Source organism: Coffea arabica, chromosome 6c, assembly GCF_036785885.1.
Source record: "Coffea arabica cultivar ET-39 chromosome 6c, Coffea Arabica ET-39 HiFi, whole genome shotgun sequence".
Lineage (NCBI taxonomy): Eukaryota > Viridiplantae > Streptophyta > Magnoliopsida > Gentianales > Rubiaceae > Coffea > Coffea arabica.
The window spans coordinates 56700432-56772520 of NC_092320.1; the positions used below are offsets into that span (position 1 = coordinate 56700432).

The following is a 72089-nucleotide window of genomic DNA, read 5'->3' on the forward strand; positions in this document are numbered from 1 at the left end:
AATAGCTTGGCAAAAAGCATTGATGGTGAACGATGAAAAATTGAAAAGCATGGAGATGCTTGACGGTGATTCTAGACAGGTGACTCAAGAGTTAAGGAAAAAGTGGAGTCCAATGTTGATTTTGGACGGAATCGGTGGAGACTTTCTCACACCTTCAACGATTGATACTTCATCCCGTGGATTTTAGATTTTGGTTATGTTTTTGGGTGGTATGACACGTGTCCCAAAAAAATAAGGAGATCTAATTTCTATGCGCCAGAAGACTCTGATAGGTACGAGTTTTTCGTTTTAGGTGGAGTCTTGGAAATCACATATGGCGAGACAGTCCTGAGAATGGAAAGAAGTATGATGATTTTACCACTTGATTGCCTCAATAGTTAGGGTTAGAGTTCACAGAAGAGGATTCCGAATTGCAAGTGGTGGTGAGAAAAAATCCTGCAAAGGGAGATGGTGAATTGAGGCACCTTCTCACGAGTCAACTGGATGTTGGATTCGGGGTAACTATACATGTTCATTTGCCGATTGAATCAATTTGATGTTGGGACTATATTGGTTCGGGTGTGTAGCTAGGCACCAAGGTATTTGGTGGGAAAAGGCAAATGGAGTTTTTGGATGGTTTGCTGTGTTTGCTAAAAGAAATATTCGCCAAGGTGGAAATTTGTTAGGAAATTGGCTTAATTTCTTTTAGTCAAGATTCCTATTTGGTGTGGGAAGTAACTAGTTTCCTAATTGGATTTAGTTACTTGAAGTAGTAGTCAAGTAAAACCCTATTTAGCTAGAATTAGATACTATTTTCTACTCTATATGAGTTTTGGAAATAGTATTGGTTTCCAATTGTTATTTAGTTTTTTGGCAATAATGTTCTCTATAAATAGGTGGGTTGGCATACTACACAATAGACACACAAGGAGACACAAGGTGCATCATGTAGCCTTATACATATGGTGTGAGAGAGGGTTCTTGAGAGATGAAAAATGATATACAAGGGTTGGGTTTGGGTTCAAGTTGTATTCTTGTATAAGATTTTCCTCTCATAATAAAGGACAGGTTTCTCTCCGTGGACGTAAGCTCAATGATGAAATCGAACCACGTTAAATATTGTGTGTCATTTATCTTTCATGCTTGTGGCTTGTTCCTCATTAAATTGTTGTCGACTTGATATCTCAATAGTTGTTTATTTCGCGTTTGAATCCTAACAAACTTGGTAAGGAGTTAGTTTTGTTTCCTATAAAATGTCTTGTGGCCGATTGTTTTCAATTGAGGAGTTCTGTAGCTATTTTGTCTTAATATAATACATTGTCTTGCTCCAAACCTTCTTGTTCCAAGTATTTTACTCCTGCATGGAGCCGCACCAAACTTCCATACTTACATGTTTGTATTGTTGAGAATTTGAATAACCTTTTGTCTTCTAGCATTTTGTCTTGATCCTCCCGATTTTGATATGATATTAATACGTTTGCTGTGTGATTTTTTTGAGCTAACAAATGATTTAATGTTCTGGTTATATTAAATATATAACTTGATTCACTATTTAATATAGTTTTTTTTTTTTTGGCCAAAAAGGGCACAAATTATATACTTCAAACTCTTCGAAAGCTTTGCATTGTGATTAGCTAAAATGCAGTAAACAAAGAATTCCCATACACTCCAAAAAAGAAAGAGAATTCTCAGATAAGCAAATCTAAGTTATAAATAATTGTAATTTCCTACGATTTCTTCTTCCATCCAAATCAAGAATCTAGAATTCCAAATGAATGCCTTCTCAATTCAATACATTTGTAAAACCAAGAAATTTCAACGTCATTCAATGTTTTGGGATCACAAATCTGTGGCATTTAATTCTAAGTCAACTCCAAATCCGTGGAATCGACTGCATCCTGATGGGAATTTAGATTCAAGAGTACAAAGTACGTTTGGTATAGCCGTATAGGACTAAAACTTCTAGTATCAAATACAAAAGAACCAATTCCATCATTCAGCGGCCTGCATTTGTCATTTACCTGAAAATCGATTATTATTATTATAGTCCATTTAGAGACCTAAATTTACTTGGACTTTTTATGAGCGAGTTTCGTCATATAATGCCGAGAGAACTTCAATTTGGTCCCAAATTTTTGTGATATGAATGTTTTTAGTCCCTAAAAATTAGAAAAAGATAAACATGGTGCCAAATGTTTCAATCTCTAAGCACATTTAGTCCTATTTATCAATTGCAATTGGAATCCGATAACATACAATTACGCACCAGCGATTAATATTTTTAAAAGCAATTTAAGAACTTGAAATAAATATTAATGGCCATAATTTGTAGTAAAAGAAGACTAATTACTCACAAACTAATCATGTGAGTAATTAGTTTTCAGCCTAAAAATACAAAAATGAAGTTGACGAAAAAACGATTGGGTTAAAAACTAATTGCTCACATGACTCGTACATGGGTAATTAATCATATTTTATTATTACAAATTAAGGCTAGCAGATTTTTATTGATCTTTTTAAAAAAAGGAGTTTCTAGCACACGACCACATTGCGGTTGTAAAAACTAAAAATGCATATATCTCAAATATTTGCAACCAAAACTGCAATTTTCTCTGCTATGCTGTGCATGATCGAAGACCAAGTCCATGACTAGGCTTATAGCCGCAAGACTACAAACAACACGCAAGTAGGACTTAGAATAAATTATGGGAGAATATTATTCATATTTGGACTTTGGACTTTGGACTTTCAACCAAGTATGTTATATATAGTTAACTTGCTCGACAGATTTCAACCAAGTACTTGGAGTTTCGAAGGTCAGGAGAGTGCTTTGCTGAAGGGGTTTGTAACGACTATGATGCTGTAGTAATCGGGTCCGGATATGGAGGCTCTGTTGCTGCTTGTCGGCTAGCTATGGGTGGTCTGAGAGTATGCCTACTTGAAAAAGGGAGGAAATGGGAAGCTCAAGATTTCCCGACTGACACTTCCCAAATGCTGTCTGCCGTCAGGATGGAGCACAGGACATTTGGAGTCAGCTTTGGCCCTAAGGATTCTCTTTATCAGGTTAATCGCTTACTTTCTCCTTCTCTTGTCTACACTTTCTTTCTCCTTTGATAGTTTGGTTCCACACTAGTTGCCGAAGATTGACTGCGTCCACCTTTCGTTTTTACGGTGACTCTCCTCCATGTTATTATTGTTGTCATATATATATATATATTTTGGTAATAAAAAATTTAGATGGGTTAAGGGAGGGTGCCGGGCAGGGACAAATCAAATTAATCGTATGTAATATATTTTGAACGTTTTAATTTTAAGTGAATTATTTGTACACTTTTATAACAGAGACACGTGATATTCTATTACTGTTCATATGAATCTCATATATAATAATTATAATTTTATTGTGAAATTTTATAAGCAGTTCAGATAAAATTATATCTCATTCAAAAAATATTATATTTTTTTAGAATGGGACTAGTCCATCAAGCTAGTATACTCTACCAACTTGTACACCACAAGAGCACAAGAGCTGTCATTTCTTTCTGAATAAGGCACACCAGTGACATGTAGAATTGTCCAAGGAAGCTCATATATTCCACATCCAGATATTTCTACTTCTCACGCTTGTTTCAAAATTTATCACACAAGTGGGCTTATTTTAATTTTTTCATTTGCAATCACATGAACTGGTGTGCAAAGCACAACTAGATTTATGTGGAGACCCTAGACTAGACTGTACTGTGTCTCCAAATTCCAAGGATGCGGAACACGAACGATAATATTTTGCTACTGTTCATGGGGACTAATGTATAATAATTATGTATTTATTATAAAATTTTACAAGTAATTCAAATATTATAAAATGTTGAAAAAATATTCGGTTTGTTTGGATTGCTGTTTATTTGTCAAAATATATTTGCTTATATCATCATTACAATTTTCAACATATTTTTTATCTTTTCAATTACCTTTTTATCTCACATACATCACATCACAAAAAGTGCTACAGTGAAAATATCTCTAATAATTCACAATCCAAACAAACCCATTATATCATTTCGAATGATTGTCACTACCGGAACCGTTTGTGCCGGTTGTCCTCATTTTGCACTGCGCGTAATATTGGTTAAACACGATATAACTTTTTTTTCACAGGATGTATTTTCAGAACAGATAGTGGTGGGTCCCACATTTGACGCGGAAATCAAATTACATGATGTAATTTCAGCCACATAAAATTTTAAGGACTTGACCCTTAACCGTGCATGTGACCGTCCTGCCCCAAATCCGTCACTACCAACCTTCCATACTCCAAGTCCCCTACGTATCCTCTTGTTTTGTCGGATAGTGGTGTAGTCATGGACCCACAAAAGTTGAAAAGTCTTCCAAATTGCAACTTGTAACAAGTTTACGTATGGGCGATATTAGGGGTGCTCTGAAATTGGTAATCGATAGCTCAGTAAAAAGAGTTCGATATATATATATATTGTAAGATCAATGTTCGACTTTCGTTCAAATTTCGATTTGATAATTTAAAGATCGATAATTAGATTTTAGCCAGATTTTAATAATATCCAAAATTTTAAATTGGATATTCAAATGTAGATTAGTTAAATATATTTAATATGTAATCAACAAGATAGAGTCTGTTTATTTTTTAAATTAATGTGTTTCTACGATCATATTCTTACATACAAAATTCGATAATTTAATTAGTAATTAAGAATTCTGGAATTAAATTTTTGTAATCATTCCATTTTATCGAATTTTAGAGATTGGATATAAATTGGTTTTCCTTGATATCCATTTTCCTGTAGCTGATATATGATCTAAATTGGATTGGCTGGCCTTTTAAGTTTTTCTAACGTTTGAACACCCCAAGGTTACAATGGAACTTCAGCAGAAAATACTCTAATATTATAGTTTGGATTAATTTTATATACAAGTACATACACTATTACCATTAGATATATGTTAGATGTACAAAATTTAAATTTGAAATAAAAAATTTACTCATATGTCATCCATACAATCATGATAGTGTATACATACAAAATTTACTCATATAGTTTATTAGTTATATAAAGTTGAGAAATCAATGTGTGCGACAGTATTATCAGTTCAGAGGAAATATGATTTTACAGCAAAGACCATAGAGTATCCTTTTTACGAAAAGACTCTTTATGGATTGCTCACAATAACGTTTTTCTGTGGTAATAATGACTCTGCATTATGGTCTGCTGATTTAAAGCTCCAACTCTTCCATTCGTGGGCATGCTCAACGAGAGTACAGGTTTGTAGACATGATGATTCTGTAGCTGCAATGGCCTGTGGGCTTGGTGGAGGTTCACTGGTGAATGCAGGAGTAGTGGTGCCAACACCAGCTCGCACAAGAAGGAACCCGAAATGGCCTAAAGATTGGGAAAAAGATTGGGAGGTTTGTGAAGCATTAGCTTCTACAATGCTACGAATACAAGATGTTCCCATCAAGTTCAGGAATGCCAGAATCATGGATGAAGCAGTAGGAGAAGAGACTGGCTTTAAAAATCCCGAGCCATTGAAGTTAACTGTGAATTTTGATACAGAAGACCAAATGTATAGCTCAAAAAAGTTTGGGAAGGCTGATTCCTGCCAGGCTTGTGGAAATTGTATGTCTGGTTGTCCCTATAATGCGAAAAATTCTACAGATAAAACTTACTTGTTGTCAGCCATACAGGTAGACTCTGTTCCCCTTCCTTAGATAAAGCATGAATTAAAAAAAAAATGAAAAGCCAATAAGCATCCATCTGCAGGATTACAAACATAAAAACTTGGACAAGTCCATAACCATGGATTGGTTATTGAATTCTAGGCACTAGTAATGCAGAAGCTTTTTCGTAAATTGCAGGCAGGATGCGATATTAGAACGGCATGTGAAGTGCAATATGTATTCAGAAATCTAGACGATACTTCTGAAGTAGATGAAGCAATATGCAGAAGAAAGAGTCGCAGATGGCTAGTATTTCTTAATGAATTTGAATGCATAGCATCAGATTTTGTTGTACTCTCAGGTATGACAAGAAAGCGCACACAAATAAGGAAAAATATCTTATCAAGTTTTGCAAGGTGGAGAACAAAAATTCTGAAATATTTATACCTTTACCTGTTTGAGGATGCAGCTGGAGTGTTTGGCACTACAAAGGTACTTTTCCAATCACAAATGAGAGGCTTGATCCTTTCCAAGAAGCTGGGCTGTGGATTGAGCTGCAATGGTAATAATGTTGCATATCTTTCACGAAGTAGAGCGCCCTTAAATGCTTGTGGCTTAGACAGAAAGAAGCTACCAGAGGTACCGTTTGAAGAACGTCCAGGGCCATCCATTACTTCATCATATATTTCGTCATTGGGTTTCACAATTCAGGTTTACATCCTTGTCTTCTTTTTCTTGTAAGTTATAAGTAGCCAACTAGCCATTTGTCCAGGACTAGTTCCAGGTTGCATCCCATACCTTATTACTGATTCTCACTTTACACCTTAAATTTTAGGTTTTGAACATATTACTCCATGGTCTTTCATATTCCTTCCACTACGATGCTTCCTTCAATTGCATCAAGAAAATTATGGAGTTTCAATATGTGGCCACATTGCACCATAGTTTTTGCTTAGTCTTGGACATACTGTGCCTCGATCAAAGTAATAAAATTATTTTTGTAACTTTATTGTTTTTGCAATTATGAAAATGTTAAATAAAAAAACACAAGAATCCAAAGTACAATCAAACTTAGGAATAGGGCATGGTTTTGCTTTATGAGCTATTTATAGTAAATGAAATACTAGATAAAACCGAAGTTGAAAGTTTGATGTGTCCAAATACGAGTTTAGTGATGCAAAACAAAACAATGGTCTTGGGTTAGGGGGGGTGCAAAGGGAGATTTGACGTGTTGATTGACAACTGTGTAATTTGGTCTTGAGTTGGGGATGCAAAGTGAGATTTGACTTGACTAAACAAATGTGTAATTTGCACGTTCAAAAATTCACTTCATTTTCTTAATATCGTTAACAAAAAATGTGGTCGAGTCAAAGTTTAGGACACAATGTCCAAAATTGTAATTCAGGTTGCCAGGTGAAAATGGATCATGAGTTAAGAGTCCCATTTGCCTATCTAAGGAGCTCCATAACTATGAATTTTTTAGCCAAGGTGAATTTCCACTATTCCAATCAACTTACTTCTAATGCTAGCCTCATAGTTTAGACTTGTTTAGCTTGATCAGCCTTAGTCCTTAGCATTACACTATGTTGCTAAATGATTGCTTCTCTTATGTAGTTGAAGGATTTTGTATCTCTCACAAATTTTTATCACAAGATTGTACAGTCATAGGCCATGAAAATGTGAATCTTGAGGAATGAACAGACATCTATTTGCAGTTTGGAGTAGAAGTTGATAAAACTAACCTTCTCCTATATTGCAGAGTGCTGTAATTCCCATTGCTTTTCCCTGGCTACTTTTTAAAGGGATTACAACATATGGATGGCCAATTGGCTACAATATTTTAGATAGCATAGTGCACAAGGTGAAGCATCTTTTCGGTCAACCCAGCCAAGACATGGTTCTGAATGTAATTGGGTACGATAATGGTGATGGGAAGCTTACATTTCGGAAAGACACTAATGAGATTTGCTTTCAACCACCAAGTGACCCTTTATTAGCGCGAAAAATTGAAGCGTTGCAGAGAATAACGAAGAAGTTGGGTGGAATTCTCTTCATGTCAAGGTATAGAAGCACATCCGTTCACCTACTTGGAGGATGTTGCTCTTCATCGGATGCTTCATCTGGTGTTTGCAACAGCAATGGTCAAGTTTTTGACACATTAAATCCGACAACAGTGTACCCCGGGCTGTACGTTTGTGATGGCTCCTTAATACCTTGCTCAGTTGGCATAAACCCATGTCTCACCATTGCTACAGCTGCTGAGCATGTAAGCAAGCACCCCTTGCAAGATGCTCTTGACTACAAAAGCAAAGACGTAGACTTTGTAAGAGGAAAACCTGTTGAGAAGAAAAGTTTAGTCCGTTCTTGGAAGTCAGAGATTAGCCGAGGATCAGCAGTACATTTTAAAGAAACCATGCGAGGGCATGTTGGTGGTCTGCCATGTGTTGCTTACCTGAAATTGAAATTGAACGCAAGAAGAACTTCTGAAAAAACTATTGGAGACTTTAGAGAGCCTAATCCTATCCTACAAGGAAAAGTTAGCGGCCATGTCATGTGTAGTGCCATAGAAATGGACAAATTGCACGTGATAGATGGCGAAGTAGATTTGTGCCATGTAGATATTAAAACTCCTTATACTCAATACATGCACTATCGTCTCCTCCTTGCAGCATCCTCTGGTTCAAGGTTGGGGTTTTTTTTAAAAAAATACTGTTTCTCTCGTTTTTCTTGTTGCATTAGATGATATTGATAAATTTTACTTAATGCAGATATATACTTGAAGGGAAGAAAGTGATGAACCCTTTTCTCTTGGGCCTTGATGCATGGAAAGATTCAACAACACTTCACGTAGTATTAAGAAAAATCTCTCAGCATACTTCAGAGGAAGTCATGATAAGCTTAAAAGGGAAACTTCATATTTCAATGATAGAGCTCTTGAAGAGTCTATTCAGCATGTCTGGAAAAGGAAAAATGAAATTTTTGCATATCCTGCTACAGTCTCTTTTCAGGACATATATCTCACAAGTACCTAGAGCAAGTCAAAAGGGGTTCACTCCTTTGGATCCGTACCAAAATAGTTATCCTAGAAGCACACTCCATGAGATAAGAACAGGTACTCGTTGTCATAAATCCAATATGCTACTGTGGTTCTTTTAGTTCGTAAATGGTATAAGACCTGATAGATCCAATTCAATCCTGTCCCAAACACATTCCTTATGAGTCAAAAGGAAAAAGGAATAGTTAGATACTGCTCCAATAATGATCATGTTGCATGTATACTTTAGGCTAAATATTTCCTTCAAATGATTAGGCATGGTTGTCAAGATCATGCTGTTTGGAAACTGCAATCAACTGAATGATCAAAAGTATATATTGAGATTTGAGATAGTAAATAAAGGAATTCAAAATCCAAGAAAATATATCTTAGATTGTATGTATCGTTTCTGATTTTGTTTCAAATAATTCTCACTTTCATTTTGGCTTGTAAATTCAACAGAAGATGGCATTATAATCAGCTGCCAACAGTGGAAGTGCAATCAAGAACCACAGAGGCAAGAAGAAGGGAATAAGCCATTTCCTGTTCTCCTAATTAATGGTTATGCAACTGAAAGTTATTGCTTGCCAACTGAAAGTAATGATCTAGTTAGAAGCTTACTACACCAAGGGCATGAGACCTGGCTACTGCAAACAAGACTGCTTGGGACTAGTTCTTCAATTAATATGACAGTAGAAGCTATTGGAATGTTTGATATCCCTGCTGGTAGCGCAAAAGATAACGTTCCTTTTTTAGGCATAGAACATAAAAAAAAAATCTATATCTGATTTACATAGTCAACTTTTTCTTGTGTGAAATTTTTTAATTCACATTGTCTTTTCTGCAGCAATCAACAAGATCTCTGAGTTGCACGGGGAGTCTGTAAAGATACATGTTGTTGCACATTGCGTTGGCGGTCTTGCAATACACATTGCCCTTATGGGAGGACATGTTTTCTACAAAAGAATAGCTTCCCTTTCCTGCACCAACTCTTCCATGTTTTTTAAGCTGACTGCTTGGTCGAAATTCAAATTATGGCTTCCTCTCATACCAGTAAGTACCTTGGTGGCTAGATATTTTGCCCTTGTGCATATTGAATGTGGAGAAAGAGTGTGGACAGGATTTGATTAGAACAGTTTTGCTAATCTAAAAAATTGAATGAGATCAAGCCCTGTTGCTTCTATGTGAGTACTGCTGTCAAAATTCACTAAAACGATAGACCTCTAGGATAAATTGTGCTCAAATAATGATTATCCTTAAATGTGTAATTTATCTAGAATTGTATATCTCCTACCATTTTGCTTATGCTAGTGGCTTTCTTCTTGTGACTTCAACCAACCTGAAGACATCAATGGCAATACTTGGAAAAGACAAGTCCCTTCCTTTGTTCCAAACATTAAAAGCCAGCTCTCGCCAGAAACTCCTAAAGTCTATAGCTCGTGCCATGCCACGCTACGAAAGATGCACCTATGATGAATGCGAGGTCCTCTTAGGCATATTTGGTAACGCATTTTGGCACCAAAACGTAAGCCCCAAAGTACATCATTGGATGAACAAAGAATACTTACCAAGGCTTAACATGGGGGCATTTTCCCATCTCCAGAAGATCTGTAATGCCGGGTTTATAGTAGATACAAAAGGAAGAAACACGTATTTGATCCATCCTGAGAGAATGGGGCTCCCAACATTATATATATCAGGAGGACGCACGCTCCTTGTAACTCCTCAGACATCTTTCTTAGCGAATAAGTACATGAAATTGCACCAGCCTGGATTCAGACACAAAAGAGTGGTGATAGATGGTTTTGGACACTCGGATCTTTTGATTGGAGAAGATTCATCTAAGAAGGTTTTCCCTCACATTCTATCTCATATTGCATTAGCTGAAAAGGAGAATACCGCTGCATTTTTTTCCAGCGAGAGAGAGTACCAAAAGGACGCATTGTCATGGGTTGATGATCCATATCAGGATGAAGGAGGATTCTGGGGCTGCGTTTTATCTTTCATCAATGCCTATTCCCTTTTTTGTTGCTTCATAGTTCTCATAGCCTACTTCTTTTCTTAACGTAGTAATGCTTAGATGTTCCAGCTCTGGCCAGCCCCTGGGTTGGGATGTGTTTAGGATTGCGAGAGGCAGAAAGGAGATTCCATGACTTCGATCCCTTCATTTGTGTTGGGTGTGATGGGCTGCGAGGTCCGCGCTTCCAGGTCCGTGTCATGGAGCCCTAGGAACGACTTCCTCTCCAATAAGGACTCCTTGTCCTACCGGGAAGCTACCACTTGAGACTCTATAAATATCACACGAAGGGAGAACACAAGGTACGCTATTCATAGTGCAATCTCTACTCTTTCACTCACGAGCCTGTTCTGACTTGATCGTCGGAGTTGCTCCAGGGGACCTAGCCCCGCAGCTCGTTCACGTGCAGGTCGGACGTTTAACCAGTTCGTTCCACAACCCTCAGTTCAGGTCGAATCTTCACTTCGGCAGTCGCATCAATTGGCGCCGTCTGTGGGAAACGATTCTCTCTTCTTTTTTCGCGAACAACATGCCGAAGACTAGATCTCAGAGGAATGTGGATGGTTCTGAGGGGAACGGACAGGGTGACCCTCAGCGCGCCCACCAGGATACTGTCGTAGGAAATGAAAGGATTGAACTCTCGCGGATCTCGCCGGAACAGCTGGTGCAATCAGTAGCCGCGAACTTGCCTACTTTTGAGGCTATTGTGACATACTTGAAGGGACAAGCCGGAGTCCCTCCCAGCCCGAAACGTCGGGTGTGAAAAGCGGGTGGAGCAGGGAGTTCGGAATCCCGATCTGGAAGCCCCAGCCCTCGATCGAAGAAGGCCCAGAAGGAGCTCACCCGCGAGCAGGTCCATGTTCCGGAACCCTCTCACAGGAACTCCCGAACTAGCCATCCGGAGCCCGTCCTGAGGCCCTCACAGGTGGAGGTTCCTCACAGGAAAGAGGAATACCAGATCCAGGACGAACTGGACCTCTTGCTGGATCCAGAGGCGGATAGGTACACTGCCTCTCCCTTCGTGCCAGATATCGAAGACTATCCTCTGCCTGCTAAGTTCAAAATACCGTCCATGAAATCCTATGACGCGACCACAGATCCGGAGGATCACTTGTTCGCGTTCCTGACTCAGATGCGTCTGCAGACAGCTGCTGATGCGGTCAGGTGCAAGACCTTTCCCATGTTCTTGGAAGGGAAAGCCCGACAGTGGTTCCAGGGGTTGCCTCCCAGGTCAGTTCGGTCGTTCAGCCAGCTAGCGCGGCTGTTCGCGGCCCAGTTCATCTCCTCGCGCGCCTATTCTAAAATCACGGCTCATTTAATGACTGTTCATCAAGGGTCGGAGGAGTCATTGCGCGAGTATATGGTACGCTTCAATAATGAATCCCTTCAAGTGCGGGACCGAGATGACAAGGTGGTGATGGCTGCCTTTGTCAATGGGTTGCGCAAGCAGAAGTTGTATACGGAATTTGTAGAAAGACCTCCCAAGTCCGTCCGGGAGATGCTAGATCGAGCTCACGAGAAGGCGAATGCCGAGGAGGCCAATCGGTTGAAAGGCGCCCAGGAAAGGTTGCGGGATGACAAGCGCAGGAAGGGCGCCGACCTGGGGGAGTCACGGCCAGGTCAGGGCCGAAAGAGCGCACCCGAGCGCTTGCCTCGGAGCCGACCATGGGAGAAGGAAAAGACCTGGACCTCGCTCACCGCACCCAGAGCTCGGGTTTTGGCCGTAATGGAGCAGCAAGGGATCTCGCGTCCTCCTCGGCCGTTGGGGAGCGACAAAACCCAGCGCGACCGGGGCTTGTATTGTGCTTACCACAGGGACGTCGGGCACGATACGGAGGACTGTCGACACCTCAAGAAGGAGATCGAAAAACTGATACGAAGAGGTCATCTCGGGCAGTTCGTCCGTGACGGGCGAGCAGATCAGAAGCAAGGGGGGTTCAAGCGAGATCGGACGGCTAGCTCGCACGACCGACCTCGAGGTCCCCGTGATCGTACTCCGGAGCAGGGGGTTCAGAACCTAGCAGGAGTAATCAACACCATTGCAGGGGGACCTGCTGGGGGAGATAGCCATACGGCTCGGCGAAACAACCGGCCTCCCCCCAGTGGGGAGAACTCGCATAAACGATTAAAGATGTACGAGGAGATCATCTATGGGCCAGAGGACGCGGTACCCTTAGCCTCCAATAACCATGAAGCAATTGTGATAGAAGTTATCACGTGTAACTACAAGGTAAAGAAGGTGTACATCGACAATGGGAGTGCCATCGATGTGCTGTATTACAAAACCTTCAAGGAATTGCAGCTGGAAGACAAGCAGCTCATCCCAGTTCGGACTCCTTTGATAGGTTTTGCAGGTCCGCCGGTTAGACCAGAGGGAATGATAACCCTCATGGTCACGGTAGGGGAGTCACCGAAGTGCCGAACTGTTCCGGTGAATTTCGCGATAGTGAAGGAGCCGTCTTCCTACAATATGATACTAGGGCGACCAACCCTAAACGCACTCCGAGCTGTCTGTTCGACCTTACACCTCAGCATGAAGTTCCCAACGTCCGAAGGGGTGGCCGAAGTGCTGGGAGACCCGGAGGTAGCTCGGGCCTGTTACATCGCAACCCTCAAAGGCAAGGAGAAGCTGGTGGCCCAGACAACTTGCCTGGAGCCCTGGGAGCCTGCTGAAAAGGAGGATAGGTTGGAGACGGATGAGAGTTTGGTTGAACTGCCCATCCGCCCGAGCGACCTGATCGCATGGTGAGGGCCGGGGCTGGGCTAAGCGAGTTGACACGGAAGGCTCTGAAGTCTCTCTTGGAGGAGTATGCCGAGATCTTTGCTTGGAGTGCTGACGACATGCCCGGAGTCCCTCCCGAGCTGGCCGTTCACAAGTTGCACGTCGACCCGAGCCTTCGGCCAGTGAAGCAGAAGAAGAGAAACTTCGCTCCTGAGCGCAACGAGGTCGTCAAAGAGGAGGTGGGCAAGCTGTTGGAGGCCAAAATTGTGAAGGAGATCTACTATCCGACCTGGCTGGCCAACCCTGTGCTGGTCAAAAAAGAGGACAGGGCCTGGAGGATGTGTGTGGATTTCACCGACCTGAATAAGGCTTGTCCGAAGGATTGTTACCCCCTCCCTCGCATCGACCAGCTGGTCGACTCAACAATTGGGTACGAGATTTTCTGCTTTCTGGATGCCTTCAAAGGGTATCACCAGATAGCTCTGGACGAGGAGGATCAAGAGAAGACCGCCTTCATCACCAAATACGGTACGTATTGTTATACCACCATGCCATTTGGGTTGAAAAATGCAGGCGCGACCTATCAGCGGCTGGTCAACAAGTTGTTTAAAAACCAGATCGGCCGAAATATGGAGGTGTACGTAGATGACATGCTGGTGAAAAGCCGAACTCAGGAGCAGTTCATCGACGACCTCAGAGAGATCTTTGACGTCCTACGGAGCTCGCGGATGCGGCTGAACCCCAAGAAGTGCACCTTCGGGGTTAGGTCAGGCAAGTTCTTGGGGTACATGATATCCAAGGACGGGGTAAGAGCTAATCCCGACAAGGTAAAAGCTATCATGGACATGGCTCCTCCCCGAAACATAAAAGAGGTTCAACGGCTAGCTGGCAGGATGGCGGCCCTGAACAGGTTCTTGTCGAAGTCAGCCGTTCGGGGTTCCCCCTTCTTCAGGGCCCTGCGAAGAGGTCCCCAGTTTGAATGGACTCCCGAGTGCCAGCAAGCGTTTGACGAACTAAAAGCCCACATCGCTCGCTTGCCAGCCTTGACCTCTCCCGCACAAGGAGAAGTTTTATTTATCTATCTTGCAGTTGGGGAAGAGGCAATCAGTGCGGTACTAGTTCGGGAAGAAGGTAAAGTCCAGAAACCCATATACTATGTCAGCCGAGCTCTGCAGGGTGCGGAGCCAAGGTACACCTCAATTGAGCGGTATGTTTTGGCATTGGTTCACGCGACCCGGAAGCTCAGGTCATACCTGCAATCTCACCCCGTGGTGGACATGACCGACCAACCTCTCAAGCAAATTCTTTCAAGGCCTGATGCATCAGGAAGAATGGTAAGGTGGGCTGTGGAGCTGTCTGAGTACGATCTCAGCTACCAACCCCGCACGGCCATCAAGGCCCAAGCATTGGCAGACTTCATAGCCGAAGGAGTCTCCTTTGGACAACATGAGTCACAGGTCGAGCCGACCAGAGATTTAGCCGAGGCCGAGCAGGCCGGAGGAGCTGTCGAGGCCACGCAGGCCGCCAAGACCAAACAGACCCAAGACGTAGCTAAGGCCAGTCAGGCCAGAAAAGCTTCCAAGGTCACGAAAGGCGCTAAGACTTCCCCGGCCGAGCAGACCGTAGACGCAGTCGAGGCCGAGCAGGTCAAGGACTTGCCAAGGTCGGACAGGCCAAGGAGGAAGCCAAGGCCGGACAGGTCAGAGGCGCAGCGGAGGTTGAACAGGCCAGAGAGGCTGTAAAACAGGCCACCGGCAAGGTCGATCGGACCATTCCGACCTGGACGCTGTTCGTGGACGGATCTTCAAGCAAGGAAGGATGCGGAGCAGGACTTCTCTTGACTAGTCCCCTGGGGGATGAGCTGGCCTACGCCCTGAGGTTTGATTTCAGGGCCTCTAACAATGAGTCCGAATACGAGGCCCTGATCGCTGGGATGATGATAGCTCGGAAGTTGGGGGCCAAGTCAATAGAAGTCTACAGCGACTCGCAGCTGATAGTGAATCAGGTGGGGGGAAGTTAAAAGGTTAAGGAAGAGCCCTTAAGGAGGTACGTCGCCAGAGTACGTGAGCTGAGAACTCAGTTCAAGGTATTCACACTCAAGCAGGTCCCGCGAAGCCAAAATAAGAGAGCGGATGCTCTGTCCAAACTAGCTTCCACCTCGGTCGGTACGTTGAGCAAAGAAGTCCTGGTAGAAGTTGTCAGAAATCGGACATATGACCAGGTAGAGGCAGCTGTTATTCAAGTGATTGGCTCATGGATGGATCCCATCGTGCGGTACCTGGCTAGTGGAGAACTCCCTCCAAACCGGGTGGAGGCACGAAGGGTCCTCCTCAGATCACGGGGATACGAGCTCTCGAACGGGGTACTCTACAAGAAATCCTACCTACGCCCGTGGCTGAGGTGTATCACTCCGGAGGAAGGAGACTACATCCTGCGTGAACTGCATGAGGGCATCTGTGGAAACCACGTCGGCCCAAGGGTTTTGGCCAAGAAGGGAATGCTGTCTGGATATTATTGGCCGACCATGTTCATGGATTCAGCCGAACTGGTAGCTCGGTGCAAGTCCTGCCAGCTGCATGCGCCGATCCATCACCCCCCAACTCAAGAGATGATCCCTCTTCAGAGCCCCTGGCCTTTCTTCCAGTGGGGGATCGACCTGTTGGGCCCATTTCCCCGAGCTCCTGGAGGTTATGAGCATATAGTGGTGGCGGTGGATTATTTCACCAAATGGGTGGAGGCTGAGCCCCTTACCACCATTAGCAGCAGATCGGTGCAGAAGTTCCTCTGGAGAAATATCGTCTGCCGATTTGGTATACCCCATGTCCTGGTCTCAGACAACGGACGTCAGTTCGTTGACAGTACACTTCAAGGCTGGTGCTCGGAGCTCGGGATCCGACAGCACTTCACCTCGGTAGGACACCCTCAAGCCAACGGGCAGGTTGAGAACGTTAACAGGACCATCTTGCATGGCTTGAAGACGCGGATTGAGCTCGCACGAACTGGGTGGCTGGACGAACTTCCAACCATACTTTGGGCTTACCGAACTACTCCCCGAACCGCTACACAGGAGACCCCTTTTGTCCTGACCTATGGGGCAGAGGCGGTGATCCCTGCTGAGATCGGGGTTCCTTCTGGCAGGGTTCAGAATTTCATAGCTCGGGACAATGAGGAAGAGCTACGTCTTAATTTGGACCTGCTGGAAGCCAGGAGAGAAGAGGCAGCCATACGAATGGCTAAGTATAAGGGACAGGTCGCGCGGCATTACAATGCTAGGGTGAGGTCTTTGTCTTTCAAACCGGGGGACCTGGTCTTGAGGAAGAATAGTGTGAGCCGGCTTCAGGGCACGGGCAAGCTAGACCCGAACTGGGAAGGTCCCTATGTGGTGAAAGAAGCAGATCGAGCTGGATACTGCAAGTTAGCCCACCTCGGCGGGGAAGAAGTCCCGCGTACCTGGCACAATTCCAACTTGAGGATTTTCCGATAAGCCCGCACACAATGGCTCGTGCCAAGGTCAAGACTTTTATTGATATTGATGTATTTTGGGTTAATAAGTTGCTTTGTTGTAGGGGGTAGCCCATTTAGGCCGGCGATGGACCGAACTAATGTATTTTAATTCTATGACAAGAAGTTTTATAAATGCGGCTAAGTACGAAACAAAGGAAAGATTCTTCATTCCATTTAATAAAACTGTACAATGGTCCGAGCTCTTACAAAAGGAACTGAGCCTAGAAGTAGCCGAACTCATGCAAAACAAACTGTCTACTAGCAGTTTGGGCTCTAAAGATCCTACCCTAGTTCTTCTAGTTCTCGCCCTCCTCCTCCTCTTGCTCGGATTCGGGGGTGGTCACTGGCAGCAGAGGATCAACAACCAGATCGACCAGCCTCCGTCCATGCGTGTAGCCCTCCACCAGGCGGTCGAGCTGCTCCACGGCCAGGGGATTGTAGCTGGGGAACTTGCTCAGATCAAACCCAGGCAGACCCAGCCTTTGCACTTCTTCTAGGGCTTGGAAATACCCATGTTGCAACACTGGGGTGTTCAGGATGGCCAGGTCGCACCTGAAGTCCTCCGACCTAAGGAAGGCCCGCACGCCCTCCGGCCTCCCTCGACTTTAGCCGCCTCTACCTGAGCAGACAGCTCGGCGCTCTTTTCCTGCGCCTCCTTCAACTGGGTGGTCAAGTCGGAGTTCTTCTTAAGTTCCAACTCGAAGTTTGAGTGCGCTTGGGCGAGCTGCTTCTTCAGGCCTTCAGCTTCGGCCACAGCCGCTTCATTTTGGCTCAGCAGCTTCTCATTAGCCGCTTTCGTTTCGCTCATCAGGGGGAGCAGGCTCTCGTAGCGCTTGGCCAGTTCGGACCCGACCACGTTCACCTGAGCCGCGCCTGTGCAGTAGTAGTCGAGGAGGTCGGACGACTCCATGGCCTTGACCAAGTTGTAGTCTCTCGGAAGGATGGCCCCATGGGCGAGCTCCCTGGCCACCTCTGGAAATTGAGCTCGGTCGTTTATGGAAAGCTTCCACTGGGGGCAGAAATGCATTGGATGCTGATGCGTGATCAGCCGTGTCTGTGGGTCAAACAGCAAGGTAGAGCTTTGGCGTTGCCAGAGGTTAGGAGGAGCTCCAGCTCGGGCCTGCTCCTCGGCGGTATTCACACCATAATGGCCGCCCTGACCAGGCTCAGGCGTCGACCTCTCTTCCTGGGTTGGGGACGAGGTCGCCTCCACCCTGGCTCTCTTGGCAGTCGTTTTCTTCTTCTTCTTTTTCCCAGCCTCAACGAGCTTAGAGGACTGGGCAGGAGCTGGCTAAAGCGGCGGGACTGGCACCGAGCTGGTCGGGATGGCTGAGGAAGGCTGTGTGGTCGCGCCCGGATTGCTGGCGCCTCCGATGGTCAGAAGTGAAGAAAATCTCTTCACTGCATAAATAGAGGACCAGAGGGTCAGTAGATGCATAAAGAAGAAAAGAAGAAAAAGAAAGGAAGTAAGGAGGAAGGTCAGGTCGATTACAGTTGTTTAGCTCCTCCGGGGAGAGTGGTTTATTTTCTGGCGAGGGATCTGAGGGGTTAGCTCGGATCAGCCCCGCCGCCCAAAGCTAGGCGTTGCTGAACTCTTTCACCTCTAGCTTCTCGTCCGAGCTGAGTAGCCGGCTCAGCTCGGCCACTGGGAGCGGGGATGGAAGGGGATCCGAGACCTGAGTCTCCGCCCTCCAGGTCAGGGGAGGAAAGCCCAGGTTCTTTACAAAAAAGAAGTAACGCTTCCAGTCTTTGATCGAGGAAGGTGCTCCCGTGAACAGCTCGCGGGTGGGGGTTTTTGCTCCGCTTCTGCGGGCAAAATAGAACCACCCAGGCACCTTTCCGCTGACCTTCATCTGGAAGAAGGCTTGGAACAGGTCGTGAGAAAAGGGGATCTCTAGTGCTCGGCAGAGGATAAAAAAGCCTATGATGGAGCGAACACCATTGGGAATGACCTGAGTTATGCGGATACCCCAGAAGGTGAGGATGAAAAAGAAGAAATCAGGGATAGGCAAGCGAAGACCAGCTATCAGCTGGTCCCTGTAGATCGCCACAAACCCGGGTGGAGGTCGGCTGGCGACCTCTCCTGGATAGGCAGCCCTAGGCTCAAAGAGGGCTGGGATCTCATACTTTTCTACCAGTAAGTCTACATCTTTTTGTTCCAGGGCCGGGGAGATAGTGTCAACCACTCCGAAGTCGCCACTAGGTCCCCCCGAGGTCCCGGCTACCGTCTGAGCTGGAGCTGCCTGTTCAGCAGCTCCGGCTAGAGGCTGAGCAGGTCGCTCGGCCGGGCTCATTACCCTAACGGGAGATAGGATGGGAGAAGGCGTTGGTGCTGGCCCAGATGAGACAGAAGGAGAAGAGCTAAGGGGATCGGGAGAACTGCTATCTAGGTTTATGGGACTAGCTGCTCTATGCCTAGGGGCTGAACTGGTAACGTCAGAACTATCAGAACTGTAAGAAGACATAAAAGGAAAGGGGAACTTACGGGTGGAAGTAGGAGATCGGACGAAAGGCTGATTTAGGTAATGCGCGGACTGACTCTGGACTAAGGCAGGGTGACCCGACGTGTTCTTGAAGAAGAAAGGGTGAAGCAGCGAACTAAGGAGGTAAAGAGCGAACAGATAGAATGAAGGAGGAGGCGTGAAAATGACGCCCAAAGAGGCCTATTTATAGGCGATCCATAGAGCGGGAAAGCGAAGAGGCGGGCATTTATTTGAACCGTTTATGGGGAACCGCTCCTAACCGTCATAACTGGTCGACGCGACGATTGAGATGACAGACACGGACCGACGCGACGGTTGAGTGCACCACTCCCAGACGAGGGTCCCACATCGAGCTGACACGATGCCAGAAAGACGGCTAGAGTCACGCGCACATGCGGCGACTCTAGACTGGAGGGGGGCTAGTGTAGTGGGGCCCAGGCGCACATCGGCCCGGTTCACAAACACATCAGTCCGGTCCACGAACTCTGAACAGGAGGAGCTGGACTGGGGAGTCAGGTCAGCTCGCAGGTCCATACGAGCGCCGCCTCTCAGGCAGATGGGCCTGATGGGCTGCGAGGTCCGCGCTTCCAGGTCCGTGTCATGGAGCCCTAGGAACCACTTCCTCTCCAATAAGGACTCCTTGTCCTACCGGGAAGCTACCACTTGAGACTCTATAAATATCACACGAAGGGAGAACACAAGGTACGCTATTCATAGTGCAATCTCTACTCTTTCACTCACGAGCCTGTTCTGACTTGATCGTCGGAATTGCTCCAGGGGACCTAGCCCCGCAGCTCGTTCACGTGCAGGTCGGACGTTTAACCAGTTCGTTCCACAACCCTCAGTTCAAGTCGGATCTTCACTTCGGCAGTCGCATCAGGTGTGGGCCAACCCATTTGTGGGCCAACCCACCTATGCAAATGCTTGAGGGTTTCTCAAGCTTAAATACATTTTTTTTGGAGCAGCCACAAGATGCAATTCAAGCTTCGGTCTCGTGCGAGAGAGAAAAAAAAAGTCAGCCACCAATTTTGAGCGAGACGAAGAGAGAGAAAGGGCTAGAGAGAGAGAGAGAGACTTCAAGGTCTTGATTGGAGAGCGATTCGAAATCCGATTGAGATGAAATTTTACTCACGCTATCCTCTCATCAAACTCTACTCATCTACCGATTCAGATTTCGGATTTCTTTTTCGTTTGGTAATACCTTTCCCAACAATTTGATAGTCATGTTTTGTCTTTAATAGCTTAGGAACAATCATTTTAAAGGTGCTAATTTGTCACTAGCATTGCCTTTAAGTTTATGTTTGTAATAACCAAAATTCATCAGTAATAAGAAGACGAAATTTGTAATGTAACAAAAGTGAGAATAAGAATGACGGTTCATATTCAAAGTTTAGATATGAACTTCCAGGTTCGGGGCAGGTACAATTAGGTTAGGTGCGTTTTGTAGAGTTAGTGTATTTCTTTTATGGTTTGGTGTACATTTACATAATTTTATTGTCTTTCATGATTTGGTATATAATTATATAACTTTTGTTGTATGTTAAGAAGTACAACAAAATTATGTAAATATACACCAAATCATAAAAATATATATATAATAACCGTAGGACCGCACCTAAATCTAACCGTACCTGCCCCATCCCTTGAACTTTCTTCATACATGTGGATGCTATTCCATTTTCCTGAAAAATAATCTCCACAATGTCATATTTCAAAGTGGAAATTGGAATCAAGACCATGATATATTATTATTATTATTATTATTATTAATTTTGGGTCAATTGAATGGGTAAAGGCCCGTTATAGATTATTTGATAGATAATTGAACTTGTTAGAGGCATTGATGTCCCCTAACTCATTACATTTAGGAACAGGGAGAGGGAGACAGAAGATCTTGCAATAGGTCAATGTAGAGCGGTGTTGCCCTTCCCCGTCCTCTTTCTAGCCTAAGATATTTGTATAATAACTAGCTTGTTTTCAAGAATTGTATTGAGAATTGTTAGCTTTAAATAATAATTATAAAAGTGACTTCTAATTTAAGAGAAACTTTTATGATCATGATTTTCCTTGTATTTATCCAAAAAAAAAAAAAGAAAGTACTTTTTATTCCAAAATAAATAAAATAAAATAATTTTTCTTTAACTAGACACCCGATTTCTGCAATGCGATTTACCCGTGCGGGGAATTTTTCGGAGAGGCAGAATATGGAATTCTAAATTTAGGAGGATCACGTTTTCAGTTTATTTGGGCCTAATTGTTTTGGGTAGATTACTAGTTTGTCACTTGAGGGAAAAAAAGAAAAAGAAACAAAAGAAATTGACCCATTTAGTTGTTTGTCTAGTGACATTTTAAGGCCCAGACCAATTTATTTTTGTTCTTCATGAACGGGCCCAAGTCCAAAAACAATGAAAAATCAAAATCAAAAAATCAAGAAAATCACTAAAATCACTTGATTTACATTATTAAAAAAACGAAAGAAAGACTTCAAAATGAAATACGATTTAGAGATAACTTTTTAAAACCTCAAGGGTGCAAAGAAATATTAAGAGAAACTAAGGGGAGATTTCTGATATTATCCCTTGAATTTAACTAATAACATAGCAGAAGTAATATTTTATTCATTCGGAATCTTTTTTATATTATTTAACTTATGTTGATCATAACATTTGTGAACCCGTCATGTGTAAATTCCACCTACTACACAAGGATATGGGTAGATGAGAAAAAAAAAACAAATTAATATGAACCAACGAGTTGGCTTCTAAGGATTTCCCATGGTTAGAATTGCTTCACCTATTTTATTGATGCGTATTGATATTTAAGAGCTTAATTATTTCATAAGATCAATTTTCAATAAAGATTCCTCAAAAGGAACTTAAAGAGCTCTCTTTGATCTATCTCTATTTTTTTTTTCCCCTTTTCTTACTTAAGCTTAATCTTTCATTCTAGAAGATGACACTGACAACAGTCCAGATACGTGGTCCTTTAAGTTTAGCCAAAAACGAAATTTGAGTAAACTACGAGTACAATAAAATATAGATGGCAAACAAATTTATTTAACTAAATTTATTCATACTCGTCCATGAATAGATAGGTATGGGTATCTTAAATTTTTGCATATAGGTTTAAATGGGTTATCCAATAATACCTATTTAATAAATAGGCATTACTGAGTCACTCATCAAACCTAATTAATCCATTTAAAATTATCTTTCCCCAAGCATCCTCTCTTCCCCCCACCCATTTTTTTTTCAAATTTTTCATTTTGTCATGATGTTAACTACTTTTGTTTCATTATTATTATTATTATTTGTTGGTTTTATTTTATCATTTTATTTGTTCTTCATTTTTCAGCATTACTAATTTATGAAAAGTTTTATCTTCTTTTCATACCTTTCTAAAATCAAAATTTAAATTTACAAATGAAAAAAAATACTAGGGGTTCAAATTTTTTGGATTAAGTTTTTATGTTAACTTTTATAGTGTTTAGTTCAAATTTTTATATTCTTATTGTCCAATTATTAAATAGTATATAATTTTACAACATAGAATATAGATGGGATAAAATTGGTAATTAGGCTTATTGAGCATTATAAGTAAATATTTAAAACTAATGATACGTACAAAGGGTGGTATAAATTGATAACTTAGTTTGTAAAAATGAATTTAAATGTGTTTACAAAAAATTAAAATAAATGGGTTATAAATGGATAATTGGATTAGCCAATTCATTTTTTAACTTACCCATTTATATCATCTAATTAAATGAGTATAAATGGGTTGACTCACTTATATCCGTTACCCATTTTAACCAACCTAAACCCGCCAAAACCACCTATTTTGACACCTCTAATATAGAAGAAGCAATGTTGCCTCAGAACTGATTAGAAAAATCATTAGAAGATAAAGGAGGAAAAGTAGTTGACCATTTGATAATTAGAAAAAAAAATCAGGCTTTTCATTTTGAAGAAAATAATATAACTTTCGGCTCATTTGAGGTTGTGGTGGTTTACCACAAAGCACTTCAATTAGTAGGGGTTTTGGTCAAAATACTTATTAAGTGCTTAATCATATTATTTGGGTGTACACTTGCATAATTACTTTTTCTATTTGATAATGTGCAATTTTGAATATATATTTATCTCTTCATTTAGTTCAAAATTTATAATAAAATTGTTGAAGTTAATGTTTTATTTTTTGAAATGCAAAAATTAGTTTGGAAGCACCAATTTTGAACTTAAAACAAAATTGTTTTAATGATCAAAAACTCTATTCTTAAATTCAAGGAATGATATTCACTGAACACATTAAAAGCGTTTTTATCCTTGATAAGAACTTTTTTAACAAAAACACTACAACCCTAAATGACTCATGAATTTGAATTTGTTAATATATAACACTAATATATATATATATATATATATATATATATATATATATATATGAAAGCCTAATTGAAAAGAATTAACATTGAATCCTATTTGGATTATATTATGTGTTTAAAAATTATTTCTAATTTTAAATAACTTTAAAAAATAACTGATCTTATCTTAATTATATCTGCTGTCTATCAAATTATTACAATGATTATATTCTATTTTTAAAATTATCTTTAATTTAAAATAATTAATCTTATGTTAATGATATCTGCTTTCTACCAAATTATTACATAAAAATATAGTAAAATATTTTTAAATCACAATTATTGAAATCTTACATATCTTAGAAATTACTTCCTTTCGCCACAATATCATTGATTAGTATTCAAATTGTTCATCATCTCTTCTCTTAATTTTGAATTAACTTAGTGAAAAAAAGAGAATTAATTGTTACACCGATAGATTTATCAATATTATTGAAAACTGAATATTTATTGATAAAAAATGGATTGAAGGATCTTTTTCAACTTAATTAAATATGAATATATGATTCTGGATTTATGGTCATTATAAAAATTTAAATTATTTAAAAGAATATTTATAAAAAAAGAATAACTACCAAGTTTTTTATATACTATCATATTATAGTATAAGTATGTAAACAAATTTTTAAAAATTAGTAAATAATTGAACATTTAAAGTACATTAATTTTTTAAAATTAATATGAATGAACATATAGAACTGCTGTTAATTTTTTATTTAAATTATTCATATTTGTATAATTTTGTAATAAATTTAAAAAAAAAAGAGATCGTGCTAAGGCATTGAAAAAATTCTAGTTAAATGTGAAAGAATAAAACTTTCAAGTGGCTTTCATGCAACAAACCAGCAAAAGAAGTCTGCAAGCTATTCCTACATTTGTTGCCATTCACGGTATTTGTCAGTTGTCCCAAACATCAAGACAAAAACATGTAAAAATGTTATAAATTTTGTTATATACTCATCAAAAATTATGTCTCACAATTAATCCTGTCCATCGATATCCAAATAAATCCTGTCCATCGATATCAAGACAACCATGCAATTGCCGTGTCATTGTCAATTGGTAACAGTCAACTCCAGAAAATCTCATAGAATCTCAATTCATCTTCCAGGACAATAAAATAAACGTCTTATACCTACTGAGGTTGGGGTATAGTAATACGCAAGCTTTGATGCCTAATGAAACCTTGATTATTGACCAAAAAATTCTTCTGGTTTTTTGCATCAATGGACTGCCACCCGGTAGCTGATTCTCCCGAAGTACTTCACAATTTCCTTCCTTTCTTTCGCATATTCAAAGATGGCCGCGTCGAAAAATTCCTTCAGACTCCCTTCATCCCTCCGTCAGATGATCCCAATGCCATATCTGGTGGCGTCCGATCAAAAGACGTCTTCATTTCACCCGAAAACAAAGTAGGAGCACGCCTGTTTCTTCCCAGAACAATCAAAGCCGACGAGAAACAGAAACTTCCCCTCCTCATCTACTTCCACGGCGGTGCATTCGTCATAGAATCAGCCTTCTCTGTTCAGTACCATAACTACCTCAGCTCCCTCGTGGCCGAGGCCAATATCATTGCCGTGTCCGTCGAATACAGGCTGGCCCCGGAGCACCCCATGCCCGCATGCTTCAATGATTCTTGGACTATGATCAATTGGGTGACATCTCATGCCAAAACGAGACAAGGACCTGAATCATGGATCAATAATCACGCTGACTTCACTAAGGTTTTCTTCGCCGGCGACAGCGCTGGAGCTAATATTACCCATAACATGGCAGCTAAAGCAAGCCAACATAGCTTGGGTGATGGTGTGAAGCTTCTGGGGCTGATTTTGATGCATCCCTCTTTTGGAAATGGACAGCCTCACAAACTCTGGGAGCTCATCTGTCCTGATCTCAACGGATGGGATGATCCAAGGCTGCATCCGATGGCTCATCGGAGTTTGTTATCGAGCCTTGTTTGCAGCAAGACTCTGATTTGCATATCGGAGAAAGATTCTCTCAGAGAGAGAGGTTGGCTTTACTATGAGGCCCTGAAGAACAGTGGATGGGAAGGTGAGTTGGACTTTTTGGAGATTGAAGATGAGGGTCATCTTTTTCACCTGTTGAATCCAAATTGTGATAATGCCAAAATCTTGATGAAAAGGTTGGATTCATTTTTAAGAGCATAGGAATGAATTTTCACAAGGATGATGAAGTTGTTTCTTGTTATTGAGTACACTGAATAAAGTTTCAAGCCTGAAAAGACTTTCATAGTTCAATTCAAGCAGTGTGTATTGTTTTTCCTTGTGGTGCATACATGCTTGGCTTGTAAACCAAATCTTTTAACAAGAAAAAAGTAAGCAATGCTACATTCATCAAGAAGTCATGCATGATTTTGATCTTAATTCTTTACTGTTTGTCAGCAATCAAAATGAAGAAAACAAGAAATTAGGTGTGTTTGGATACAAAAATTATTGCAATATTATTTTGCATATATCATAAGTACATTTTTCAACCGCCACTTTTATATTTTCAATTATATTTTTATTTTTTATACATCTCATAACTCAAAAGTATTTTAATAATTATTTCAAATAATATTTTAAGTAATATTTTATCCAAACACACTCACTGTTGCAGGCTTGTGTTCTAATTTACTAGATCTGAATCAGAGCAGGTTCGTTATTATTAATAACTCTTTAGTTGACTTCAAATAATATTTTCGTTTAAAAGCAAAGAGTAAAAAATTACATAGGTTTTCTAAACATAAAAAAATGTCTAACTATCTTGAGAAGAAGACGTCAAATAAAAATTTCAAAAACCAAGGTTACATATCTAATTATCTTTTATTCTAAAAAAAAAAAAAAATCTTTTGTTCTCGTCTCTGTCCAACTACTTGCTCATGTCTCCGTACCACATAGCAGCAAAACCAGTCCGCACAACCCCTTCCCATTGGACCCAACAGGGCCTGGGGCATATGGTTTGGCTTCAACAAGCCGGAGCCTAAACGACCGAAATATCGTGTTTGCAGGCCGAGCCCTGGCCCCTAAAAAATCACACAGATAGCCCTAATTTCAGCCTATTTATTTAAATGGGCTCCAGATCGTAATCAGGCAATTACTAAAAGTTTGTTTTTTAGGTTTCTAAAGCATTTTTAATAATTACCCCCTACACCCCACTGTTAATATCATGTTTTCACATCTTGAATGTTTCTAAATAAGAGTCACTCTCTATAAATCAACACAATATTTTATTAGTTTTTTCAATTTGCTATTTAAAAAAGTAACTTTTTTCATCTACCAATACATTTCTTGTACTTTCAAATTTTGAATGTAGGGACAACATTGTAAAGTCACCCAAATCTAACTCATTCAAACACAATGATTATATATTCCTTTAAAAAGTTGGTTCCCCCGAAACAAGACTCAAATTGTGGAACTGGGAGAGTATACAAGTAAAAGAGAAAATAAAAATTTACATAGTTATTATAATTACAATGTTACTACATTTAGGTAAATCTCTAGTTAAAATGTACCCAATTGTTTAAAAAATTTTCATTAATTGAAACGTGGATAAATATCAAATTATGAATAATTTCTATTTCATGCAATTAAGTGGGTCATTTTTCATACATATATTGTCAGATGAGGCAAAATTTAGCAAGATACGTATGAAAATGTATATATGCGTTAATAACATCCAAAAGTGGTGAATATATATTGTTGTATGGGGCATAACGAATTGGAGGAGAAAGTAGGAAAGATGTACGTCTAGTTTTTATTCATAATTTTCAGCTTTCATCACATTTTTGCAAGTCGGTTGTGGTGGAGAAGTCGTGAGGGGAAGTCTAATTTCTCATCTAAGCATTTTCTTGAAGTGGAACAAAGGCAAGTTCAAAATGCTTGGAGTTGTAGGCAGTTGTTGCTTTAGATATGGTGGTGACAAGAAACCTCCTCAAATCTTCAAATCTTTTATTTTTAAAATAAAAAAAAATAGAATCTTTGACAATTAACTGTTTTTGGGGGTGTTTTTGAAAAATTTTGCTGTAACAGAGTTTTTAGAGTATATTTTGGAATATTTAAGAGTAGAAGAGTTTCTAGAATATATTTTGATATATTTTTTAAAATTTTAATAAATTTTAAACTAATTTTTAGATAACCTTTTACAGTACTTTTTACAAATTTTTATTATATTTGAAAAATTAGTTTTTGAAAAACACTCCCATCCAAACAGAGCCAAGAGAATTGCAGAATCCTAGTTAGGTACAAAATCTTTTAAAAATAAATAATGAAGAAATAAATAAAGAAATAAATGGCAACAAATCTCTAAATATATATATATATGTGTGTGTGTGTGTGTGTATTACATGTTCAAGACTGATTTAGAAGGTGCTTTGTCTAATCATTGCACTTGCTTACTTGGGACCTTACCATTTCTAATGTTTCAAAGACGTAGAGCTATAATTTGAAATTTTTGTAAGCAAAACAAGTGACAACCATAAAGAGTGTACATTTTTCATGAAAAAGTGCGTATCAACCACCAGAAAACTTGTTAGGAAAATTAAAAGAAAAAACTATAAAAACATTTTGTTTTTCTGAGTCAGAATCTCCAAGAAACTTCATCTTAAGAAAAGGATTTTTCCAACTGATACTTACATACACCTAGACTAGATTGCAAATTTACATGTGGATTCAAACAATCACATTCATCACCTCCACACACTGATTTTCTTGGACTTGTCTTATCAAATGGAGTCTAAAAAGGAGAAACACTATTTTCCAATCTCAAATGGAATAAACAAAAGAAAACGCTTTCACCACCAACAACAACAAAGACAGCAAGAATAACGAGAACAAGTTACCCAAAAGACTTGTCAACTTTCCCTCATGTGCTGCAGCCCCAGCCTGCAGCAGCAAAACACCAACAACAAACAAAGCCTTTAAAAACTTCCTTTAAATATTCCCCTTTCCCACCTTTTATATGTACACTTATTCTAAACACTACATGTGCTGCAGAAAAAACGCAAAAGCCTTCTCAAAAGCCACCTTCACATTTCGTTCTTTTCTTCCCCTTCGTTCTCTTTTATACCCACCACCACCACCTCTAAAAAGCTCTTCACAATCATAACTAGCACCCCTCTCCAGGCGGAGGATTGATCTTCAACAAATTTCCCGGTCACCGGCCGCCGGCAACGTTCAAAGGAACCAACGCAGCCTCCTCCTAAAATGGTACCCAAGTCTTTATTTATTTATTTTCCTCTCTTAACACATTCACACAGGCATCCACGTGCTTGCTTAAATACGTATGTCCGTATATGTATAGATTTTTCTTGATAGACGAGTCTTGATGCATAATCCGAAATGGGACAGTTGCTGCCTGCATTAACAATTTGGATCGATCAATCTAAAGTTCTAAACGGTGTTAATGGATCCCGTGAAATAAGAAATTGATCCCAGTCAGAATTGTTAGTATTTAGGAGTTTGTTTAATAAGAAAATCCTTGCATTGTTTTATCTTTTGATTTATCTTATGGTAATTGGACTTTTTGGAAGAGTTTAGAGCTGGGAAGTGAATAACGAGGAGCATCCACCCTCTTTTGGGTAATTCCACTTTGCATCCTTAAAGTTTCGTCATTTTTTCGACTTTGTACCTTTTAAGTTTTGTTTTAGACATTTTGTATCTCAAAAGTCTCATGTGCACCTTGATCTGGTAACCATGTGATGGTTTAAAAGACCAATGAAATTAACGTAAAAAATATTGTACAAATTGCCACCTTAATCATGCCCTACTGTTTAAGATATAGAAAATTCATGCACATTCCACGCGGATGATGGTACCATTAGTGGATTTCCGTATATTTCATGACCAATTCCCAACGGTTGAGCCAAATAGGGACGTGTTGGAAACTCTAATTGCCATGTATATAAAAGAAAATCTTAAAATATTATATGGACATTGAAGAAAGCTCTGGGGGGACAGCATGGAGGTCTTTGTTGTACAGCCTCATGAAAAAAAGATCTTATATTATTTTGCAGCAAAAAAATGGGGATAATTGCAACTAAGGAAAACAAGTTTTAAAAATACTTAGAAAAAGTTAAATCTGCAACAGAGAGGTAGTAGTACAACCCAATCCTCCAAATCTTCTTCCTTTCTAAGCTTAAGCCAAGATTGATGGAAAACCCAAGTTATCTCCTTCTTTTTCCTCAAAATTCAAGCAAGATTGAAACTAGATTTCTAAGGAATGGGAGGGGTGGGTTTTAAGATAGTAAACTAGAAATGGAGGATCGAGTTAGTGGGGCAGCGACGAAGGGTTATTGGGGAAGAAGGTTTTGTGGGAGAAAGGCTGTGAAGCAACAAATGTGGTGATGGTGTTTGACAAGGGTTCTTTTGATAAATTTGGATTAATTGAAGGATTCTTCGGAAATTAACACCTACTAATATCATTGCCAATAACCCATTGCCATAGACACCTCTCTAAGTTCCAAACTTACGGGCGTCTGTGACGCTACCATTGTGCTTATTACAAATTACACTTCTTGTGTACAAATAGAATAGACAAAGGATAAACCGACATTCATTTCTTCGTAAATTCATACATACGTTGGATGGATGACTGGTACTATTCGTATTGTAACTTTTAAAAAATATGAATTTAAAATGGAGGGATGCGGATTTAGTCCGTCTTCCATCAATTTGTAAAGGAAAAAAATGAATAAAAGGTTCTTCATGTGTCTAAATGTTTTGGCCTTTCAAAATCTATCAACTTTAAAAAAAAAAAAAAAAAAAAAAAGTTTGAATCACACGGCATGAATGAAGTTTTATACGCCTAAAAAAAATTTTGGCTAAGGTTTAAAGCTTTTGATAAAAAATGAAGTTAATTTGAAAAATTATATAAATGCAGGGATGTAATAGATATAATTGTGTGGATTTACATGATAAGTTAAGTACAATTTAGGTACCTTAACAAGTTTAGGTGTCAAAATTTTGAGAAGAGAATTGCAGAATCCTAGTTAGGTACAAAATATTTTATACACAAAATAATTAAGAAATAATTGATTGATTTAGCTATAATAAATAGTTAGGTAAAATAAATAGTTTACCTAATCAACGCCCTCGCTTAATTGGGACCTCAACCCTTCTATTTTTTTCAAAGCAAATAGAAGGAGCGACAGCAAGCAGGAGTATACACTATTGATGGAAAAGCTTAATTATTAGAAAAATCAGAACTCTATTAAAAATTTGTTTTTCTTAGTTATAGTCTCCAAGAAATTTCAATCATAAAAAATGAATTTTTTTTATTCAATATTATTAGGACCTCGTTAATGTACCTAAATTATATTAAATTTACACAAGAATGCAAACAATTAAATTCATCACCCATTGGCAATCTCATTATTCAAGTTCATTCTTCTAAAAAATCATTGTCCAAGGCTAGTTTTTATCAAATGGAAGCTTGTCAACCTAATCTTGAAAAAGAAAAACTATTTCCAAAATCTCACGTGGAAATTCACCGATCAAACAAAAGAAACGCTTTCAACAACAACAAAGACAGAAAGAATAACAAGAACAAGTAACCCACAAGACTCCTCAGCTTTCCCTCATATCCCACCAAGACCAATCAAAGCCTTTAAAACTTCCTTCAAATATTCCCCTTTCCCACCCCATATATATATACACACACTATATTCTATATACTATGTGCTGCAGGCAAAAGCCTTCTCCAATACAGCCTTCGCATTTCTTTCTCGTCTTCCCCTTGTTTCTCTTTCCTACCACCACCACCACCGACCTCTTAAAGCCCTTCACAATCAATAACAAACACTCTTCCTCAGAACCCTTCTCCAGGCAGGACTGATATATAGTAAACTTTCCGGCCGCCGGCCACCATGGCAGAATCAACACAGCCTCCTCATGAAATGGTACCCAACTCTTTCTTTTTTTTTTCCTCTCACACTCACACTGTAACACACAGGCGCTTCCACGTACTTGCTTACATATGTGTATATCCATGTATGTATAGATTTTTCTTGGTAGACGAGTCTTGCTGCATAATCTGAAATGGGACTGTTGCTGGCTGCATTAACAATTAGGATCGAGCCATGTAAAGTCCTAAACGGTGTTAATGGTTCCTGTGGAATAAGATATTAATCCCAGTTAGAAATGTTAGTATTTAGGAGTTTGTTTAATGAGAAAATCCTTGCATTTTTCGTCTTTGGATTTATCTTTTGGTAATTGAACTTTTGGGAAGAGTGTAAAGTAGGCAAGGATTTCGTCGTTTTTTCCACTTTGTACCTTCAACTTTAAGTTTTGTTTAGGCATTTTGTATCTTAAAAGTCTTATATGGGCCTTAATACATGATGTGATGGTTTGAAAGACTAATGAAATTAACGAAAAAAATATTTTGCTACAACTTAAAAGTTACCATCTTTAAAATGGAATCATTTGCCTCCTGATTAAGATTTAGAATGTTCATGCACATTCCAAATGGGATGATGGTACCGTTTGTGAATTTCTCTCTCTCTTTCGTGAACAATTCCCAATGATTGAGATAAATAGGGACGTGTTGGAAATTCTTAATTGCAAAGTGTCTAAAATAAAATCTTAAAATATTAATGGATATTGAAGAAAGTTTTGGAAAACTAGTGGAAATCTTTACTACGCAGCATCTTCAATAATTGAAAGTTTATCTAGAAAAAACGATTGAAAATCATTATACAGATAAGTGATAGATGCGAATATATAGAGGAATCTTTAAAATGAAGGAGGCGGGTTATAATCTAATTTATATCTATATATATAAGTCGTTTAATGTAGAATTTTTAATAATTAATATGTAGACATATTCAAGTGTATGTTTCTTTGTCTATGAGTCTCCGTTTGGATTGATTATTTTTTGAAAAATGAATTTTTTATATACAATGTTACAGTAATATATAAATAAAAATAATTTTAAAAACATCAAAAACACAAAAAAAGCCTCAAAAAGATTTCATCTATAATAAAAAATTTTCACTTACATCGTTATAGTAAAATATTTTTAAAACATCCAAAAATAATTAATTCAAACGGAGGAGCCATGTATTTGGTCAAAAAGTAGACAACTTAATTTATTGATTAAACAGAGTTTAAAACTCTTAAAATCTGTCTACATGCGTTGCTGCATATGGGAAGACGTCATAGTTGTCCTGTCAGTGGAATTGTTCTGTCTGACCCACGTCTGAACGAGTCAATAAAATTATGAAATGGACACATAATGGTCCAATAAAAGGATGATTGGGGGGCTTTTATTAGCACCTGATCTACCTATGCCCTATTAATGTACCATAAACTTTCATATCTTAAATTCACATATATGATGCATTAATGACTTATACTATTAATATTAAAACTTATACTAGAAGTGGATTTAGAATGGAGGGGAGTGGATTTAACCCCTTGTTATAAAATATTGCGATATAATTAGACATATAACACCTTAAAACAATGAATAAATACGCTAACGCCAACTTTAACCTTACTTATCCCAAGTCTTTTTCTTTTATTTTTTTTTTCGGAGACGATAACTATAGTATATCCTCATCTATTTTACATTAGGGAGAAGGGGTGGACCTAAAAAGGTTCAGGGATGACTCGGAGGGAACTGAACTACCACCGGAGGAGAGTGGATTTAACCTTGTTATAAAATATTGAGATATAATTAGACATATAACACCTTAAAACAATGAATAAATACGCTAACGCCAACTTTAACCTTACCTATCCCAGGTCTTTTTCTTTTTTTTTTTTTTCGGAGACGACAACTATAGTATATCCTCATCTATCTTACACTAGGGAGAAGGGGTGGATCTAAAGAGGTTCAGGGATGACCCGGAGGGAACTGAACCACCACCGGACCAAACGAGTGCACTACGCACCTACCTGAATTTTTTGAAACAAATCCACATTTTTAATATGAAAATTGGTGGGAGGCAAGGTTTAACGAGTGCACTATGCATCCACCCTTACCTTCCACCCCACCAAGCCTTAAAGACTTGATGGTGGCCTTTAAAATGTGGTGGTGGCCTTAAAGGCTTAAAGGTCTTTTTCTTTTATCAAGGTATACAAAAATTTAGTATATTTTCAAGAAATAACATTGAGTGTGTTTGGACAGCCAATTATTTGGCCAAATATATTTGCTGACATCACCATTACAATTTTCAATACACCTTTTTATCTTCCCAATTACCTTTTTATCTCACATACATCACATCACAAAAAGTGCTACAGTAAAAATATTTCAAATAACTTACAATCCAAACACACTCATTATTACTTCGTTCAAGGGCCCCAACTTTATACAAATCCTCGCATTTTCTGCCCCCCAAGATATCAACAAGTCCTCGTGCAAATCAGTTGTCTTTTTCATGTTATCTTGGTTTTTTCCCAAAGAAAGGAAATATTCCTTTATCATCCTTGCTATACCAATACAAATGTGGTGAAGTAATACATATTTCTCTTCTTTAAAAAAAAAATTTTTTTGCCAACAACCTAAGGAATGATTTAGACAAAAAATTAGAAAAGGAATAAAAGAATTCCATCAATCTCTAAAAGGAAAAAGAAATCAAAGGTTCTATGTGGGTCTAAACGTTGTGGTCTTTCAACATCTGCCAACAATATTCATTGAAGGCACTTCTTTTTCTCACCCAATGAAATTTGTAATCCTAACTTCTTCCAACAAACCCCCAAGCCAGAAGAAATTTAAGTCTCCAATACCTAACAACACTTTTGGACTGTGGACTTCTTTGCAAAGGATTGAGTGATCCATCCAAGTGTCATATCCTTGCCATTCCCATACGCCTTACCTTACTAAAGTTCTGATTCCAAGTGTAGATAAAATGACCGACGTAGTTCAATTTGAATCACACGGCTACGAATGAATGAAGTTTTATTCATTAGGAAAAGGGTGGCATTTTTTTTTTTTTTGGTAAAATTGATGGTAGTTTGTAAAACTGTTTGCCGGGCGTAATAAATATGAATGCATGCATTCGCGTAATAAATTTGGTGTAATTTTAAAGGTTTAACAAATTCTCGTTGCACTTAAAAACTTTCATTGTTAAAGTTCCATTTTCTAAAAAGGTCATGATCGTCTAAGACTTCTCTTATCTTATCGAATGGATTCCTCCCAAACAAATCTTGAAAAAGAAAAACTTATTTCAAAATCTCACATGGAAACTCACCCAACAAACAAAAGAAAACGCTTTCAAGTTAATAAACAGGTTGGGGGTTTATGCCCAACCCTCCACCATTTCTAATTTGGTTTGAAAAACAAAAAAAAACTGCTTTCAAAAACAAAAATAACAAAGAATAAGCGACCAAAAAGGCTCGATATCTTGCAGCCCTATCCTGCAGCAGCGAGCCATCAACAAGAAGCAAACCTTTAAATCTTACTTTATATATTCCCTTTTTCCACCTTATATATACATGATGCAGACAAAGGCCTTCCCGGAAATGACCTTCTCATTTCTTTATCTTCCTCCCTTTCCTCTCTTTTGTGCCCACCACCACCTCTATATATATCTACTACAAAACTATATGATGCAGGCAAAAGTCTTCTCGGAAACGACCTTCACAATTCTTTCTCTTCCTTCCTTTGTTCTCTTTTGTACCCACCACCACCTCTAAAAGCTCTCACCCCCTTTCCACCCCTCTCCAGGCGGAGGACTGATCTTCTGCAAACTTTTTCCGATCGCCGGTCGCTATCAATTGTCGACAGAATATATCAACTCAGCCTCCCCCAAAAATGGTACCCATCTCTTTCATTCTTTTTGTTTCCGCACACAATCACACAGTGACACACACACGCTTCCACGTACTTGCTTACGTATATGTGTCCATATTTTTTCATGGTAGATGTCATTTGTTGCATAATCTGACATGGAACAGTTGCTAGCTGCATTAACCATCCTGATCAATCCATCTAAATTGTGTTAATGGTTCTAGTCATGATTGTTAGTATTTTTGGAGCATTTTATCTTTCTGCTAATTGGGCATTGAGCTGTGAAAAATTGGAAACATTTATAATTTCGAAGAATACATACTTATTTTAGATTAATTCCATTTGGCATCCTTAAAGTTTTCATGATTTTCACTTTTTACCTTTTAAGTTTTATTTTAGACATTTTGTATCTTTAAAGTTTTATGTGCACCTTAACTTGGAAGAATGTAATCATTGCTGCCTTGCTAAGATTTACAGAAATCAATTGATATTCCATAATATAGAGAGATGGTACCATTTGTGAATTTCTTATCTCATAAACAATTTCAAATGGTTGAGCCAAATAGGGACGTATTTGACTAATCTAAATTGAGGGGTGTCTAAAAGAAAATCTTAAATTATCAATGGACATTGGAGAAATTTTTGGGGGGATGAAGCGGAATTCCTTAGTTTATGATCATACCATGTGCTGTCCAGGTAGTTTACGCAAATACATGGCTCACAGGTGTCATGTCAATTTTCTGACTGTGTATCGATTTAGAAAATTGAAAATGTTTAAAAACGTTCTTTTTAGTTTTTATTCTCGCCAAATTTTAGAGCCCATTTTGGATTTGCTATTTTTTGAGTTTTTATAAAATATATATATATTGTAGCAATTTAATATATGTAAAATAAAAAATGATTAAAAAATATATTCATAAAAAATTATAATTTTTTTTTTTAAAAAAAGGACAATCCAAATATGGCCTAAAAATATTTTATATTATCTACTTAGATTTAAATATGTTAAAATTCGCCCTTCAACGTAAACATTTTTGGTTCCAATCTTCCGTGTCTCCGTTAATTTGTAGGCAAGCTTTGGCATGCCCACGTCTCAAAAAGTCAGCAATACAGTGATACACGAAGTGGCCCAATGGCTAAAGATGATTGGAGGCAGTCTTTGTTGTATAGTGGCTAGGAGGGGGATACACTAACGTGACTGGAATCTAATCAAACACAGTGCTAATTTTTTAATTTGTTAGGGAAATGGGGCAGACGTGTCTAGGAATTTTTTTTCCCTCTAACGGAAAAGAAATGAAATTTAAGAAGTGAAGAGAGAGAAGCGGACTTAGCATTCAAAATCTTCTGTTTGGATCCGCTAGTTTTTTAAAAATTATAAAAATTTTTAAAAAGTATTTTAAAAAGTAGTCTAACTTTTTTTTAATATTCAAAAAAATCCCAAAATTTAATTTAAAAACTCTATGCTATTCTTAAATATTCCAAAATATTTTCTAAAAATATCCCAAAATATACTCTAAAAACTCTGCTATAGTAAAAAATTTTAAAAACACCCCCAAAAACGACTAATTCAAACGCATTTTTTATGTTTTGGAGTTTCAACCTTAGCCACTAGACTAGCGCCTCCTCAGTTCGTTTAGGACTTGATCTGATTGTATATGATTAATGTATTTGCTATAAACTTTCATAGATTAGAACATTAGAACAAAATACTGTTCTTCTTGTATAGATTCTATGGAAATAGAATATTGTGACATGATTAGCCATTCTTATAGTAAATATAAATGCACCATTTCAACAACACAATAACTTACACCAAAATTAACGTTACATGGTGATGAATACACTATTTCAGCACCAAAAATTTGCACCATATTATAGTGAATCCAATCAAGTAGGATTTAACCATGGTTTTGTAAAGGAGGAATTGAGGGTGGTGTGTTGTATTCACACTCATCTAGCTTTTTTAGGCAGATTAAAAAAAATAGAAGCCTTACGTCGTGTTCCAGGTCTTCTGAGGGTATACAAGAAGCACATTCTGCTCTAGGCTTGTGGGGATAGATAAGAGTTTGATAAATTTTTTTATTTTGTTTTTTATTTTTTGAGCAAAAAGTTTGATAAATTTTAAGAACTGGCATTACTTTTTTCAAGGTTACTCACAATTTCAGTCTCCTTTATCTTAACAAATCCTCGTGCAAAGCAGTGTCTTTTTTCCATTTTTCCCTGGTCTTTTATTCAAAAGAAGGCAACACTACTGCTTTTAAAGTGTACTAGACCAAATTTTTTTTTCAAAGGATGGACAAAAATTATATTTAAAAAAAAAAAAAAAAAAAAAGCAAAAAGCACTCCATAGAATGATGTATTGGTCGGCCTGGCATTGTGGTCCTTCAGCATCTGTATATTGATTGCAAACAATCCTTCTCTGGACCATATCAAAATTTGTTGTCCCCAGAAGAAATTTAAGCTTCCAAAACCTACAGAATATTTTTCTCGATTTTTTAGTATTTAGACTATCAATTTCTTTGAAAAGGATTTAAAGGTCCAGATGTCATGCGTCTTTTAATTCCAAGTGTAGATAAACGACATGACGTAGCTGAATTTGACTGGCCAGCTAAATTGCTGCTTTACAAACTGTATGATTCTTTTTGCACTTGTCTCCCTTTTCTTAAACAATTTCAAAACAAAATTGAGTAAAAAAAAATTTCCAAAAACAATTTTTTGAACTATTCCACATTAGCTTGCACAATACAGACTAGAAGAAACCCAAAAATTATTCATTCCTTATACTATTGGGGAATTTTTTTTTTTTTTTATGGGGAATATTGAAGTTTCATTGTCTTACTCCTTTGGTCATTATTAATTATCAAAGCGAGAAAAACTGCACCAAAGTCATCCAAATTGAGTACTACCAAATTTTTTGCCTTCCATACCCATACAAGTCTACCAAAAGTTATATGTGGGTATGATTGTCATTGCCTTACCACCAAATCCATAAACCAAACAGCTGGTTACCTTTTACCGTTTCGACAGAGATGTTTACACCATCTGTATGAAATAGCTTTGTAGACTAAACAAGAAGTAACTAAGATCTAATTGACAATCACCTTTAGCTCTGAATTACCTGGAAAGAGATGGATTAGATGGTTCGGGAGAAAGAAGTGCAAGTGATAGATATGAGATTCGAGAGGAAGAAAAACTAGTGGTGTGAATTAGACAAAAAGAACGTCCTCAAACCCTTTGTTGTTCCTTGTCGAAATTCTATAGAATTAAGCTATGTGATCCAAAATTTTAGGATTAATTAAGGCGATGGCCAAATATCAATCATTTTCAATTATCTTTATCATTAATTATTAGGATTTGAAAATCGATACCAGTACAGTCTTGGGGTAGTTTGTTAGTCACATCATGTATCTTCCTTGTTTTCCTCGCTGTAGTTTTCAATCCCTTAATGTTTTGGCATCTTCTCATTGCCATTTCCAAAAGGAATAGGCCAAGAGCCCTAAGCCAATTAATGTGACGTTTTAGAATATGACTTTTGAGAAAAGCTTGTTAGTGTAGCAGGTAATTAACTGCAGGGAAATTTCCCAACATGGTGAACCGAAACCCAACTTTAGAGGAATTAGGTTCAAAATTCATGATTAAAATAAAAAAAAGGATAATAGCTTGACATACTTTAGGGCAACATAATAAGGGCTCAATTCTTGTGAGCATCTATTCCGTGGAAAAAAGTAAACCAAAATTGACAAAAGATATGAATGATCTAACATTGTCGTGTCGTAGTTATTTTAGTAGATGAGGTGGAGAGAATCCTGTCAATTCACAATTTCATCCTTGTCATTAGTAGGATGAATTTATTATATATCACAGTACTTTGACGTTTAGTTTCTTGGCTAAATATCTTAATTCGGATTCCAAGTTTGCATTCTTGCTAATAGTTATTATATTGCTAATATACAAGCAAGATTTTTTCTTTAGGCATTGGTACTGTACATGCTCCAAAAAAAAAAAAATCCTGAATCCACTATATGACTGAAAATACGATTATTCAAATATGCGGAATTTTGGCCCTGTCTGGATTGTAAGTTTTTTTTAGAGTTTCTGTTAAAAAGAAATACTGTATCAGTATGATGTATGCAAGCTAAAAATTTGATTGAGAAATGTATCGAGAGAATTTTTTTTGCAAAAAGTCGTACTCCAAACAAGACCAAATCATAGAGATATATGCACTTCTGCCTTTTTGTCCAATGATTTCACATAAAAAAGATCTAATCTGTGACAACTAACAATTATATTGGCCAGCCAATTACAAAAAACAACTGATGTGCAAGTTTAATATTAATTTTCTTTTTTTTTTAGCATTTCCAGAAAATTTAGCATGAGCCCTTTGAATAAGCTGCCATTTCTCTTACTTAGATCCTTCAAATCATATTAATGCCCAAATTTGATTATGGCCTTTTGCTTTACAAGTTGCTCACTTGTTTACTTGATGACTATTTTTATGGAACTTAAACATTTGCATTACGCTCTTTAATCTTTATTTTGTAGGTCACGGTTGAAGACATGGGACCAAGGCCAGTTCTAACTGCACCATTATTATTAGAACAGGAATCTGACTCTACTTATAGAGCTCCCAATCTACTGAAGCGCGTTTTGAGTCTTCTCGCCAACGTACGGCCAGGATCTGATCTAACCCGATTTCAAGTAAGTTCTTAATTTTCTCAATTCCAATCCCCCAATAAATTTATGTGTTAAAGTTTTCAAGAATACAGGACGGAACAGTTGTCAGTTCAATCATCTGAAAACTAGTTTCATGTGTTTAAGCAGAATGTAAGACCCTTTGTTCAATTATATACATAACTTCACCTACAATAATGCAAATTTGAAATAAATTTTGATGGGTCCCACCCCTTTGTTCAATTATATGCACAACTTCACATACAATGATGCAAATTTGAAATAAATTTTGATGGGTCCCACATATACATTTTTTTTTTTTTTTTTTTGCTGATGGAGTGGGTGTTTGGGTTAATTCTTACGGGGCCCGACTAATCCCATTCCGGCCCGGAAGGAGAGGCCCCATCCCCCCGAACACGATAACCACGGGACTCAGATCCTTGCGGGCATTGGATACCAGCCCGTAAGGAGGTTTGCTGAAACCAACCGAGCTACCCATGAAAAGCAAACAATTTGGTGGGAGGTAAGGGTTAAACCCCTGACCTCCCACCCCACAAAGAGAGGTGGTGGCCACTGAGCTAGAGCTCAGTGGTTCCACATATACATAATTAGAGTGTTACATTTTTTTTTTTTTGGTGAGGATTCATCCTCATCATGACCTTCAAGAATGGTTGCCGTTCCTACACCTCGTTCTCCTTTTGAATATGAACAGCAGATCAAGAAAATATGTCTGTGATTGATTTATGACTAATTTGAGGTACATCAACTCGACCTGATCTAGGCATTAAATTCATATGCTGCAATTGTCTCCTTAACGTGGAGGTGCATAATTAGCACAAAGTTCATTTCCCATCCATCTGATGTGGACATATAGGTTGAAGGTTAATATGGAGGTTAATATTGACGGGCAAATTCTTGGCAATTTTATTATTATTTTTTTTTTAGCTAGGGTAGTTGAAGTGATTTTAGTTTTATCTGGCAGGTAATCTTTTTCCCCTATTTAGAGTTGTATAACCACTAAGTTTTATGCAGATTATGCAAAGTATAATTTAATTTTTGGAAGGCTGTCCTCAGCTAAACGACAAGAAGAGAAAATATGAGCCTCGGTATCATAAAGCCGGACCGATACGACTAATTGTCATCATTTGTTTGTTTAGCAATTGTTAACTCTTTTCTTTGTTTGTTTGGCAACCGAATTTATAAGCTGCCAAGGGGTTGGATCTGGGCTGGAATTGGTCATTCCGGACCCGGATACAATTGGTGATAAAACATTCTGGATCCGAGCGGGTCTCAGTCTGTAGCTTTAGATAGGTCCAGGTTCATGTCTGAGTCGGGTATATTCAGATTTTAAATTTAATTTAATATAATATTAATTCAATAACTTTAAATTTTTATTTTTACATAAATTTTATCAATATAAAATTAACAATAGATCAGAATAATTCTAACAAGTATTTGATTATAGAAAAAAAAAATCTTTTTAATAGAAAATAAGTGGGTTAGTAAAAAATTTTAATGAACATGAATATATACACACACACATACATATTAGTCGGACTCATTTAGATTGTAGATAAAACAAATTTGAGTTGGCTCTGAATAAACAGATATATTAGTAATTTTGAATCTAAAAAGTGGATCGAGTCCAAGTCTAATCCGGACCTAGACCCGATCCGTTATCGCTACGGTGACCTCCAAACAAAATAAATTGCACTTGTTTGCACTTTGCAATGCTCACCTAAATGTTTGGCTCTTTAGCTTTTTATGGTGTCATGTGATAGTTTAAAAAATTTTTGAAAAAAATTATTACCAGCTATTTGTACTGACAACGAATCCTGGAATGTCGATAGATATAGATAGATTTTAGGAGTCTCTAGTGAGAATGCTTGGCTGAAACAATCCACATTTGCATCAGCTTACGCAATGAGAACTTTCCAGCTTAGGCAAACTAATGAATTGTATTTCTTGTTTTTTTTATTGCAAATGTAGTTGCCGCCATTGTTTAACCTTCCAAAGTCGCAACTTCAATGCCATGGAGAATCAGTCTACTGCACAGGAGGAGATCTATTAAGCAAGTGTGCCAATGGAGAAACTTCCATGGAAAGGTTTATTTCTGTTGTTGCATGGAGTGTATCCACCGTGAGGCCATTGATGTTCGGTGTTGCTCCTTACAATCCCATTCTTGGAGAGACTCACCATGTTTCAAGGGGCACATTAAATGTGCTACTGGAGCAGGTAATTGATTCAGTATAATTTTTCATCTTCTTTAATATATACTCTTCCAGCATGAAAGTTGTTGAAGGTGACAGGGTCCTTAGCTCTTTGAAGAGTTCTTTTTACCTCCATCAATTCATGCAAGCCAATCTGATTCTGTTTCTCTTCACTAGCCTGTAATGCATTTGCTGCAAAATCAGATTAAACTAGTGAAGAGGGAATATATGATCAAACTGAAATCAGTGGTTTCACATCTTAGAGTTAAATACTTTGAGAATGCTATTCTTTTGAACAAGGATTGCTCAACTAGGAAAACTTTAGCACAACAGACCATAAGACTTGTTCTGAAATATAGGACATCCAATAAACCTTCTGAAAATCAAGTCAGAAAAGCATAACTCAATTCTGTTTCTGTGTTTAAGCCCTGACTAGTAGTACTTGATCCTGTACTTCATGCTTTCAGGTTTCACATCATCCACCAGTAAGCGCCCTTCATGCCACAGATGAGAAGGACAACATTGAAATGACATGGTGTCATTATCCTGTTCCGAAGTTTTATGGTATTGATACTCCTGCATTAGACTAATTTTATCATGTGCAAACTATGGTTCTCATTCTGTTTGCTTCTTACGATAAATTTGGCAACTAAAATCTTGATTGACTGGGATCCAAGCAGCTCTAGTCCTCTTCTATTCTTTGAGGCTCTGCAGTGGTAGGTTTATTTACTTGAAGCAAAGAAAGACTAAGTGCTAACTTCAACCTAATGTTTTGTTACCATGACCTATCGGTTTCTTAATTGTTCTCCAAAATGTTTGTGTTGCAAAATACATATTTCTATGCTATTCTTTGTCTGCTTAAATCAAGTGGAAATAATACATAGTGTAATTTGGAATGAATCAGTGTTGAGTTGTTGATGGATAACTCCTTGATAGTAATTACAGTTCGGTGCAAATGTAGGCACTCATATCGAAACTGAAGTGAATGGAAGAAGACAACTGAAGCTTCTTAACAAAGAGGAAACTTATGAAATGAACTCTCCAAAGCTAGTGATAAGATTATTTCCTATGCTCGGTGTGGACTGGTTGGGAACTGTCACCATTAAATGTGAAGAAACTGGTATTGCAGCTGAGTTACACTACAGAGGCAATTCCTTTTTTCCTCGTCCAGGAATTCATAGGTCCATCAAAGGGAGGATCTTTATGACATCATCATCATCGAAGACCATCTATGAAATCAGTGGCCACTGGGATAGGTAACCTATTGTACATCTATGAAAATCACTTCTCTTGGGCAATACAACTATAGAAGATTCTGACCTTTTAGCCAAATTGACATGGCTTGCTTGATTCTTAACTTGGCACATATAGAACCTATATTTGGCTGAAAATATTGAGATCAACTAGGGTGGTAAAAGAATCCCATTGGTGTCACAACATGTTATCTTGCAATTTTGACTAAAGTAATTTCACTAATTGAATGTCCAGAACTGTCACAGCCAAGGACCTTAATACTGGAAAATCCAAGATCATTTACGATGCAAAAGAAGCCTTGTCCGGAGTGAAGACTCCCATAGTTAAGGATTCACAGGTATCCAGAATCTTTCTAGCAGTAGTGCTAATCTCGAACTTCAGAGAAATCTCTGTTAAGTTCAAAAAGTTTGCACTTTATTTTATGTAACCTTTGCAAGTATGGATAAAAAAATAATACTCCAGAAGATGCATTTTAGGCTTCTGATCTGTGTATCTTGGTTCTTGATTACTGTTATGTTGTGCAGCAGGGTATTTGGCGAACCGAATCCACAGTTGTATGGGGTGATGTGAGCCAGGCCATCCTAAATAAGTCCTGGGACAAAGCAAAGGAAGCAAAAAGTGCTATTGAGGAAAGAGAGAGAGAGCGAGTAAAGGAGAGAAAGTCACAAGGACAAAATTGGGTTCCCAAGCATTTTACAGTATCCTACAGCAAGGAGAATGGATGGGACTGCTTACCAATTCAAAAATCAGTTCCACCGGCACCAATTGTTGCCCCCTTTTAATCCATTTGAAACCTGAACTAGGCTAGTTTCATCTACACTTGCACAAAAAATGAAGCCTTCACAATCCCCTTTGCCATTTGCCTAGATATCAGGCTGTGTAGGATTAGCACAGAAATGACAATGCAACAGAATAATTCACTTAGGAACTTAAGCAGAATCAAAGTTGTTAGTTGTTTTTCTTCTCAGAGAAGACTGATTTGTTAATTCTTCAAACTGTAATCCTATTCCATCTCTGAACTGAGTATTATTTTGTAAATTGAAATTCCATGAAAGATTAGAATAAGTTTGCACTACAAAGGGGACATTCTCGCTGACACTGATTACATTAAGGACAGAGTTATCCTTGCTCTCCAGCCATAGCATAGATAATATTAAGCCATTGTAGCAGTGGCAAGCAAAAATGAGAAAGAAGCCCCCCCCCCAAAAAAAAAAACAGTAGATTTCTGCTATTTACATAATAGGACAATAGGATAGGATGTTCAATAAGAAAACTTCAAAATCCAATGATCATTGCACCGGCCAATTGCTGCAATGGTCCCGTCCTAATGATCCTTTGTGTCCAATTAACGCCCTAATCCAGTACAATGACTGACTATATCCAGTAAACATGCCATTAACAATCTTCCTGTAAATTTGATTCACTTCTCTGATTAAATGACCTTTCCCTGATTGTGGCTAAAATCGGCTTCCATGACCGTGACTTAGGTGACATCAGCAGGTCTGTAAAACAATTTTCTGTTTCCACCCTCAAATTTACATCTGGGAACCGGCTGGGACTACTTGCTGGTGATCTGCAAGCTGGACTACCACCATTTAATCCAATCAACGAACTTCTGTGCCCCGAGTTAGCTTTGGACTGACAACTTTTTCCAATGTTAGTCAGCTTCCTAGCTAGAGAAGCCAATTCAACAGGAGACATATTGGACTGAAATACGGAATATGGTAACAAGAAATAAATCTTCCCTGGTTCCAAGAAACCATTAGTCATGACAGGCTTCGAGCTAGTGGAAAGAAGCTGAGCACAAGTGCATACAAAGTGCTTTGGCTGTTTGGCTGTGACTTCACTGACTGAAACAGGATAATCAAACTCCTCTACATGACCATTCAAGTGTACCACCCTTACATTTTTGCATACAGATGAAGAATCGCAAGAGAAAGAGCAACCCATTGCTTTGAAAATGGTGTGATTCCCTCACTTGGCACTCGCTCTTTTTAAAGCATCAAGAAGAGAACTTGACTGTGTGGAATGTGGAATATAGAACAAGGGAGCTTGACTCACATAATGATATCTTCTTGGCTAGTGGAATATCACGTCAGGCCAACTAATTAGAATGAAAAAGTCTTTGGTATTTTGTTAGATGTACTTGTCAAACTCCTTGCAATTTGGTGTAGTGTAGTCTACCACTAATCACGAAATTGCACTCGCACATACGCAAAAAGGATTGAGCACGGTGGAGTTGACTTGAAACGTGGGAATTGGGTTCAAATGACAAGACAAACAAACGACAATTGAGCGTTTTCTTTCCCCTTGTTGACAGCCAGTGGCGTAGGGGAGGGGACTGACCTGATCATCTACTGAATTTCCTTGGTCTCCATTGTCCCCTCTGCTTAGTCATTGCAAAGCCTTTAATTTTCACTTTTTACTCCTCTTTGAAAGCTTCTCTGCCTCCCTAAATAGGTTTAGATTTTTTTTTTTTTGGTGGGATAACCAAGAAAGGTTGTATATAATTGAACAGCCAAGGGGTAGATTACCAAGCAAAACTTGTTGAATACAAAAAATACATTAGGATACTTGGTTCTACTTCCTTTATTTATGTTGCATCTACAATAACTAAATGGGCATATTACATTTTACCCCCCCCCGTGGTTTAGCATTTTTAACATAACCCCCATATGGTTTCAAAAATTATACATAACTCCTTCATGATTTGGATAAAGTGTCAAAGTGATGGAAATAGTCACTCGTAACGGAACTTTTAAAAATGTCGAAATTACCCTTATAAATACATGACACATTAACCCCGTATGATTTTTATATTTTACTATATAACCCCCTTATGATTTAATACTTTACCATATAAATCCTTTATGATTTTCAAAATATACACATAACCCCCCTTGATTAATAAATAATTTTCAACTTTACATAAGGGTATTTTTGACATTTTATGTTGACCTTGGTCGATCAATCCTTGGTTTTGATGATTAACAAACCAAAATATAGATTTGGGCTAATATTTTTATGTGAGTAATTTGTTAGAACAGATTCTTGTGGCATAAAAGAAGAAGCAAAAACAGGGCACTCATGTGGGACGTCCGAAAGGAAGCTATCGGACGTCCGAAAGGATGAAGAACATCAACGGACGCACGCATCGGACGCACATCGATCGCATCGGACGTTCGAGAAATTTCGCAAAGATTTGATGACTCTCTGACGACGGTCGGACGCAGGGTTCGGACGTCCGACAGGTGGTTTGGACGCAGAGTTCGGACGTCTGACAGGTGGTTCGGACGTCCGACAGGCCAACGGCTAGTTTTGACAGCATTTAATATTTGACCGTTTGAGAGCCTTTTGGAGCCATTTCTCACCTTCTATAAACACCCCAAAGCACAAGAAGACAAGGGACTTTTGTCAACACAAAATACAAGCTTACAAGTGAGATTTTTGATTAGAAAGATTCTTTGTTGGTTGTATAAGGGGTTGGAAAAGTTGGGTTGTGAGGTTGCTCAAGTGAAGGTTACTCTCTAGGAGGAGAAAAACCTTGGTGAAGGTGAACCTATCACTTGAAGTGGTAAAACCTTGGTGAAGGTGAACCTATCACTTGAAGTGGTAAAACCTTGGTGAAGGTTGCCTCATTTGTATAAAATAGTTCTTAATTGGGTGAGTGATCTTTCAAGTATAGGTTGTTGAGGGTTAACTAGAATAGTTGTAAAACTCCTTGGCTCAACAAAAGTGTGTTTGGGGTGAGGAAGGAGTGAGCCTTCACTTGTACATCTTGGTTAGCATCGCCATCAATTGAAGAGGCTATTGGATTGATATTTGGTTTGCATTTCTTATCTTTTCTCTTTAATTAAGTTTTCTTTATTGTGCTTAAATTTGATATATCTTTGTGCATCATTGTGAAATTGTTTGTACTCATTGGGTTGCACCGGGCTCTTACAATTGGTATCAGAGTTTGGTCTCTTTTGATCAAGGTTAACCGCTTAGAGTAAAGATCATGGCAACCATAAAAGTTTCTTTTTTTGAAGGGCAATCTATTGATAGACCACCTATGTTTAATGGTTCTCATTTTAGCATGTGGAAACAAAGAATGATGATTTTCTTACAATCCGTTTATATTGAATTATGGTATGTGGTAGAAGATGGTCCTTATGAAGCTAGAATAGTTGACTCTACCACCAATTTGAGTAGATTAAAGACTAGACAAGAATTGAATGAAAAAGACAAGAGATACCTTTTTTTGAATGCCAAGACCATGTGTATATTGTACAATGCATTAGATGTAAATGAATCTAGTAGGATTAAAGGTTGTAAATCAGCTAAAGATATTTGGGATAAATTGTGTGTATTTCATGAAGGTAACCAAAATATTAAAGAACAAAAGAAATCTTTGCTTGTTTCTCAATATGAATTTTTCAAAATGCATCCTATTGAAAATGTTGATAAGATGTGTAGTAGATTTTGTGACATTATTGAAGATCTTAAATTGCTTGGAAAAGAATATTCTTTGGGTGAGAAAAATAGAAAGATTTTGAATGCCTTACCAAAAGAATGGGAAAACAAAATAAATGCTATAGAAGAGGCAAAGGATTTAAATTCTATATCCATTGAATCTCTTGTGGATACCCTAACCTCTTATGAATTAAAGGTGAAATTCAAAGTGCAAGAGGAAGAAAATGCAAGAATGTATAAGAGAGGCGTAGCTTTTAAAGCATCTCAAGTGGGGGATAACCCATCCTTCATGGGTAATGAAATCATGGAAGTGGACAATGATATAACTCCTCACATCAAAAGTTTCAAGAAAATCTTCAACAAGAGATGCTCAAGAGGAGATTGCAAAATTACATGGGATGAATGTAATTCAAAAAGAGAAAAAGAAGAGTTGGCCCAAATGGCACTAATGGCCGTTGGAGAAGATGAGGTAAGTTCTTATCACTCTTCTTGTGATGAAGATAATGAAGATGATGATGTGAAAATTCTTATGATTAAAATGCATAAAAGTTTGAGAAAATCTTATGCTAAAAATAAAGATTTGAAAACAAAAATAAATGATTTGTTGGAAGAAAACTCCAAACTGTTTCAAGAAAACAAATGTTTAAGAATGGAAAATGATGATTTAAAAAATTAAAAAAGTGTTTTTGATTGCAAAAATAATTTGAAAAGGAAGTTAGAAGAGAAAACAAAGTTTTATGAAAAAATGTTGGAGGAACAAAATGTGTTAAAGAAAAGAATTAATGACTTGAACGAGTTTCTTCAAAATGAAAAATAAAAGTTTTCTCAAACAAAAGAAAGCAAATCTTTTCAAGGCACAAATAAGTTTGCTATGATAAGAAGTAAGAAAATTAGTTGCATTAAATCCACTTATGTGCAAAATACTTCTATCATGTGTAACTTTTGTTGCAAATTTGGACATATGCAAAATGATTGCTATGTAAAGAAAAATATGAGAAAAGACATAAAATTCATGTGGATTGCTAGATCATGTCGTATTAACTCCCAAGGACCCTATAAAGAAAGGGTACCAAATGAAATTTCTCATATTTAGGTACATCATGAAGATTTGATCCAAGTAGTGCTATATGGTTGTAAGTACATTTGAAAATTTTGATATTCAATATGGTCTTGATTTGAAAAATAAAGGGGGAGTTTATTTTTTTTAATTGATGCCAAAAGGGGGAGTAGGATTTATTGAAATTTCTTTGTATGTTGGCACTTTCTAAGGGGGAGCTTTATTTGAACTTATTTGATAAAAAAAATTTTCATTTTGTTTGTCATCATCAAAAAGGGGGAGATTGTTGACCTTGGTCGATCAATCCTTGGTTTTGATGATTAACAAACCAAAATATAGATTTGGGCTAATGTTTTTATGTGAGTAATTTGTTAGAACAGATTCTTGTGGCATAAAAGAAGAAGCAAAAACAGGGCACTCATGTGGGACGTCTGAAAGGAAGCTATCGGACGTCCGAAAGGATGAAGAACATCAACGGACGCACGCATCGGACGCACATCGATCGCATCGGACGTCCGAGAAATTTCGCAAAGATTTGATGACTCTCTGACGACGGTCGGGGTTCGGACGTCCGACAGGTGGTTTGGACGCAGGGTTCGGACGTCCGACAGGTGGTTCGGACGTCCGACAGGCCAACGGCTAGTTTTGACAGCATTTAATATTTGACCGTTGGAGAGCCTTTTGGAGCCATTTCTCACCTTCTATAAACACCCCAAAGCACAAGAAGACAAGGGACTTTTGCCAACACAAAATACAAGCTTACAAGTGAGATTTTTGAATAGAAAGATTCTTTGTTGGTTGTATAAGGGGTTGGGAAAGTTGGGTTGTGAGGTTGCTCAAGTGAAGGTTACTCTCTAGGAGGAGAAAAACCTTGGTGAAGGTGAACCTATTACTTGAAGTGGTAAAACCTTGGTGAAAGTTGTCTCATTTGTATAAAATAGTTCTTAATTGGGTGAGTGATCTTTCAAGTATAGGTTGTTGAGGGTTAACTAGAATAGTTGTAAAACTCCTTGGCTCAACCAAAGTGTGTTTGGGGTGAGGAAGGAGTGAGCCTTCACTTGTACATCTTGGTTAGCATCGCCATCAATTGAAGAGGCTATTGGATTGATATTTGGTTTGCATTTCTTATCTTTTCTCTTTAATTAAGTTTTCTTTATTGTGCTTAAATTTGATATATCTTTGTGCATCATTGTGAAATTATTTGTACTCATTGGGTTGCACCGGACTCTTACATTTTAGGTGACTCCGTTACAAATGATCATATCTGTCACTTTGACACTTTAATCCAAATCATAAGGGGATTATGTATAGCTTTTGAAACCATAGGAGGGTTATATAAAAAATATTAAACCACAGGGGGGTAAAGTGAAATTTGCCCTAACTAAATTGTACACGTCCTAGAATAGCTAATTTTAAATTTTTAGGCGGCGATCTCTTTGCAAAATGTAGAATGGACATTTCATTAAAATGTTGTTTGAATTATGATGCTGGTTTAAGTTTTGAAATATGATAATGATGTCCATAGTTTGACTTTAGAGAATAATAGAATTTTGTTGTCTTCTTTTTCTATAGCTGACAAAAGAGAGAAGATAGAGAATAAATAGTTAATTGACTACGTCAAATAATAGTTCAGTCATTAGCTTGATACAATAGTTTAGGTTTTGTGTTTTGTAAACTTGCCTAATGCTGGCTTGAACCAAACCACAGTTTGACTAGGAAAAAAAAAAGGCAAATAATATATTGTCACAGCTGAATTTTTATTCCACAGCGGTTCTTGTTAAAAATAACAAAACTCCCTCTATCCGAGTCTAAAATGCATTTGAATTTTGAAGGGCAATTTTACTATTTTATTTTATAATAATTGTGGAAATAAAATTCAAGTTGTGATAGTAACACCACCCAAAATAAGTTGGCAATAACAAAATTTTGTTCAAATCACTCTTAAGCTTAAATATTTTTCTCTCCAAGTTCTTTCCATGTAGGCTTGTGGATAGGATGGGTTTTGCCCAAATCCAACTTAAACCCATCTTATTTGTAAGCTTAGATTTTTTATTTTTTATTTTATCCATAATTTTTCCATTATACCTGGAGCCCCAAAGAAAATTATGGACCTAGGAGAAGTCTTCTTGATTATTTTTGCTTTCAAGGCTGTTTAGTGTATTACACATGCAAATCGGTTCTTTTTTATATCCAGGATGAGAAATAGAGCAACAAATTAGAAGTTGATGTGAAACCTTATTGTGCTCAGGCAAATCATGGAAGAGGCAAAACAAGTGAGAATTCTGCAGATGTAGAATTTTTTCTCATGGAGAAGTGGTATAAAGTACTCTTTTTTTTTCATGGGTTTTTTCAGTTGATTAATTATGCAAGTTTGGAAATTGTAATCCAATTTTGCTCTTTCATGTCTCTATGCTTGTTTATATATAAAGTTCAAAATTCTTTTAGGTTGCCATAGGTTCTCTTAATACAAAAATAGTATCCACTAAAGAGATTGAACTTGAATCTGATTTAGCATTAATCCACATACAAGTATTGATTTTAACAGCATGGATAGTTTAAAATTTTATTTTTAAAGCTTCCAACAATGTTGGAAAAGTATGACAACATTGTAATCCTAGTGCAAGAATGGAAACATGTTAATTAACCTCTATTTCTATTTTACTTTGTCCTTTTTAGTTTCACGATTAATAATTAATCACAAACTTTATATATAACGATATATACGTCTCGTGCATAGAGAAAATTTAATTAATCTAGATATTCAATTTGAACACGTATTATAAAAAGAGCAATAGGATATTTAGATAGACTGGGTTACATATCATTATAAACACTAAATATCATGAAGAAAATTGTCATTATATATGAAATACAATGGCAAATTAGTATTAATTTTATTTCAACTAGAAAAGAGAGACAGAGATACTTGAAATCTATTCCTAGAAAAGTTGTATGTAAATTTGAAGTTTGTTTGTCTTTACAAATTACAACTACAAGTAATACTACACTTTATGTCCCTTTTTCCTAATTATATTCACTGATCAATGAAAAATTTTTAATGTCCCACAATAGTAAGAAAACAGTGAAAAATTGCAATGTACCCATAATAGTAACAAAGCATACACATAATTGTAAGAAATCTTAGTTAACTCTATGCAATTAGTAAGATCAAGTAACTTTAAAAAATTTTTAAAAAGAAATCCAAAAAAAGAGGAATCCGGCATCTAAATATCATTCCAGAAACAATGAAAAAATGGTTTTGAAAAAAGAAATAGCAATGTCAGGAGATATGGCCTATTTGTCAACAATGTTTCAGAGAAATTAGCCAGTTAATGGTCAAGAAACCTAATAAAAGTTAACCAAAAAAAAAAAAAAACTATCACAAAAGCTATTCCATCAAGCAATAAGCAATCAGAAAAATTCAGTTGTAGACTCTTCTACTGCTTCAAGTTGTAGGCTGTTTCTCAGATGATTTGCACACCAAATAGCTTAAGTCCCCTATTTACCGAACCATTTTGTTCCATCTCTGGAAGATTATTCTCTCCCTTGGATGAATTTGTCATCAAGGCACCATGAAAACTCTCATGATATCCACCATCAATCATGAGCACAGATTGAAGCTCATCTGATCCATCTTTGAACTCACACAGTGAGAAAATAACCAGGTCTTTTGCCCTCAATCCTTTGTCCCTGACAAATTTATTCCACCCTCGTGTGAAGACAAAGCTTTGGCTACTCTTCCAATAACAGTATCGAAATTTCCATGACCTCATTGACCTGTCAAAGAAAACCAATTCGGCATCATCTTCACCAGCAATGTCCCGATCAGTCTCCTGTACATCACAATTTAGACGAGGGAAGTACATTAATGCGTATTTCTTTGGAATGACAAGTCGGTTAAGTTTTCCGACATCACTAGGAGTGAGCTCCTTGTGGAACAGTTTCTTGCACAGGAATCCTTCGTTGCTAGGCACTGTCGCAAAACTTTGCACGAAGGATTGTGCCCTCAAATAGTCGACAAACTTGGATGGATAGGAACCATCCTTGATCATGTTCAGAACTGCTTGTGTGCTGAATTGGCTCTGAAATTTTGGCTCCTCCTTGGTGATGCTTGTCCATGGAAAGTTTCTGTACGAGTCTCCACCACGGAGTTTGATGGCAGCACTGTCATATGCCATTGCTGCATCGATCTCAGATTTGAAAGTTCCTAACCAAATGCGATCGTGGGCATATATCTGTGCTCCCCAATGTCCATTCCGTTGGGCGACTACTCCTTTGAACCTTGTGCTGGCAACATCAGTATCTTGCTTTTGGCGCTTATTTTGGATCAAATGGCTACTACTGTTTGAATCAAAAATTTCTTGGATGCTATTTGTTGCTGTACCACAAATCTCACTCTCCTCTTGCATGGTAAAGCTGAAAGCCAAACATGCAATTAAAGAATAACCAAAATAATTGGCACAAATGAGAACCTAACAAAGTTGGAAGAGGAAACTGTAACAAAGTTGGAACAAAATGAGAATCATGTTATAGATCAAAATCCAAGCCACTTATATGGATAAAATAGCATCAGATGGATTACCAATCTGGAGCAATACTCAATTCTTTTGCAAGAATTATAGAGCCATTGTATAGATAGCTTCTAATTGAGCTATTATACTATTTCTCTCCTTTCATGCCGAGTGATGACTCCTTGAGAATCATGTTACAAACAATACAAAGACATAAGTTTAAAGATGAATATAAGTTTTAAGCTGTGTTCTACAATTCAATCAAGAGCACTATCAAGGTATAGAACAGTAGATCATCCAAAATTAGTTAGAAAATCAACTCAGTCAGGGTCAGTTTGTCAATCTCGATTGAGTAAAATGATCTAGCTCTTTCTCTTAATCAGAAAATTTCGTAATAGAACAGAAGTGACAGGATGAGTAAAAGTAATGACAATAACAGCATATACTTTCTACGAAATTGAATGTTAATTGGCTGCAATATAACAAATACTCCCTCCCTTTTTTTATAACTGACGTTTAAGAAATTTGCTCTAGTGTACTTTTATCTGTTGTTTTATTATCCCCATACAGTATTAATTTTTTTTTACAATTTTACCCTTTTATCTCTCTTTTCCAATACAGGGTTCTTAATTACTATTCCTAGTAATTATTGCTTCTCTCTTTGTAACAACCCTAGTAAAACAGCACCATTTAGTACTCTAGTGAGAGAAAGCATGGGTGAATTGGACAATTAATGAGGGTACAAAAGGAAAGTAGTGTACAGATTTAAGCAATGAAAAACTTTTCTTAATTGGTGTGCAAAACCTTACGTCAGTTATAAAAAAAGGGAGGGAGTATCATCTAACCAACATCGTGAATAACAATAGCTGGACATAGATGTTTAATTACTATCATATGATTATATTCTTCTGACCAACGGATTTAGGATACGAGTGTTCTTTGATTATTTAATTTTCTGAAAATAGAATAATCATTCCTTCTGCCCAACGGATATCATACAAAAATGACAAGGAAAGATAAAGTAGAGAGCAGATTTTAGGCAGAATATGCACCATAATTAATATAGTCTGAGAAAAATGTACATACGATAATGGAAAAACAAAAAACAAAAACAAAACAAGGAAGCATTTATTATGTATACTTGAAAATCTAAGAACTACCAATGTTCAATTGCCATCTAACTAATAAACCTATTATAACTGGCTAGTTCACTAGAGCTCAATAAGAACTCTTTTTTTTTTTTCTTTTTTGGAGATAAAACAGGTATTTTTTTTATTACTAAAATGGTTGGAAATCTTCCAGCACCCATTTGCTTTACAAATCTGGAAGTGAATTCCAAGTTGAAGTTAAAGAGCCCGATTTGGTATAATGTACTAGGGTATGGGCTTAATAACAACTCTTTTACATAAACAAAACAAGAGAAATTGCTGCACAAGCATTCAGCTTGAGAATCCATAATTCATCTTTTACTTAAAAGTCGCTTCTATTCCTTTGAGAAAGAAATCCACAGAGAGAATAAGAAAACTACTAATAAAAAAATAAAGAGAAAGGAAAAATAAAGAAAAAGAATGGATAAGGGAAAACAAAACACAGTACGTTTATTTGGATAGTGCTTTTATCTCAAATAATATTTCGCTTGCATCATAAACACATTTCTCAACCCACCTTTTTATATTTCCAATCATCTTTTTATCTCACATACATCACATCACAAAGAATGCTACAGTGATTATTCCAAATAATATTTCAAATAATACACTATCCAAACTGTAATCAAATCACAAGAATCCACTTGAACAAGAGGTAGCAAGACTTCTTCCCATGCATCAACATGCTAAAAGTCCAACAAAAGTTAAATCGTGTGATCATTATATGTTCATGATTCATAATTAGTAATCAGTTGAAACTTTATAAGCATATGCCCCATCAATAATCAAAACTAATGTAATTCAAGTTCAAATTTAAGGAACTAAAACGCCAAAAGATTAAGTCTTAAGACGCATCCGAATGGCCCTTTTATGTGTCCAGCAACGAACTGAAGATGAGTACTGTAGTATTTATGCTAAGGGATAATTTAAGAAACCTCCCTTGAGGTTTTTGACAATTTTATTGAGCTTCCCTGAAATTTAAAAAATTACACATACCTTGTCATTAAAAATGACAATTTTACCCTTAAATATTTTAATGAAATTCCCTTATTTGGTATACTTATACTTAGAATGAGTTTTAAAATTATTTTTTCATTCTTTTTCCTTCTTATTCCTTTTTTTTTAATTTTTCCCCAATAAAACTGTAGAACTACCACTATTGTCTCTAGTTTCTATTATAATAAAATGTCAAACTAGTGATTTTTTTGGCGAGTTAATTTTATATGTAATCCAATGTTTTTGCTCATCTTTGTTTTTCATTTTTTGGTATTGAAATTAACAATAAATCAAAATGAAATCACCCAAAAGCACTACTAAATTATGATAATCCCACTACTCCAAAAATTCATAAACTCTAAATGAATTATTTCAACATTTTCTTTTCTATCTTATAAATCTAAATCCATAATAAAATATCATCAAAAGTATCATATCATAATAATAAAATTATTATTATAGTTGTTTATTAAATAGTAGATATGGATATGAAAAATTTAGCACCTTTTTCTCATAATTATACCAAATAATCTTATAATTGTATAGAAAAATAAATTAAAACTCATTACACAAGGGCATTGTTGGGTATTCATTTAAAAAATTGACCAAGTTAATATTATTTTAAGGTTTTGTTATTAAAACTATCAAATCAAAGGAGGTAAGTATAATTTTTCAAATCTTAGGAGAGCTCTGACAAATTGTCAGAAACCTCAAGGGAGGTTGAGGTTTCTGAAATTATCCCTTGTGCTAATTACTGAAAACGTTGAGTTGCCCCAACCCAAAGGACCAGGTTTTGCTTCAAAGAGACCTGCCGTGAAGATTAATTCTTCATCTAGCGGTCAAGATTTTCACACGGGAAACGATATAACTTTCACAACGGCGAAGGGATGATAACACTTCAAAAAGAACAAATTCTTCAATTTTGTACAGATCTCAGCTTCTGGCTACACGGTGACAAGTGCGCCGGTTGGCTTGTTATTCCTTAATTATTTGATACTTTTTATTTTTTTACAAATAACTCTTTCAAATCAAAAAAAAAAAAACCCAGACAAAAGGAATAAAAACACCATGAGTCCACTTGTGACTTTAATATCAAAAGTAATAATTATAACTAAAAAATCCACTTTGATATAAAAGAAAGATCGTGTATTAATAAAAGAATATAAACAATTATGAGTCTATCAATCCAATCTTACATCTTGTATGATGTTTTAAGCATCAAATAAATCTTACAACATCATATATATGTTACAGAAAAATATAAAAAACAATAAACATAAAAAAATAGATATATCATTGTCTCTAGAAGATCAGAAGGATAACATAACCAAACAAGAGAAGCATTACCTGGCTACTTCAATAATCGCCATAGCCTCCAGGGAAAGGTGGATATCAAAAAAAAAAAATATTTGAACACAAATATGTATCACTCTTAAATATGATTTTACAAAGAAGAACTTTTGACAAGGAAAACAAATAACATAAAGAGAAGGCGACCTTGTTTTATTTGATATTCCAAATCTTACCATATTTGACTCGACTTCTTTTTTTTTTCCAATAAATTATGTCTCCTTCCATACTAAAATGTTCTCCTCCTATAGTTAAAATCAAGAGTATAAAATTTCGAACAAAATATACAATAGCCTTAAATAAATAGCTGCTTTATTTACTTGGCTTCCTTAATCGCTATACCTTGAGTTTCCTCAACAATCACAAATCTAGTCACTGATTAGCAATCAGTTTGCCACATATTCTGATGGGCTAGTAATACTGCCAAATCAAGAAGTTCCTGCCAAAGCAATTATGCTCTTTATGTACAAAATACCCTCTCACACGGTCAAAATTTCAAACAAAATATACAAATAGCCTTAAATAAATAGCTGCTTTATTTATTTGGCTTCCTTAATTACTATACCGTGAGTTTCCTTAACAATCACAAATCTTGTCACTGATTAACAATCAATTAGCCACATATTCTAATGGCCTTAATTCTTTACTAGCTATAAAAGCCAATTTTGTCCGGATTAGTATCCTTCACTTTGTCCTTCTCTTCCATCTCCTTTGTCCAATCATCGCTCCGTTTCTCATCTTGTTCATAAATTTTCACAATATTTGTTTATCTTACAAACTATATACTGATATACAACATGAAATGTAATCCCTTTTGCATTGCATGATAAAATACATTTGGGATGTTAAATGCAGAGGGTCATCATGAAAACGAAAGATTTAGATTATGATAATTGCTTGCAAGTTGCAAACAACAAAGTGAGGATAGTTTTCATTGAGAAAATAAATTGATAATATGTCTCATCCCTTGAGTATATTTTCTACGATTTTTTCTTGAAAACTGCATTGAGACAGAGAGTGGAAACCTTAGTAGTATGTAGTTTCTGAATTCTACATGTGAAAAATTTTGACCAGCCACAGTGACTTGATGTTAGATTTTTGCTGGAGAATGGAGAAGGTGGAAAGGGTGGAAATTTTCATGGCTAATTTCTCTACCTTTTTTGGTGATTTCCATGGGTTATTTCTCCAATTGTCCCTGAATAGAGGATGGAGAATACTAGAGAAGAGACGACTTATCAGAATGGACGTTCCCAAAAAAAAAAAAAGCTCTGTCTTATCGAGCTTGACTTGGAAGGGTAGTTGTGTGAGCAAATTGCTCTGGCAAGAAAATTCTTATTTTGACAATATCCCCGTCATTCTCATCTACACATTGGAAAATGAGAGCATTGCGTTGAAAAAAATTACATTTTTATTAGCCACACATCCATCTTTAAGGGGATGGGCTACTTACTCATCCGGTAATAGTTATCTTATCGCAAAGTTTCACTTTTCATACTCCCTTCCTCCTCCCAACTAGCACAATTCCCTGGATTGTGTTGACTCTTCTACTATCTTCCAACTTTTTACTCTTCTTGATACTCTCCAACGATATTTCTCACCCACTCTTTCTCCATTGTCTTCTGTGCTTGCACTTCCCTTTCCTCCCTTCCTCTCACCACCACACTACCTTTAGAGTTCTCAACTCTTCTATAACTTGTTCATGCAGCATGTTCCTTTTATTAAACAACATTTGTCTCAATTTCCTTCCAACCATAAATTGAGACTCAGAATTGTGTAATAACTCAATTTTTGTATTCAACTTCAAATTAAGCTATTTTATTATGTAACCAATGACCAATTAGAAAAAATTAAAAGTTTTTCTAGAAAAAGAAGATTCTGCCATGACTAAATTGATCATCGGTAGTTATGTGAGTCAGAATTATTTCGCCCGTGATTTGTGATTTGTATGTTGAAACTTTTATAAATCTGATTGTAGAATCATATTCAATGGCTTGAAAAAATTTTCAATTGGATTATCCATTTTTCAAGGTTCATTGTAGTCTACCAATTTGCAGAATTATATTCAATAGTTTGAACAAATTTCCAATTGGTTCATCCATTTTTCAAGGTTCATTGTAGTCTACCAATTTGTGATTATTTCAATGAATGGCAGATGACCATAACTAATTTTCGGACATGGCATTGTTCTTGTTTAAACTGGGAAAAACAAAGAAATTTTAGCAACCAAAAAGACAAAACAAAAAGAAAAAAAAAGTAAAACTTGAGCTAGACAACCAGTAAATATAGCGTCGGTAAGTTTTAAAACTTGCAAAGGTTTCTGACGCTACCATTGTTCCTACACATATTTGACTACAACTTTACTCCTATAAAAGTTTCACCATATGATAGCTCATAAATTCATATTAATTTCTAATAGATGGGAAAGATAGTTTGACGAAGCAAAAAGATTGGCGAAAATGAAAACCCTTAGGCCTTAGCTACCATCTATTAATTATGTGAAAATTAGTGATAATTTAGGGTGCGTATTGTAATTAACCGAATAATTAAAAGAGGATTTTACCAATTACCAAAAATAGCTTAGGAATACATTAATTCAAACACAAATTCAAGTCTCAACAATCAATTGAACCATAATGATATGCCAAACTAAACCACGCATGCTAATTGACCAATTCTTGGAATCTTGTTAACTTTCAACTCAGTTTTATGTCCAGTTGATGTGTTGCTTTTTTTGTTTTTGGGGGGGTAAATTTTGAAGGACATATAGAAGATGAGCTTAGAGGAGATTTATACATAACTTTATCGTTAATGGTCACCTACAAAAGGGTGACAATATCAAGCTTAAATTTCAGAGTTTCTCACTTATAGACCTTCAATTGTAATTCTTTTCTCCACTAGATAAATCTTTACTGGCCCTCCACAGTAAAATTTTAGCACGGGATAGTTTCCTATACTGTTGCTCACTAAAATTATTTCGAAAGCACATAAAAATAGATGCACACATTGTGTACTTGGCCATAGTTTAGAGAATAATTTTCTACACACACTTTATGTGGTATTTGAAGCTACTTTAAACTCTTTTCTTTTTAGTTTTTTTGGATTTTAGTTCAACAAAGACTCTAAAATTTTTAGACTTTACGAGTAAGAATCAAACAAAAAAATATGATAATCCTCACTGTTCAAGTCTTAGGACAATCGAACCCAATGGTCCTCCCCTACTAAGAGTGTAATGAATGCGATCAAGGCTTAGGAGAAGATTCCAGGTAGAAGTGTCAAAATAGGTAATTCGGACGGTTTGAACCAGTTATAATAGTGATGCGAGACACGGAAGCTACTTCGGATCTAGAGGAACACGTTGAAGATTTGATGGCGTTGAACCCGAACTTGGACCACTCAAAAACAGATTTAACGGTAGAGGACGCCACAATCAAGTGTGTGTGCTTGATTGATAAGTCAAGAACAGCCTAGGATCAACTCTAGGATGTTCAACTTAGCTTTCACAAGTTAAGAGAATTTGCCATAAGGAATGGATGAAATTCTGGAAATTTTATTCAATACTCTCCAAAAACTGAATGTAACAGCGAGACTCCCGTACGACTCAGCGAGGGTACTTAACTGCGGCTCAGCCCGCCGTTTGGAGCTTGAACACTTGCATCTTCAATTGTAAGCAGTATTTTAATAGTCGTACCAATATCTTCCAACTCAATTCCTTCAATGGCCAGTTTTTCTTGGGCTTGGACGGCACGGATCAAGGTTTGGAGGGACTCCTTGAATTTCTTAGCTCGTGCTCGTGTCACTGGGTCTTGGGGCACCTTCACAGGGTCTATTTGAACACCATGGGCCTTGTGCTCAACCGCATCAAATAGGGTAATACGTATAATTTGGTCAATCTATTTACACCCATTTAAATAAATGGGTATAAATAGGTCCCATTTATATCCATTTAATAAATGGGTATGGGTATGTCCAATTACTCATTTATGCGTCATTTAAAATTCTACTTATTTTTTCTTTGTTTTCACATCTTGTTTGGCAATAAATAAAGGTATTCTATTGTCATTAGATGGGTAAGAAATTCACTTTTATATGTTTAACACTCACTAAAAGTTGAGTTTAAATATACAATTACCTTTAAATGGGTATAAATAGGTGAATCGAGTTAACTCACTATCCACCAATTAAAGGTTTAATTAGATATTCATTTAGACACATTCAAAATTAATGGACGGATTATTGATGGGCATGTTTAAGCAGGTCAATGTAATTGGGTTGTGAATGATAGTTCTAGTTTCAGGATTAATTTTAAACTTTGCCTAGAATGAGGTCTCTTTTCTCCCTTCTCTCTCTAAAACTCTTTTCTCTCCCTTTTCTCTAGAACTCTTCCATCAAGATCTTCTTCATCTCTGCCATGGGAGAGAGACCAAATCTGGTCTTTCCCTATGAAAGGAAGTACTCTTTATAGATTTTAGTTTCTCTTATTTGAATAAATTCTCTCCTAAAATTTCCTAATGAGAGTTTCTTCTCTCCTAAATTGTTCCAGGAAGAGTTTTATTTTCTTTTGAGTTTTCCTTGTGAGAGTTTTTTAAGTTTTTATCTTTGTTAAATTTAAGATTTTGTAGATTTAGAATCTATTTTTTTAGATCTACAATTTCTCCATTATTGTCAAATCTAAATTTCTCTTTGGACTTGAATCAATTTTAAACAAATATGTTTGTCAGCACATGCACTGATGTATTGGGTTACAATAATTCATCCAGATTGAAGGTATATAGGAGCATCAGTTTTATCTTTATTTGTACTATTTTCTTAGATCTGTTGTATCTATTGATTTCAGATATATCTGTACATATATCATATTTGTTTGATGTATTTTCCATCATTAGTGTAGATTTATTTCAATGAAATAATCTTTTCTATCAAAAAAAGAACGGGGTCTTTCCTTGGACTTCCTTCGCTACGTTTGTGCGTGCGAGTGCGTGTGTGTGTGTGTGTGTGTGTGTTTTTTTTTTTTTTTTTTTTGCATCTTTTTGTAAACAATGTACAGAGTAGTACGCGGCCTTGTGTGCACACGGCTTTCAACCCCTTGAATGTAAGCTGTTTCGCTCTTCAATAAAAAGTTGCCCCAAATAAAAATGATGGTCCTTTTATTTTGGTTACAAGACCCAATTATCATCGAGGCCCAAGCCCAGAAAGGTTTGGTAATGCCAAGAAGTTGAGAACATTGTTTCGATAAGGCTGAACCATTCTTGTGCGCGATATAAAAACTTTTCCCTTGGGCAAGCAACATTTGGTCATTTCTAGCAACACTTTTAATTGCCAAGTGGCCTAAAACAAAAACCCTATTGTTGACCGTTTGGATTGTAACAATGAGAAAGAGAGCCAATTACTATTTTATTATGCAACTCAAAAAATGAAATCCCTTTCCACTATTTGTACTCATAGTGAACATTTCAATGTCAGGAAGAGTTAGATTCAATTCTTACGAAAAGAAATTTTATTCTAACTAGATGTTAGTTTTAATTCCATGATTTGTTCGTTGTCAGTTGTAATATAGTTGAATTGTGATCCGTTTCTATTAATTTCAGTTATGTAAGTTACTTATACAAAATTAACTAACAAAAAACAAAAAGTTCAATATCAATCTCACAATGGTTAACAAATTTGATTGAAATACTTTGATCGAGTTTTAAGTACAAGGGATATTGTTAGAATACGGCTTCTTTGGTAAGCAAGTTTTTTAACAATTTTTATAACAGTAATTTCAAAAAACTTCTCCAAGTTTTTAAACTATACATTTCAAAATATTTAAAAATTTATACACTTCAAAAAAATTTTCTACAACTTCTACGGTAAGTCAGCAAAATTTTAGACAAACACCAAAAAAACTCACTTGCCAAACGGGACCGTGTACTTTACATATATAATCGAGTCAACAATTAAAAAAGTAAAATGGGAAATTATATTAGGCGATGAGACCTAAATTGCCCCTCGTTTAGTATTTTTCTATATATTGTGAACGATAGATTCATCTATTACCATCTCTTATTCTAGTTTAATCCAGCGTCCTCTCTTGCTTGGCACACATAGTTGGACTATGTCATATCCTCCAAGTAGCAAAAGTAACATTTATTGTTTATACCGAAATTGATCCACCAATGGATTACAACAATGGCAACAAAGAGTCCATAAGTACTACAAAAACATTAACTATTTAATTATCTTATATGAATTACAATAAAAAAATTGTCTTGAAATAAGTATGTTTTAATCATTAACATATTGTAGATCTTGAGAATTTCAAGGTTGTTGTACATTAAAAATCAAAATTCGTGCATTTGTTGAAGAAATCTGCAAATTTATTGTCCATTTATTATAAATTCGGGTATGACAACAAAGTGCAATTTAATTGATAAAATGCTTCATTTACAATAAATTGCGGGTTCAATTCATCAAGTGATAGGTTTGAGTTCCACTGTTGATCTTTTAGGAGAAAAAAAAGAAGAAAAAAAGTCTCGAGGCAAATAGTGTTGATATAGGTATTGTTATATTGGCGTACCTCTTTTTGATATGGTGATCACTTGCTACATTTCATGCAAAATACAATAGCCCATTTTCAATATGTGGTCGTTTTGAAAAAATTATTCAGACTAGCAATATTTCAGATTGGCCATGAGCCCGTACGTGCACAAAGGAACACCAAGTAGATGTATGGAGGACCTTAGGGCTTGTTTGGATAGCATTTCGATGGCCTTGTTTTCCGTGAACACATTTCCCTATCACCTTTTTACCTCACATACATCAAATCGCTACAGTAATTTTTCAACGAAAAATTCATGGAAAATACAATCCAAACACACACTAAGTAGCCAGATTTTGTAATCCTTTTGATAAGTTTAAAAGTCTTCAAACTAAGCATGTTGAGATTGAAAATTGGCCTTCTCCCTTTGGATCCTTCTCCAAAATAGGTTATTTTATTCTTAACCTTTCTTGTCATTTGCTGATCATTGTTTAATGGAATCATTACATTAGGGATAAATTACATATAACCCCCCCTATGATTTCGTCTATTATCACATAACCTTCCTAATATTTTAAAATATCCACTTCACCCCTTTTTTGATTTTATATAAAGTGGAAACTTGACAAAAAAAAATAGTCTGTGCAATGTCATTAATTAAAGTACCAATAGTGCTTTTACTTAAATGCTAAATCAATTGACGGCTTGACCACCTTGTATAAAAGCATAGGGGCATTATGTGGATAAATGTAAAAATTAGAAAGGGATAAAATGAATATTTATATAAACTATAAGGGGTTATATTGATATTAAAATTTTATCACACGCACTTTTAGAGTGCATTTGGCATAAACGCCTTAACTGATTATGCATTTCATTTATTTTCCATTTATATACAACTATAGGGGAATTATGCGGCTATTTTAAAACCTTAGAGGAGGAGTCATCTGCCATTATATAAAATCACAAGGAGGTTATAAATAATTTACCCTTACATTAGATTAGTCTTGTTAAGACGGATTAGTGACATGCTTACGCACGAGATTTTGAACAAACTCACGTTATGCTGAGCTCATGTATGTGGCAATTGGTGCTTGTTTAATTATCTAGTTGCTCACAAAGATACAAAATTACCAAGTTATACAGCCATAAAATGGAAATGGCCAATTGCTGAGTCCGGCCTTGATCTGAACTCTGAACCCATCTAGCTGTGTTATTATTCTTCAATTTTCTTGTAATCATGTTGCAACAATTTTCCACTTTTTTTTTTACAAGTTGTATGTGTCTCAGAATTCGCCTTTGTCAAACTCGATGAAAGTGGAGCCAAATGATAGGAAAGAGAAAGTCAAATACCAGGGTGGACTTGGGGATCTCTATAGCGTTGGATCCGGATCAACTTTCAATTTCACAAAGAACAACTTGTTTGGAAGCCAAGTTTTTTGTCAAGTTTATCTGTTACAAATTTTTAAAAATTTTTGGAGTTTGTCTAAAATTTTACTGTAACTTACTGTAGAAGTTTTTTAAAAAATTTTTGAAATGTGTAGATTTTTGAATATTTTGAAATGTATAGTTTAAAAATTTTGAGAAATTTTTTGATATTACTGTAGTTAAAGTTTTTTAAAAACTTGTAGCAGACAAACTTGGCAAAAAACTTGGATTCCAAACATATATATATCAAAAAAAAAACACACTTCAAAAATTTTTTGTAAGCTACAATAAAATTTTAGACAACACCCAAAAAACTCACCTTCCAAACGGGACGGTCCCTATTGTGCTGAAATAGGAGGAAGGAATGAGTTGAACAATAAAAAAGAGCGAATACAAGTGAGAAGTTCTAAGTTGAAAATCTCTTATTTACACTAAAAAAATCATGCTAAAACTTCATTTTTGCACGAATGATAGCAAGTGCAAGTACATCAAACAGGGCACATATACATAAATCCTTTTTTTAAAATAAAAAGGGTAATTTTGTTCCTGCACTAATAACAGCAAGTACATTAAACATGACATAATAGATACATTGAACTGAAAATCGATTGATATAACAGATACAAAAAAAAACAATAAACTTAATTATAATATTGAAGTACCTTCCATCAGATGAATATCATTGCAATCTAATAAATCTATGTGTTTGTCTTTCAATGGTTTATCTGTTAAAAACTGTTTTAGGCCCCAAACAAAGGGAAAAAAAAAATTAGATCGGACTTCCAGATTTAGTTCCTGAGAGCTACCAAAACTCTAATCTGACCAATTGGAAAAAATAAAGATGAAAGAACAAAAAAAATATATATTCACGTTCTAGATCAATTACTTGGCAAGTTTAATAATTGATCTCTAACTAATCTCAGACGCCAATTATAAACATAAGGACTCCATAATCTTATCTGGATTGTATGTAATGTGAAATTAATAAGCTCCATAATCTTGTTTAGAGATAAAACTTCTCCATCTCTGAGTGTCGATGCGAAAGCCCTTTATTGGCATGTAAACTTTTAGTGGAACCGACAATGAACAATCTACCCTGACCTGACTTTAGAATGGGATTAATCTGTTATAAATAAAACAAAATAAAATAAAAAAAGATCAAGATCGATACAAGGCTAGCTGGACTGGATTTGGATTTTAGGTTATGTGCTGCAACACATTGTAAAAATCACCATGTAAACGTACAAATTGTTCCAGGATTAAGTTGGATAATTGGAACTCCATCTAGTTTGTGGCATGTATCAACTTCGCACACTTAAATATTCGTGTAGTATGTACAAATTACACCCCAAGAGGATTTGACACCCAAAAAAAAAAAATGGTGTTGCTGCGTTTTGGTGGGATGTAGCTGGGGTAAGATACTAGTTTGAAATACTATGCAATCACTTCATATACATGTGTGTGTATTTATATAGTAATTTACAACCCTAAGAATAGCAAAAACTTATAACTCAATAACACAACAAATTAACATACAAATGGTAGGATGAATTAAAAGAAAAAAAAAACTCACATACAGTATAATTTAAAGGATTAATTTTTTATGCACTCATAACGTAGTAATTTTTTTACACTAATACATTTGGATGTATGTCACACATGCATGATTTGAATTTTGAATTTAAATTTATGTTATGTGACATAATTAAAATCTACTAGTGTACCAAGAAATTTTTTTGTTTTCATTTTGGGTTTTGGGTGGGTATTTCTCATGAGATTTTGTTTCGGTTAATTTTGGTTAAGGGTCCACAATGGAAGTCCCTAAAATACCCCTTCTGGATTGCTCGATTGGGAAGCTGATGGAAATTATGCGGTGGCGCCGCCGCTAAGCTCCTTGATTGGAACCGAAATATAAGTTTAGGGATTAAATTGGTTATGATTAATGTATAGGGATTAAATCGACGGGAAAAAAGTTTAGGGACTAAATTAGCGATTTTTCCAAAAAAAAATTATACACTGATAGTATATTAAAAAAATTGTCCTAAAACTTCTAATTTGTGAGGTGTTAGTAGTCAATCTTGACTATTAAGCAAAGTTCTCATCAGCAACACTACTAATTGAGTGGTTAGGTGGTAATTAAAGGTTGGGACTAGTCAATGTTTATCCAAATGTGGTTGATGAATAAGTCAACAAAAGCTATTTATGATTAAGACACAAGGAGGAAACAAATGTAAATGATGTTTTTAACGATGTCCTCTATGAATATTATATAAAAAATTTTGATACTCATTCATATCCTTCGTATCCAATTATAAAACATCAGCTAATATAATAATCTACTATGACCCTAAACTGGGATAAACATTTCCCTCCTCCTCTTAGACTATATGTACTTTTTAGTTATAAAAAGGAACACAAAAAAAAAAAAAGAAGACGACTTTCGAATTGGTTTGTACGTTATGTACGACATGATAATGCAAACATCACCACTCATACGTACCAAATTGTTCCATGATTAAATTGGGTAATGGGAACTCCATTTAGTTTTTGGTTTGCTCCTAAATGTACCTAATTCATCCATTTAAATACTTTTTATATGACTAATTGTGGTCAGCAAAGTAATTAAAACTTGGACCTAGTCAATACTTGCCCAAATGTGTTTGGTCTAAGTCAACAAAAAGATATATAGGACAAAGAGGAACAGGGCCTAGAGTACTTGGTTAATGAGAAAGGGCCTAGAGTTTCCCTAGGGCTAGTAGTAGGACAGCCGACAACTTTCATTGAAGGAAAAATAATGTACAAACAGAAAAATGGAAAAAAAAATTAATTAATTAATTCCAGGCTAACTTGGCCTCCTATGTTTCCTTGGATTTATTATTTCAATAGTACATTTTCTGATACAAATAGTAACTCTCTTAGATCAATCATCTCATATTTGGTCTACTTGCATTGATTAATAGGACACCTTGAAAAATAATCATGTCCAGTGTTTGGATGGAGATGAAGAATAAGAGGAGGAAAAATCTTTAATGACTAATATAATATGGCCAATCCATTATTGACCTTACAATATTTTTTTTTTTACAACAAAACAATTTAGCAGGAAAAGGGTGAAATTTAAGAAGAAAGCAAGTAGAAAGGGAAATTGAAATCTAGAACCTGTATAGATTGCTGTTTTCCGTCAAAAAATTACGTCGTTTTTCGTGATCACATTTCTCTATTATCTTTTTCCCTCACATACATCAAATCGCTACAGTATTTTTTCCATGAAAAATTATGAAAAATGCAATCCAAATACAACCAAATCTTGAGATTTCAACTTTAACGAGTAGACCAAAGACTTACCAGCATTTTGACCTTACACTTGACTGACCAGCATTTAGTCCTTGGATTACGGGGTAAAGAAAAGACAAATCTAAACAGCGTTGAAAAAAAAATATATTGATCAGCAAAGATTGTCTTAGTCATTGATTTTTTTTTTGAGTAAATCTTATATACACTAACGGTATATAAACTATCACGGTTGGATATACGATATATATGCAAATTTTGAGTTTCAAAATCAAATTCGGATGATGTGTCATGCATCTAATGGTGAAAGTGTATAAACTGTTAGTGTATAGAAGATTAATCCTTATTTTTTACAGGTTACAATTGAAATCAATATTTTCGCAATAAAAAAATAACGTAAAATAAAGATCATCTTCCAAAATTTTAATTAAGAAAAGGTATTTTAATGCTACCCCTTTTGAAAGAAAAGGAAAGACTTGCAAATGAAAGAAATGAATAGGATGAAGAAGATAAATGGGCGATTTTTTTTTTTTTTTGGTCGAAGATAGATGGGTGATTCACGCGTCCTCTTTTAAGTTCTTGCACATCTCTATCATGTTTGTTGCTTACTATACTTCATACATGGTACTCATTTGGTTTTAAAAAAAAATTTGGAAAGCCATTTTCTATCAAAAAAATTTCTACATTTTTCGTAAACACATTTTTCAATCATGTTTTTATTTCACATATATCAAATCGCTACGATATATTTTCTATAAGAACTCCAGAAAATTCCAATCCAAACAGTGAAAAAGAGCATGGAATACCCTTTCTGGAATTTCATTTTTGATACATTAAGCCCCTTGCCTCCAATTTTTTCACCCTTTGCAGTACTATAAATTTCATTCACGAAATCCAAAAAATAAAGATGAAGCTGTACATATAATATAATATAAAACACCAAAGCTGGACAATTATTCTTTTTTCTTTTTGCATTAGGCTTTAACTCTTCTTATTCAGACCCAAAAAAAAAAAAAGAAAAAAGGTTTGGACTTCTCTTGTGTTAACCCACAATTTTGAGGAACAACATGCAATGTTCAAGGCCATGGAATGAAATTGTCTCATAGGTAACAAAACGTACGTGCCACATCAACTGAAGAGCCCCAGTTTACTTATAGTAGTCGCCATTGGCGTGCTGGCTCTGCTTTAATTAGCTTCTGCAAACCTCTGCATGGGACAGAAGGTAGGTCCATATTTTATTGGGACTTGGGAAAGATGGGGTCTAAGGTTTGGAGAAAACAAGCTGCTTCCTTGGCATTCCTTCCAAGTGAAGGTAAAAAAGATAAAGAAACACTTCAAGCACAATTTTCATGCATGCCTCCAGTAAATCTGTAATTTTATTTTTTTAAAAAAAAAATTGTGAAGAAGGCCATGTTTGGATTGCATTTTTTTGATTTTTTTTTGTAAAAAATTACTGTAGCAATCATATGTAAGGTAAAAAGATGATTAGAAAACGTGTTTACAAAAACATAATAATTTTTTTTGAAAAATTGCTCTCCAAACGAGATCTTAATTAGTGCACAGAACGAATGAACTCCTTTATAGTCGAAAATCTCTCTTGATTTGCACTTTTCTCAATGAAAATTTTATGTGAAATTTTCCTCATATTTGTTACATTCTTGAATGATAACTTCTACTCGAAAACCCTATCTTTAGTTCTAAAATTGTATTGATTGTAATTTATCACACAAATTATCCATTTAAGTACAACTTTTACATGTTTGAAGAAGTAACAAGCACATTTGATTGTTCTTGAGATCTAGATGTGTGGAAATTAACTGATGAATTATGCATGAGATATCTGCTTCAAATCTCTTATTGCCCTACCTCTTTCTCATGTAAGAACTAAAAATAAACATTTGTTACACAAATACAACAAAAAATTTCACACATTGGAAAATGAAGTCAGACAAAAATATGGGAACAAATCTTTTTTTTTTTTTAGTTTTTTTCTTTTTTTGGTACAAAGGGGGAGGCGGAAATAGGGATAGGGGAATTTGAGACTCATCTATAATAGTCACGTAGGTCTGTATCAGTGGCCGATGGACCAAACCTAATGACTAATGTTCTTCTAATGTTATTTGGTTTCTAAGATTTTTTTTTTTCTCTTGTCCCTGTGCTCGTTGGCACCTATTAGCACGTATGATTTAATCGCTACAGACCAGACACAATGGCAAAAAAAAAAAAAAAAAAATAGAGAGAGTAGGTCTTACCTAAAACCGTGTTTATCCCCTTCTAACCATGATTTCTATTAATTTCAAAGACTGCACAATTATCAGGAAAGACTTGATAAAGCTATATAATCAGTGTATTTGGATACTGAGGAATAAAAAATATGTATAAATAAAGAAAAAAGAAATTGTACTATCAAAGGCATTTTATTTTAAATTTCAAGTACTTTGTTTACATCACAATAAATTGTTGACAATTAAGCTTTTGTGGGACTACAAATAAGCGGTTGTAGGCATAAGAATCAAATAAAGAAATTAAAAAATTTGATCCAAACTTCCTAGAGATATCAACTGTTCAAACCATTTTATGATTTTATCCTTTGTTGGCCTGTTTTTGTCAAAAGGTAATGAAGGGTGCATAAATTCATGGGATTAAAAAATCTTGCCCATATATTCAATCTTTTGGAATTTCTTTGATTTATGAAATCAGTAACAAGGCGCCGTTTTCATGTAAACTAATTGCCCATTATGTTTTTGTTTGTAGATTAAACATAACTTTTCATAATTGGTTAAGAAAATTTGTCAAATCAAAACCGGGCCTAATCCCAATACTTGTTAAATAATCTGACTTAGCCAAACCTTCAAGAATTGTCAAGAGTTTAGAAATGTCCGTGCCTGGATTGTTTGGATTGCTGTTTTCAGTCGAAAAATTACGTCATTTTCCGTAATCACATTTTCCTATTACCTTTTTCTTTCACATACATCAAATCGTTACAGTAATTTTTTCATGAAAAATCATGAAAAATGCAATCCAAACACAGGAGTTGGTGCCAATAAATTAAGACTCTGATTGATAATTCAATTCAACACTTAAATTTAATGAATTCAGATCTTAACATATTCAAACTGTTTAATAACAAAAAATTGAACATATGAATTAATTAAGTGACACTGAATTTTCTAGACAAAACTTACTTCTAAAATTAAATGATCAACTATTCACCTATCATTGAATGTGATATACATTTCAATATATTATATTTAATAATTTAATAAATTTCAAATTTCAAATTTTAATTTTATCAAATTCATCCTAAATTTGGAATTCTTTATTCTAATCTTGGCTTCCATTCAGTTGGTGGAAAATTCAAGAATGTGAGCCTTGTGGATATGAAGAAGTCGTTAGACCCATCATGACAGGAAGTTCTTAGCTGCAACTCTCTGGTGTGGAGCCCAAGGTGTAAACCATAGAATGTCCCTCCATTACTGAAGGGCCTATTTTGGAGGAGGCACTTAACGTCCAGCCACAAGCTTTGGGGGTGCAGATTCGGAGTCTCACAAGTTCTATTTCGTTCCGTTGAAGGTAAAGGGGTAATTTTATATTTTATTACATTATTTTTCAACTTA

At 36.5% G+C, this 72089-nt stretch overlaps 4 protein-coding genes across 8 annotated transcripts in view; 3 read left to right on the forward strand and 1 right to left on the reverse strand.

Moving 5' to 3' along the window:
• Positions 1 to 10036, forward strand: part of LOC113693325 (uncharacterized) — a 10056-nt gene extending 20 nt beyond the window's left edge. The window contains exons 1-9 of the mRNA XM_072053708.1: positions 1 to 79; positions 2767 to 3042; positions 5273 to 5695; positions 5867 to 6029; positions 6138 to 6379; positions 7428 to 8353; positions 8437 to 8780; positions 9165 to 9428; positions 9550 to 10036. The exon at positions 1 to 79 is cut by the window's left edge and continues 20 nt beyond it. Coding sequence (XP_071909809.1) covers positions 1 to 79; positions 2767 to 3042; positions 5273 to 5695; positions 5867 to 6029; positions 6138 to 6379; positions 7428 to 8353; positions 8437 to 8780; positions 9165 to 9428; positions 9550 to 9833 — 3001 coding nt within the window. The 3' untranslated portion in view covers positions 9834 to 10036. The remainder of the gene's footprint in view (positions 80 to 2766; positions 3043 to 5272; positions 5696 to 5866; positions 6030 to 6137; positions 6380 to 7427; positions 8354 to 8436; positions 8781 to 9164; positions 9429 to 9549) is intronic.
• A 15041-nt stretch (positions 10037 to 25077) lies between these two features.
• Positions 25078 to 26019, forward strand: LOC113693328 (probable carboxylesterase 12). Its single transcript, XM_027211883.1, has one exon. It carries the CDS (start codon positions 25078 to 25080, stop codon positions 26017 to 26019), a length of 942 nt encoding a protein of 313 aa, XP_027067684.1.
• Positions 26020 to 28814: 2795 nt separating this feature from the next.
• Positions 28815 to 44798, forward strand: LOC113694009 (oxysterol-binding protein-related protein 4C-like). Of its 5 annotated transcripts, none has more exons than XM_027212844.2 (8): positions 28816 to 29058; positions 35522 to 35611; positions 40127 to 40282; positions 42245 to 42490; positions 42933 to 43029; positions 43427 to 43721; positions 43954 to 44056; positions 44244 to 44798. In XM_027212844.2, exons 2-8 carry the CDS (start codon positions 35609 to 35611, stop codon positions 44499 to 44501), a joined length of 1158 nt encoding a protein of 385 aa, XP_027068645.1. In that variant the 5' UTR covers positions 28816 to 29058; positions 35522 to 35608; the 3' UTR covers positions 44502 to 44798. The 5 variants fall into 5 exon arrangements, with proteins under 5 accessions (XP_027068646.1, XP_027068645.1, XP_027068644.1 ...); XM_027212843.2 differs by lacking the exon at positions 28816 to 29058 and adding an exon at positions 31432 to 31748; XM_027212847.2 differs by lacking the exon at positions 28816 to 29058 and adding an exon at positions 31435 to 31748 and having other exon boundaries at positions 44247 to 44798.
• A 7897-nt stretch (positions 44799 to 52695) lies between these two features.
• On the reverse strand, positions 52696 to 57256 carry LOC113693329 (AP2/ERF and B3 domain-containing transcription factor At1g51120-like). The gene is made up of 2 exons (XM_027211884.2): positions 57234 to 57256; positions 52696 to 53647 (listed from the first exon to the last, which is right to left on the reverse strand). The coding sequence occupies exons 1-2, from the start codon at positions 57254 to 57256 to the stop codon at positions 52696 to 52698; spliced, it is 975 nt and encodes a 324-aa protein (XP_027067685.1).
• Positions 57257 to 72089: the final 14833 nt, after the last annotated feature.

Bases quoted from the DNA above. Each gene is read 5' to 3' on its own strand.
- LOC113693328 (XM_027211883.1), top strand. From the start codon at position 25,078: ATGGACTGCCACCCGGTAGCTGATTCTCCCGAAGTACTTCACAATTTC.
- LOC113694009 (XM_027212845.2), top strand. The intron at 40,283-42,244 runs GTAAGTTCTTAA...TTGCAAATGTAG, and splicing joins CTGATCTAACCCGATTTCAA to TTGCCGCCATTGTTTAACCT. The intron at 42,491-42,932 runs GTAATTGATTCA...TCATGCTTTCAG, and splicing joins TAAATGTGCTACTGGAGCAG to GTTTCACATCATCCACCAGT.
- LOC113693329 (XM_027211884.2), bottom strand. From the start codon at position 57,256: ATGGCGATTATTGAAGTAGCCAG. The intron at 53,648-57,233 runs GTAATGCTTCTC...TTTGGCTTTCAG, and splicing joins GCGATTATTGAAGTAGCCAG to CTTTACCATGCAAGAGGAGA.